The sequence below is a fragment of the Monodon monoceros genome, unplaced genomic scaffold, assembly GCF_005190385.1.
Source record: "Monodon monoceros isolate NGI ecotype Baffin Bay Population unplaced genomic scaffold, NGI_Narwhal_1 Super_Scaffold_6, whole genome shotgun sequence".
Lineage (NCBI taxonomy): Eukaryota > Metazoa > Chordata > Mammalia > Artiodactyla > Monodontidae > Monodon > Monodon monoceros.
In genome coordinates, this window is record NW_021703783.1 from 78,076,540 (window position 1) to 78,148,628 (window position 72,089).

The following is a 72,089-nucleotide window of genomic DNA, read 5'->3' on the forward strand; positions in this document are numbered from 1 at the left end:
CACCCTCAGATGTCCCTCCAGGTGGCTCTGTGATTCCAGCATTGTACTCTACTGGCATCAAATTTACGTAGATTATTATTTTCAAAGTGTCAGTGATGCCTCTTCCTCCTCTGAAGATCCACTTCAGGAACCTAGCTGCCCAGGTATCCTCAGACCATAGGGCAGCTATCAGAGGCTGGAGATCCTTCTATTTTCTCCACCCTCGTCAGATCAAATACTAAGCCCTGGTAACTCTGACCCTTTTCAGTTAGAGCGGCAAAACCTACCTCTTAAAAACTGTTAGTACAGTCAAGTCAACCCCTTCAACTAGCAAGGTAACGATTTAACAGGATAACTTGCTAATTCAAATAGGATAGAATAAACCCGTTAACTGTGGCCTTGCAGATATTCTGCTCAGGACTTTTGCCTTGCGCGTAATTTGAGACTATACTGGAAGAAATAACTGAACTGTGCCAGGCACACTGCCTGGGACCATCCCACACTCACTGACTACATTTATGGGGTTACCAGTCACTGCGAAATTATGGTTGTTCGCCTGTCAGCTCAGTTCACCGTCTGAAGATGAAACCCTTGCCTCTGTACCTAGTGAAGCTGGGGGTGGATAGGTAACAGTTAAGGTAACTCTTACACAGCAACCTACAGACCTACGAAACAACTGGCTAATTAAAATACAATTTTTATTTTGCATTTCTGGTCTGAATACTATTGCTCAAATATATGTAAATACTGATATTTTTAGAAAATAATTAGTAAAATGGCCTCTAGGAAAATAGACTATCGTTAAAAGAAATATCTCAATTTCTAAAAATAAAATGGCTTAATTCATAAGAAACATTTTTAGTATTTCCAGTAAATTTACTGGAACTTAAACAACCATGCAGAAATCAGATAAACTTTTTTTTTAAAGTAGCTTATAAAACATAGTTTGGAGGTCAGAATCTGGGGAAATGATTAAGACACCCTAAATCCAAGGTCAGCTTCTTTCTTTTCTTGAAAGAAAATATCTTGAAGCATATAAATTCGAGAGGTATTTAAACGTTTGTCGTTAATGGCATTTGTTTTCAGAAAGACATTTTTATTGTAAAATTTCTGAGACTCCACCAAGTTTTAACTCGGATCCGTAATAGGGGTTTGATTAGGGTTTCCGGCCTAATTATTAGTCACTAGGCTTCCCCTAAGATTAAAATCTAGAACGCACCTGTCTCAGTTGTAAGTTATCCATTAAGAAATTCCTAAATCATTTCATTTCGTTGTATTATGAAGCATTAGGTTTAAGTTACGGGTAAGATACTTAAGGGTGGAGGGATCCAACCCAGAGACGGCTCTGAACAAAATGCAATTGAGCCCCAAATAACTAAATGAAATAATTTAGAAAGGTCCCAACCTTCTTTAGGGTAAGAGGCAAGTGCAATATTTGGCAATACAATTTCGTCACAAATTCAAGGGTAGTTCAAAGCGCCCCGTAGTCAAGGTCTGGCTTTTTCCTTATTTCGGGAACAAAAGAAGCGTTCGCAAGCAGAGACGGAGATTTAACTGCCCGCTTTCCCCTTGCCTCCCCCAAGTAAATCAAATCGAGGAAGATGAGCGTCCACATGAACGCCTCACTCCTTTTCTTTCCCTTCAGGGCTAGCTTTTGGAGAGGAAAGGCTGCGGCTATTCTTCGGTGAACCAGTGTCCCGGGATTGAGAAAGGCCCAGACCCGGGTCCTCGCAGCTGCCGTGAAATCCGGCCCATTCGCCGGCGACCGACCCCGGAGAGAAAAGCTGCTTCGCCAGAGGGGCAGGGAGAGGAAACGGCGCACAAAAAGCAGTACGATTTGCCTCTTATCGCCATCCTAAGAGGAAGGATGGGGAAATGGGAAACAGAAACGAGCCGCGCGACGGAGCTCCCGCCCAAGCGGCTTTTAAACTGCGTTTCCACCACCTCTAGCAGAGCGCCGCGGCTAATGGAACCCGCGCGAGGCGTCCCGCCAATCACCGCCGCGCTTCCTACGGCCGCGGGCCAATGGCGGCACCCGTTCTTGGGGCGTGGGCGAAGAGGCTGCTCTCCCTTGGCCGTGGGGTGTGCGCTGGGGTTGGTGCGGACTCCTGGCTTGGCTGCACTGGGCCCCGCTTGTTCTGCAGGGGCTTTTGTGTCCGGCGTTGGCTTGGCTTTGTGTGCGCGAGTTTCCGCTGTGCTCCGTGGCTCAGGTCCCGGCCGAGAGCTGTGAGACTCGGAGGCGGTAGCGCGGCCCCCCCCCCCCCGGGCAAGGAGCGAGCGCGCCGGCGTGAGCGGCGGGTGCAACGGCTGCGGGGAAGGGGATTCGCCGCCGCCGAGATGCCGGAGTTCCTTGAAGACCCCTCGGTCCTGACGAAAGAGAAGTTGAAGAGTGAGTTGGTCGCCAACAATGTGACGCTCCCGGCCGGGGAGCAGCGCAAAGACGTGTACGTGCAGCTCTACCTGCAGCACCTCACGGCGCGCAACCGGCCGCCGCTCGCAGCCGGCGCCAACAGCAAGGGGCCCCCGGACTTTTCCAGCGACGAAGAGCGCGAACCTACCCCGGTCCTGGGCTCCGGGGCCGCCACCGCGGGCCGCAGCCGCGCCGCCGTCGGCAGGGTAAGGACGCACGGCCGGGGCCACAAAGGCAGGCGTTTAGCGGTGGGCGCCCCCCCCCCACCTCGCGCGCGCGCAGCCCTCCCTCGGGCCTCCTCGGCGGCGGGGCTATTCCCCCACCCGCCCGGGGGGCTGGCCTCTGGGTCTGCGGACGCCGGGCTCGGCTCCTTCGCCGCGGGCTCTCGGGCTCTGAGAGGGAAGGGCGTCGGAGAGGAGATCCCCGAAGTTAAGGCCGCGGGGCGCGCGTTTTAGCCGCGGTGTGTCGGGGGGTGTGAAGTTGCCGTTTGCTCTCGGGTTGCGCGCGGGTGATGGGCGCGCGCAGGCAGCTCTGTGTCCCTGGACGCCCGGCCGCTGGAGGTGGGCAGCTGAACAGGGACTTCCCTGCCCTTTTCGAAAGCCCTAAGGAGGGTCAGTTCGAAACGGCTACAGGTTACGTTTGAGCGTTTTCCCGCTTCATTAACAGAAATGACTAGTAACCGGGTCTCAGAGCGCTCCCTGGAGGGCAATTTGTGACATACTGATACCTAACCAAAATTTGAAATAAAGAAATTCCCGCCTTTTTATGTTTTTTGCATATGGAGGGCTTTTTGAACGGTTTATGTTTTTCTTGTTTGTGTTACTCCTTTCCAACAGCAGGCCGTCTTTTGGCGGGGCAGCGTTACTCTAAATTAAACGAGCATTTTAAAATACACCTTTGAGTGGTTATCATAGACGCTCAAATATTTAAAAATTCTAGTTACTTAGGGCTTGGGTTTTAGGGGTTTGGGGGGTTGTTTTTCCTTTTGGTGTATTTGCATGAAAAAAGGAGAAGCTTCGGAATCAGGAGAAATGTTTATTTCATGACATTCTGCTCTGTCATTGTTGCGATTTGGGATATCTAATCCCGGGTAAACTCAGATTGGCTCCAGCAAATGCATATTTCGTTTGAGAATAGTTGGGTTTTGTTCTCTGGGGTTTTATGTGCTATTAGTATGAATCAGCCTGGTTATCAGGCTACAAATCATAATAGAATGTAGTTAAAACTAGTGACTGGTGTAAAGTGCAATGCTTTGTAAAACATTGAAAGTGGAGTTTAGAGTTGTACTGACTACTAGTATAACTCAAAATGACTGCTTCTTTCAAAGTTATCTTAACTTTAGTTTTAAAAAATTTATCCAGTGTATTTTCTGGACTACCCAGATGGAAATGAAGGAAAGATATAATAGACACATGTAGATTTAATTAAATCTTAGCCTGGGCTTTAGAGAAATTGAAAACCTTATGTCTTAAATCGATGCATGGCACATAGTAGTGCCAAATAAATATTGGTTTGATAAGTAAAAGATCAATCGCACCTTCTTGTTTCTCATGCCTTGTTTTTGAATTTGAAGAAAGCCACTGTACTGCATAAGAAGAAATTTATTTTTGAAATAAAGTATATCCCTTACCTGTTTCTCCCCAACTCCTCTGAAAACGAAAGTAATATTCAAACTATTAGTAAAAATTTGGTTGAAAATGAAATATCTTCCATTTAAATCAGCACACTTTTTTTTTAAGTCTTCTATAGAACCTTATGTTGGCCTCCTGTGCAAATGTATCATTCTTGAGCTGTGGAAGTATTTGGTTGTATGTTTATGATAGGATTATTCATTCTTATTTTGATGATGATTCGCTGCCGACAGAAACAGCTGTCTCGGTTTTGATGCTTTTCCTTCAACTTTTTCAAAGAGGGTATGTCCCGATCTACCCTGTGTTCTTTGGGGTGTAAGAAGACCTGAATGTAAAATTTTTAAATTTCAGTTCAATTATCCAACATTTTTGAGTTCCTATCATGCGCTCTTAACTGCAGGAGTTTGATTTCTGCAGACCTGCCAACCACCAGTTAATTTTTTAAGAGAACCTCCTATGTCCAGTAGCATGTATCTCAATGTTTGAATCCATATAGATATCAACTGTGTCAAAGACAGCTTTGAGTTTTTTCTACCTTGTGTATTTAAAACTCAAAAATGTGTACCCTGGGCTGGGTGCAGTGGTGTCAACAACTTGAAAAAGCTAATAGTGGTAGTTGGTCACTAACGTCACTTTCCTCTTTAAAGCACATTAAGTAAAAATGAGTCCTAATTTAACTAAGGAGTCTGATACATTTTTTTATCAGGCATAGGAAAAAAATATATTGAATTTATAAGAAGACAACCTTAGACCATTTATAATAATTGGTATATAAAATTATTCTCCTTTTATATGTACAGTGTTTTATGTTCTAGTCATTGTTAGCCCTATGTGTAATAACAATATAGAGTCACATTTCTTAAAGAATATTTATGCTCTAGGAGAAAGCCAAATTATGTTTGACAGTTTCAGATAAGGCAGATTTTTTTAAATGGTGAATTTTTAACATTTTAAAACAAACATTAACATGGATTTGGCCAAGGACATAGCATATACCTTCGATTTAAACATGGGTTTATGAAGAGTATTTTTAACTAAAGGAGAAATTGTTTCATTTCAGCCATTGCCATGGTCAGGTACACTTGGTGTGATAGGACAAAATATTTGCATGTTCAAAATTTGGTTTTAGTTTTTAGTTTTCTTATTTCTATGCTTTTTATGCATCTTGATGGTAACCGGCATTTTCCAGTGATGAAATTATCAGCATTGTCAACACAAAAATAAACATTTACATACAGAGTTGATGGTCTGCGTTTTCGTTCAGGGTGCAAAGCAGTGTAGCTGTTTGGAATCCATTGGAGCATAGCATTCTTGGATGGTCTGATCTGATGAATTATGAATTCTTAACAGGAAATATTTAATAACATGGAACAGAACAGTAAAGAGTGTGTTAGGTAGTAAAAGTTAAATCATAAATTGACCACTATATTCTACACTAAGGTGTTAAGTATACAGACTTCTGAATCAGAATTATAGATTCAAATTCCAGTTCTGCCCTTATTCAGATGACCTTGAACAAAGAGCATTGCCTATCAGATGCTCAGTTTTCATCTGAAATAGGAATAATCTAATAGCAACTTAGAGGATTACTTGAGGTTGCATTTGTGAAGATGTCTAGTGCCCAGCAACTACAGCACATGTTAGCTATTACAATATGTGATTTCTGAACTTTGTTGTTTTTATTTAATGCCAGAACAATACAGTGCTACCATAATGTATTCAGAAGTGGATGAGGTAAGTTTGTGAAAGTGATGTATACGTAAAGTCTGCTCAAATGTTATCATATAACTGGGTATGCAGATTGCCCGAGTTACCTGAACAACTTTGGACTTGTTTCCTCTCTTGTAAAATGGGGATATTAGTATCTATCGCATAGGATTTTTAGGATTCAATAAGTTAATACATATAAGGCACTTAGAACACAATTTGTTATATAAATGCTCAATAGAATCTGTTCTGTAGTAATAATTAGTTATACTTCAGCATCTTTGCTACTAATGGTAGAGATTTAAATAAGAGTGGTTCATAGGTGATATCACAGAACTTTTGGATTTTAAAGTTGAAAAAGAAATTAGAGATCATCTGGTAGTTGGGAAGAAACTGGAGAACAGTGCCTGGCACGTAGCTGGTACTTGGTATTTTGACCAAAGGAAACTAAGAGATTACATGATTTGCTTAAACGAACAAAGCTCTCTGGAGGCAGAAATCATTACAACTAATGGCTCCTTCTTACTGGTTGAAACTGCTGGCTTGATAAATATGTATACTCCCAATTTTTATTCTTATTAAATTTGATATTTCGTAGAATGGCATTACTTTTCTGGAGCTTTTCTCCGTAAAAATAAAACTCAGGTGGCCCGTTATGAGCACCTGCTCTATTTGACTTACCTTATGCCAGTTTATTGGCCTTTACTTAAAATTTCCTTGTACAGCTGTAGAGTTTCAATATGTTTTAAGAAAATGTGAGGGAGTTGGTTTCCTGCTTGGATATGCTAAGTCTTTGTTTTTTCTTAATAAGAAATTGGTTTTTTAGAATAAGTGGCTAATTTCCCCCTCACCAGATGGCACTTTGATTCATTCATTCAACAAAACATGTATCAGGTGCCTATTCCTATGTCAGGCACTCTTTAATTTTAGCTGCTTGGGATACAATATGACAGTGCTCCTGCTTTGTGTTACCCTCTTAAATGCTACATCTAAAATCACCTGAGCTGTACATCAAAATACAGATTGTCAGGCCCAATATTAGGACCCAGGATGGGGTAAGACTTTAAAATAGGGGCAACTTTTCCTAAAGTTTTGAGGTTTTGATAACAAGCCAGACTTAAGGACTATTGTTCAAGGAGTTTACCATCTGGAGAAGGTAAAACATATGTACAGATAACTAATAAAAAGCAGAATGTAGTTAGTGCCAAAGACAGATTATTTCTTGAAAACCTCACGCTGCTTCAGGAAGTTGAAATTCCTGGATGTTTGGTTATAGGAGTAGGATTTGAACATTCTTATGGTTAGAGGGATTTTTTTCTACAAGTAATCTGTACCTGACTGCTTTTTTTTGTTTAAAGTATTTATGTTACACAATGGGGTTTTTCTTCCCAACCTGTCCACACTTTTGGAATATTCAAGTAGGTCACAGGATTAGGTCTCTTTGATTAAAAAAAAAAAAAAGAAGTCTTTTCTAAAGAATTCAAGGATTTGATATATAGAACTCTTAGACTCTAGGCAGCTATTTTGACGTCAAGGTGTGAGTTGCTTAAGATTTGAGCTTAATGATCCTAGATTAGTACAATATTAAAGCCTTCTGAAAGTACCCTTGGTAACTTTTCACAGACATTTAAAAAATTGTATTGAAGATTTCTCATGAGTTGACATCATTGTTCTTATTATGTTCTTTATATGAAGTATTTCACATTTTTATTTGGTTGAGAAACAAATTCTAATACATGACAAATAATGCCTGATTTTTCTTTCCCCCTCAGCATTACTGCAAAGTAAACAGCCCATACAGCTTTATGATTTTTGCTATTTTCCATAAAATATTTCTAGGATGCAGTATTGACTCTTCTGCCTTAAACAGTAATTTGGGCCTACATTGACTTTGATGTTTGTGGCCATTATTTAAAACAGCCGTTTAGATTGTCCTCTGATGGTTACTGGGATTACTGAGATATTTGTAAAGCTATTTGCCACAACTCTAAAAGCTAACCATACTTTTGCTCCCTTACCCTGTTTAACCTTGGAAGTTTATATAGTTTTTCCAATAAAGAATGCCATTGCTTAAATTATTTTAAAAACTGCCTTTAAAATTTTTCTCAAAGCTTGTTCCACGCTTTTCAGCTAGTCTTAGTGAAATGGTCATATAGACTATGTGTGGCAACAAAGCCATGTCAGAGGTGATATGTAGCCATAGAGTCTGACTTCCTTCATGAGTCAAAAACTGGCTTTTAAAGTCACTGTATTACAAGAAGAATATTCATTTGGGCTTCTTAAATTTTGATATGCTTGTTTAAAATAAATCATTTTTATATATAACATGTATTAACCTTTATGGTAAAATCTTAAACTTTCCTGGATTAATTTAAACTTTCAAGGATTATAGAAAAACCAGTAGTAAATTGTATTTGCAGTTATCTGGATGAAAATGTTTAGACTCAGACTTTTTGTTCTTTTGAATTTTTGATGCCGTCACCTCTTTAGATAGTTAACCAAAATTGACTATTTTAACAGTAATATCTAAAATTTGAGTTACTTGCTTGGCTTATTAGGTTTGTATAATTACAGCTGAACTTAGAAAATACTTTTGAATAATAAGTTGCTTTTAATTTAATCAAATTGCTAAGCTCTACTATAAGTCAACTTGAAGGTAAATTTGCGTGTTTATTATATGCAGTGTTATTTATATAGTGTCAATAAATGAACATTTAAAAATTCATGTGGAAATGACAACTGGACTTCGTTTACAGAAAGCCACAAAGAAAACTGATAAACCCAGACTAGAAGATAAAGATGATCTAGATGTAACCGAGCTCTCTAATGAAGACCTTCTGGATCAGCTTGTGAAATATGGAGTGAACCCTGGTCCTATTGTGGGTAAGCTGATAAAATTTCAAATATCTTTTTATGAAGCAGTACCCCACACTGCTTTCCCCTCTTGTCTAGCAGGTAGAGTTTTCGTTCTAAGGACCAGTCTGTCATTAATAATTTATATGACCAGGACCTTAGTTTCCCTAACTATACAAATGAGGGAAATAAAACGAGAGAATTGAACTAATTAATCCCCAAGATTACCTCTGTTGAGATTGTTTCGTATTGTGCCCATTGTCATACTACTTGATGAGACATATGGGTCTTACATGACAATTGAGGAAAATCTGAGGTAACATAGCTGGCCAAATTAATCCAAATCAGTAAGTTAGTGACAGACTTCTTAAAAGAACTCAAGTTATTCAACTCTCAGCATAGTACCCACTTTCAGTTATCATTAAAAGTACCTATTAAAAAGTCTTGTCTTGATTGGAATTCAGGAACAAACTGAAAACTAAAGAACAAACCGAAAAGGAAAACTTAAAAGTAAATACCCTGGATTTTCATCATTTGGTTACTGTTAAGTCAGTGAGTTTGCAAGGCTGATTGTGCCTTAATTTTGGAGGGTCTTGGCAATAACCTCAAGATGAGAAAGTTCTATTTGATCTTCTAAGTTGTGTAAAAAAAAAATTTTTTTTTTTAATTGACTGCATCAGGTCTTAGTTGCAGCACGTGGGATCTTCGTTGTGGCATACGGGCTTTCGTTGCAGCACATGGGCTTCTCGCTAGTTGTGGCACGTGGGCTTAGTTGCCCCACAGCGTGTGGAATCTTACTTCCCTGCTCAGGAATTGAACCCACATCCCCTGCATTGGAAGGCGGATGCTTAACCACTGGACCACCAAGGAAGTCCCTGTAAATTTTTGAATACTGTAGATTTGGGGGTTGTTTTTTACCTATAGGTGTAGTTGCAAATAAGAATTTAGAATATTGACTTTCTTTTGTCTTATTTAATGTACGGCTTCCCAAGAGATGATAATAAGCCTATTAGTATAATTACCAACAGACATTTGATAACCTTTGTATATTTTTCATTTAAAATTACAAAAGGGAGGTGCTGAAGACTGTGTATTGTGTATTAACATACATTAAATTACATGTTGATATACCAGTTGTTTATTTTTTCCCCAGCTTTATTAAGGTATAATTGACAAACATTGTACATTTAAGGTGTACAACTTGCTGTTTTAATATACATGTACATTGTGAAATGATCACCATAATCAAGCTAATTAACATATCCATCACTTCAGAGTTTTCTTTTATGCATGTATGTGTGGTGAGAGCACTTAAGATCTACCTTCCTAGCAAATTTCAAGGATGTAATACAGTGTTGTTAACTGTAGCCCAAGCTCTACTTAGATTTCTAGAACTTATTCATCTTGTGTAACTGAAATTTTAAGGCCAGCGTCTCCTTATTTCCCCTTCCCCAGCTGTTCATCTTAAGACTAGTTATGTAACATTCTGAGATACATATTGTTTCTAAAAAATATATGTTTATCATTTTATTCATCTTACAGAAATCAGGGAAAGACATATAGCTAGTGTAAAACAGAAAGTAAAAGCTATTTTTAGTTTTAAATTGTCATTGAAATATGTTACTAAATTATTTATAATCAATTTTACTTTGCTATCTAATTGGCAAATCATTTCTCTTTGTAACACACATTTTCCGTAAAAGGTCATTTTTAACTGCAGCAGTATATTGAAATATGATTTAACATCTTAAATTTACTCAGTGCTAGGTGTGAGAGATACTCAGTTTTAAAAAATGTGACTTTTAGGACTTTTCCCATAACTAAATGGCCTTTATAGGCATATTAGTCTCTTAGAGTTGTGGGATTTTAATCATAATAATTCAGAGGAGTACACTCTGTTTATAAACATGATTTTTCTACAAAGGCAAGTACTATTACTTAGTACTAGAGAAATTACACAAAGTTCAAAACTTTTCAGTCAGAGATACTCAGTCATACATGGCTCTTCAATAGGTTATCCATAGTAAGACTTAAATCAATCTATTACGTATTTCATTCTACAAAAAAAAACAAACCAGAAAACCATTGTTATAATCATTTATTAACATCCCAGAAAAACACCTATTTTAGAAAAGAATCCATTATGTAGTATTTTTAAGCATTTAAGTTTAGAAAAGGAAACAGTGAAAAGTAACACTTTAATGTTTCCAAAGCTAATGTCTGAGCTGGATCTTAAATAAGACAATACAAGTAATAAAGCAAATTCTGCCTTAATACAGGAACAACCAGGAAGCTATATGAGAAAAAGCTGTTGAAACTGAGGGAACAAGGAACAGAATCTAGATCTTCTACTCCTCTGCCGGCAATTTCTTCTTCAGTGGAAAATACAAGACAGAATGGAAGTAATGACTCTGACAGATACAGTGACAATGAAGAAGGTAAAATTTTATATGATGTTAATAAAGTATATAATCAAAAAAATCAAATTTTTTTCAGTCTCATAAGATACAGTAACCATGAAGAAGATAAAATTTTAAATAATATTACCAAGATATATGTAAATTTTGTTCATATCATTAGAGTAGTCCTCCAAGTAATTTGATTTAAATACCTTTTGTTGAGAATTCTAAGAAACAGAAAAGTAGAAATGTCTAATTTTTTGTCACGTAAAATCATTCTTTATCTTTTTTGCTGCAAATTTCATCTTTCTAAGAGAAAAAAGTATTACAAGTAGAGACAGTTTCCCCAGTTATCCCTTTCTAAGTATCATCTCCAGAGAAGCAACCACTATCATTAATTTGATGATTATCTTTCCAGCCTGATTTTAAATACTTTTTCATATGCATCTGCCTAATACATGGTATTATCTTGTACTTGAAAAAAAATTTGTGTAAGTGATATGCTAAATCTTATCACTTGCTTTTCTTTACTCTGTTATATTAAGATCTCTTACTGATTTATTACATGTGTCTGATTTATTTCTCATAATTGATATGTAGCAGTAGTATTTACATACGGCATGTTTTCTCTGTTCTCATATTGATAAGCATTTAAATTTATAGTTTTTGCTGGAAGATCTGATTTCAAGAAAACTTTATAGTAAATATTTTGACATGTTTTTAGTAGACTATTTTAAGAAAATTTGGCCATGGTATATAAATATTTTTCGAGTAGGACATGAAATAAACGACCTTTTAAAATTTATTTTAAGAACAACTTGATACTTATAAATTTTTAATTCATATGACTTGTTTGTTAATTTCATGACTATTTAATGACTCAAATTGTTTATATCTCCATAAGCATTGCCTGCCAGGGCACAGTCTGTCAAATTGGTTGTTCAGAATGTTCCTTCAACAGCACTATGTTATTAGCAAAGAGGCAAAGAATAGAATCAGCTTAAACACAAGTAATGCTTAAACTTCCTGCCTCTTTTGCCTCTACAGGAAAGAAGAAAGAACACAAGAAAGTGAAGTCCACTAGGGATTTTTTTCCTTTTTCTGAACTTCCAACTACTCCCTCTGGTGGATTTTTTCAGGGTATTTCTTTTCCTGAAATCTCCACCCGTCCTCCTTTGGGCAGGACTGAACAACAGGCAGCTAAGAAAGTACATTCTTCTAAGGGAGACCCACCTAGGGAACCTCTTATTGCCACAGCCTTGCCTGGCAGGGAACAGATGCAGAAGTTAGCTTCTGGAGGGAATTTGTTTGTTTCCTCCAAGTCTAGCCATGATAGATGTTTAGAGAAAAGTTCTTCGACATCTCCTCAGCATGAACTCGCTGCCATGTTGGTCTCTGCTGCAGCTTCTCCTTCACTGATTAAAGAAACCACCAGTACTTGCTATAAAGACATAGTAGAAAATATTTACTGTGGAGAGAAAAGTGGAATTCAACCATTATGTACTGAGAGGTCCCATGTTTCAGATCAGTCAGTTCTCTCCAGTGAAAGGAGAGCACTAGAAGAGTCTGAGAGATCACAAGTAGTTTCTCCACCACTGGCTAAGGCAATCAGAGATTACGTCAGCTCTCTGTTGGTCCAGGGTGGAGTAGGTAGTTTGCCTGGGACTTCTAGCTCTACACCCCCACTGGATGTAGAAAATAGATGGAAGAGAATTGATGCACCTAATTTTCGAGAAACAGAATCCCTGTCTCCTCCACGAAAATTACCTAGACTCAGTGAAAAGTCAGTAGAAGAAAAGGATTCAGGTTCCTCTGTGGCATTTCAAAATATACCTGGATCCGAACTGATGTCTTCTTCTGCAAAAACCGTTGTCTCTCACTCACTGACTACCTTAGGCATAGAAATGTCTAAGCAATCACAGCATGATAAAATAGATGCCCCCGAACTATCTTTTCCCTTCCATGAATCTATTTTAAAAGTAATTGAAGAGGAGTGGCAGCAAATCGGCAGGCAGCTGCCTTCATTGGCATGCAAGTATCCAATTTCTTCCAGAGAGGCAACACGGATATTATCAGTTCCAAAAGTAGATGATGAAATCCTAGGGTTTATTTCTGAAGCCACTCCACCAGCAGGTATTCAGGCAGCTTCCCCTGAGTCCTGTGATAAACAGTTGGACTTAGCACTTTGTGGAACGTATGAAGCTGCAGCATCAGCATTGCAGATTGCAACCCATACTGCCTTTGTAGTTCGGGCTATGCAGGCAGACGTTAGTCAGGCTGCACAAATTCTTAGCTCAGATCCTAGTCACGTGCACCAGGCACTTGGGATGCTAAGCAAAACATATGATGCGGCCTCATTTCTTTGTGAAGCTGCCTTTGATGAAATAAAAATGGCTGCTTATACCATGGGATCTTCCACTTTAGGTCGCCGGTATCTCTGGCTAAAAGATTGCAAAATTAATCCAGCTTCTAAGAATAAGCTGGCTGTTACTCCCTTTAAAGGCGGAACATTATTTGGAAGAGAAGTATTCAAAGTAATTAAAAAGAGTGGGAAAAAACGCTAATAAAATTAAGAATAAAGACATCTGTCTTATCTTTGATATGGGGAACTTGGCAGCTTTTCTAGGAATTTAAAGTACTTTTATGCCACAATTTTCTAAGGTCTTTTTAGTCTCCAGAATAGGCTAATTTCAAAGTGTCAAACTTCTACCAATTAAATTGCAGTATAAAAGTAATTGCCTACATATATCTGCATTTTTTTTTTTAGTTGCACAGAAAGAAAGCCTGATACTAACAGTTTAAAGCTTTTCTAGATAGCATTTTTTTCTCAAATAGTTCAGTCTTTCCTATTTTAAGATTTTACAACTCTTCAAAACTAAGAAAATTCCATTAACTAGATTATAAGTTGAGTCTCCATGGTTTTAAATATTACTAAATATTTTATTACTTTCCAGAACTTGTCTACATATTTTCTCTTATTTTCTCACTTGTGTGTTTTTTACTGATATCTACAGTATCGTTTGTAATAGTCCAAATCAGTGCAACTCAAAGTGCCAGTCTACAAACTGTTACTGATCCACAGATAAGATAAGCGTGTACCAGAATTTGAATCTAGATGAATGACAGGTTTTATTTTTGTGGTAAAACTTTATTGGTAGAGGAAAGACAGTGCGCTGATTTACATTCTGGCGCAAATGCCTCGTTTTTTCATGGACTGGTAGCAAGCAGTTGGTGGACTACACTTTGAGAAATACTGCTCTAGACCATAGTATTCTGGGATAGTGCATTCTCCCCATCACTGTAAAACTATAGTCAGATGAATTAGGAAAGATGGGACTTTTTTTTTAATAAGTAACACTTTTAAGGTACGTTGTAATTCGTGTATGATTAGGCTTAATCTAAGCTAAATTCTAAAAGCAAATTTAAGTTATTTTTTTTAAGTCATAAGAAATCCTACTATATCCCAGTTTCTGTGTGTCTATATAAAGCAATATATTATTCTCTGTTTTCATTTCTATGATTGTAAGATGAGAGAGTCTAACTGTAGAGGCACTTGATAATCGAATTTCTTTGTATTTTTATGGAAAATAGTAGTATTAATTATAAACAAAATATAGTCCCTTGGGACTTACAGCCATTACTATATTCTTAGACTAACCTATCCATCTTTGCAGCTTTCTGGGAGTAATTCTATTTGTTATTTGTCTTCTGAAATGTACATGTATACATGTACCTACTAAGTACTATGTGATTTTTTTTTTAATGTATTACTGTAGAATGCTTTGCAAATTCAATAAAGTTGTTAAATTTGAACAGTTTTGTGTGGTCTCCACAAACATGTTGTATGTGTGTTTTATTCTTAGAGTTGCAACAAGTTAGATATTTGTGGATGAACAACATCCCTTTTCCATTTCATCACTGAAACTCACTTGACATTCCAATGGTTTAGCTGAACATATTCAAATTATTATTAAATGTTTGGGGTTTTTTTTTTCCCTATTTGAGGACAATGGTTTTGGGGTGTCTTTTTTTTTCTAATTGAAGTATAGTTGATGAGGACCATGTTTTTATTGGCTATTGGAATTTAAGTTTGTAAGAGGAATTATTCTGTAACCAGATATCTTATTTGTTTAATCAATTTCTGCTCAACTACTATTGGTTCTTTTTGCTTTCTGATTCTTAGGTTCTACGTAAGACTTTATAATGCTAAAGATTGTCCCATAGATAATAGAGCTATTAATAGAATTACTGGGAAGTGGGGGATGGAGTTGATACCTTAATCCTAAATAAAGATGGAACTATTTGAACTAACATGGTAAAAAAATCACTGTTTATTTTTGGGAAACTTGCAAGTAGACTGGACTGACTGGTACTAGGCTAGATATTTAGCAAGACACATAACTATCTTGACTACTTTTTAGCACAACTGCATTGAATTCATGCAAAACTAAGCTTTTGTTTAAGAGTTGACTCCATTTCTGTCTCATAAGAAAGTAACTTTTTGGTAATAGAAGTTTTAGAAGTGACAACTGACATTAATTTTGCTATACTATGATAAATGGCCACAAAAATGTAGAAGCTAACTAAAATTTTTGTCAAGTCTCTTGAAAAGTCTGGCCCTTCAAATGGTGATAAAATCAAAACTAGGAGAATGGGATATTGAAGCCTATGATAAAAGATATACGTATTTGAGTTGTTATGGTAATAACCGTCATGGTGATTTGCTATAATATACATGCACTAGCTTCTCTTCCAAGAAATGGTACTTTATTATGGGGGAGGCTGAGGAGAAGTGACCTGTGGTTGGTTGTACTTTTCTGTGAACAAGTTTCTTCCATACCTCTTCAATTGTACCCAGGGTTTTTATAGTCACGTCAAAAAAGGACAGACTTCTAAAATGCACTTATGTATAAACGTCATTGTACTTATTAGCGGCTTGATACCATACAAGTTTTTTCAGTCTTAAAATTCTATATAGCTTTTTCCCTTCCATATTCTAAATTTTAATTTAATAACTAACCTTTGTTTATGTAGTAAAAATGCACTGTATGGACAAAAGAATGGTAACAACTATGTATTCTAATGTACTTTTCCCACTTGCTAATTGTTTTCAGTGAAAAGCCTCCATGGGTTTTTACTTTGTTTCAGGCTGTTAGTCCCAGAAAAAAGAAAGAATAAACAGGAAGAAGTGGTGATCATATTAAGGAGTGGGGGAGATAAACAAAAATGGAATGAAATAAAAATGGAAAAGAAAAGTTTTTAAAGACAGAAATTGCAGTTAACAAGTTTGGGTCTGTTGAGGTAGTACTAATATACAGACTTATTTTATGTATCAGTGTGCCAAAAAACCAGGGTTCCAGAGTAATGTTAGGATGACATTGTAGTTTATTGTGTGTCTCAGAGAGTAATGATTTCTCCGATGTTATTTCCAGACTCTAAAATAGAGCTCAAGCTTGAGAAGAGAGAACCACTAAAGGGCAGAGCAAAGACTCCGGTAACACTCAAGCAAAGAAGAGTTGAGCACAATCAGGTATCTTTAGCTTTATGGTCGCTGTATTCAGGTATAAGTAATCTTCTGACAACACTGATGTGCCTGTGTCCCTGCCTTTAGTTCATAGTTGACACCCAAAATCCAGCACACTCGATAAAGCATTCATTAAATGGCACTAGAAATCTAAACTTCGTGTGTTTTGTCAGTAGTGTAGCCTGTGTTTACTGCAAAAGCAAGTGTTTAATGTCTCATTTGTGTTTGACTCTATGCTAAGCATAGTTCAGAGCCAGTCATACTGCTTTTTAAGAGACATATTTTAAAAGGTGGAAATACCTAAGCAATTCTGATATAATAAAAAACAGGGGAATGGTTTTATATTTGTGTCTTTGTCTCTAGATTTTTGACTTTGCTTTTATTTTTGCCTGTCTTATAATAATTCTGTGGCTTTTCCCTCAACTCTGAAGCTAGTCTGATCCTAAGACCACACTGTTTTCTTTCCTTATTCTAGACAAAAATTCACCTTTTTATGGGTGAGGCAAGATGCAGTTTTCCAAAAGGAAAATGTAGGAAACTAAGGGGAAAATAAGCACAGGAATAATGAACTCAGTTTACAGCGAACAAATTATTGACTAATCAAGCATTGAGTTGGCTGACGATTTACAAGTCAGCTCTCCCTAGAGTCATTTTCCTTACCCTTTTTCTGTCCAGCTGGAAGATTTGTCTAGTTGGCTATTTATCTTTTCCGTTTTCTCTTTGTCATTTTAAAGTCGCACATCATCAGTGGAAGTATTCTTGATTTCTTAAGCCATGTGTCTTTCTTAGTTTGATGTAGTTAAGTTGAATTTCAGAACTATTTGTTAGAAATGAGCTTGGTGACTGTATGGAGAATGTATAGAGCTTTGAATGAAAGAAGATTTGGTTTAATATTGAACCAAAGACTGGAATAAATATTTTGTTGTCTTTTTATCTGTTGTTGCCAGGGAAGAGCTGCAGGGGCACACCGAAGAATAAGGAAATAACAGAGCAAGAGAAACTAGGAAAATCTGGTGAAGGACACTGAAATGGACAGACATGGAGAATCTTGGTCCAGTTTATGTAGGCAAGATGGTATAGTGCTAGCAAGAATGCATTGACTTGTCAGATAAGAGGTTAAAAGGAGGGTGGGAAGATGGTTTTAAATATGGTTTAAGGTGTAATTGTTTGACCTGAGGAATCTAAACTGAGGGACAGGATAAATAGTCAAAGGAGAGAGTAGATTTAGGAGATGAGAGGCAGGATTAGACCACGGCCTTATTATACAAATTTTTTTTTTTTTTAATTTTGGCTGCACTGGCTCTTCTTGGCGGCGTGCGGGCTTCTTCTCTAGTTGTGGCGTGTGGCATTTGGGATCTTAGTTCCCTGACCAGGAATTGAACCCATGTCCCCTGCGTTGGAAGGCAGGTTCTTTTTTTTTTTTTTTTTTAAATAAATTTATTTATTTTTGGCTTTATTAGGTCTTCGTTGCTGCCCACAGGCTTTCTCTAGTTTCAGCGAGCAGGGGCTACTCTTCGTTGCGGTGCATGGGCTTCTCATCGTGGTGGCTTCTCTTGTTGCGGAGCATGGGCTCTGGGCGCACGGGCTTCAGTAGTTGTGGCTCGTGGGCTCTAGAGCGCAGGCTCAGTAGTTGTGGCGCACGGGCTTAGTTGCTCCGCGGCATGTGGGATCTTTCCAGACTAGGGCTCAAACCTGTGGCCCCTGCATTCAGGTGGATTCTTAACCACTGGACCACCAAGGAAGTCCCACAAAATTTAAATCATATGGAAGAGTAAAGGGAAGAGTTTACTGACCCTTCAGTCACAGAACCTCAACAGCTGTCAACGTTCTACCAGTTTTATTTTATCTTCACCTGCACCCTGCGGCATTTTTAATTCCTTTGGTTTTGTTGTTTGTTGCTGAAGTATATTAAAACAAATCTCTGCCATCATCTCATTTCACACATTAAAATTTCAGTATATATTTCTAAAAGATTGGAGCTGATTTTTGTTTTTTGGGTTTTTTTTTTTTTTGTTTTTTGGGGTTTTTTTTGGTTTTTGTTTTTTTTGCACAGGCTCTGGACGCACAGACTCAGCAGCCATGGCTCACGGGCCCAGCCGCTCCGCAGCATGTGGGATCCTCCCGGACCGGGGCACGAACCCGTGTCCCCTGCATCAGCAGGTGGACTCCCAACCACCGCGCCACCAGGGAAGCCCTGGAGCTGTGTTTTATTTATATATATTAGATATATATGTTAGATATGAAAGAATTATTAATTTTATTTGGAGTGATAGTGGCATTGTGTGTGTATATAAAATCTTTCATATCTGTGTTCAAAGCTTTATACATTCTCCATACAATAACCTCCAGTTTCAGAAATGTCTCTTTTATGATTGAATTATTCAAATCAGGTTCCATACAAACTCCACATATCATTTGGTGTTTTTGATTTTGTTTTGTCTTTTTTTTAATTAATAAATTTATTTAATTTTAGCTGCATTGAGTCGTCATTGCTGCGTGTGGGCTTTCTCTAGTTGTGGCGAGTGGGGGCTACTCTTCATTGCGACGCATGGGCTTCTCATCGCGGTGGCTTCTCTTGTTGTGGAGCATGGGCTCTAGACACACGGGCTTCAGTAGTTGGAGCATGCAGGCTCAGTAGTTGCGGCACGTAGGCCCTAGAGCACACAGGCTTCAGTAGTTGTGGCCCTTGGGCTCATAGTTGTGGCTCACGGGCTTAGTTGCTCTGCGGCATGTGGGATCTTCCCGGACTAGGGCTTGAACCTGTGTCCACTGCATTGGCAGGCGAATTCTTAACCACTGTGCCACCTGGGAACCCTTGTTTTGTCTTTTAAGTCTGTAGCTATTTCCACTAAAACAGTTTTCTGTCCCTCCGTTTATTTGGTGAAGAAACCAGGTTAGTTCTCTATAATATTTCTCACATTGTGGATTTGGCAGATTGCTTCTTCAAGGGTCGTTTAATTTGCTCTTTCATACCCTGGATTTCCTGTAGACTGGGAGTTAGAACTATAGTGGGGCTGTGCAATAGACCTTTCTGTGATGATGAAATTGTTGTATATCTGCTGTTCATTAAGTAGCCACTTAATACTTGGAATGTGACTTGTATGGCTGAGAAACTAAAATTTTGATTTTATGTTATTTAAATTTAAATAACTACACGTGGCTAGTAGCTATCATTTTGTACAGCACAGATCTAAGGGGTTGGTTAGATTTGAGTTCAGTTACTTTGACAAGAATACTTCACAAATGGCGTTGTGGCCTTCACATTGCATCATTTCAGAGACACATGATGTCCTTTTGATGATGCTAAAATTAATTAGTAATAGGTTCAGGCGTTGAAAGCCTGATTCATCCGTTATAAAGTTCCACATCGCCCTTTCATTTAATGGTTATGACAGCCATTATGATTATTTCCTAGATCCATTATTTCATTACTTCAAATGAAATAATGGATCTAGGAATTCTCTGATTCCTTTACATCTGTAACTGGAATTCTTTTATAAAGAACTTTCCCTTGTGAATTGCCTAGTTACCTTGAAATAAAATTCATATAGGAAAGCCAGGATAAACGCTTACATGCCTTTTATTTGCCAGTTATCAAGTTAAAGTGCTTTAGTCATTTTGAAAAACGATCAACAATATCTTTTTACTACTGTGGGTTTTATATATTTGATTTATGATCAATTGCAGTCATTATTCTTTTTTCACATTCAAGTTGTACCATCTTTAGCCACTGGGAATTACTGAGTTGATTCCTGTATCCTTTTAGTGACCCCATTTGTCTTTGATACTTTCTTGTTTGCTGGCACAATAAGAAGTCCTGGGCTGTATATTTCCTGCCTCTTATCAAGTCAGTCATTTTTCTAAAGAACCCCTTATCCTTTTAATAGAAAGTATTATTTGGAAGCTACCTACAGCCTGGATGCTAGGGTGTTCATTCCTACTGGGTTGTCATTGTTCTAGGCTTTTTCAGTAGGTAAAGCTAGGAGTACTTACTTTTTAGAAAGAGAAGATAGGTCATGAATTCCTCAAATTTATGAATGCAGGCTAATTTCTAGGTGTTACACTTGTATCACTTTTCTCTTATGCTGAGTATCTTGGTTCTTAAAATAATATTGTTTCTTATGTAATTTTATATATGTTTTTAAATAACAGCATTACTACTAATAGTAAAGCTGCTAATTGTATTTTCAGATGGGGGGGCAGTTTTTCTTATGTTAAGGATATAAAATCAAAATACTGTGCTTAAAGTCACTTGAAAGAATTTTTTTCTTTCATATTTATTTTTTAATTTTTGAGAATATATATGTGGCTTTATTTGGGCAAAAGAAGAGTCAGAAATCTGGCTTCTATCTTTGTTCCTTCTATCCATAGGTTACTATTTTTATTAAGTTTCGGTTTATATTTTGTTTCTGTTTGAAAATATAAGTAAATAATAGATTTATATATTTATTTATGCTCCCCTCCATATATGAAAGACAGCCTACATTGCACATCTCTATTTTTCTGTTTTTAATCTAAACACTTATCCTGAGATAATGTCAAGATATAGTATAGCCTTCTTCCTCATTGCTTCCTCATTGCTTTATACCACTGCATGGTATTGCATTTTATGGATTTACTGTAATTTATTCAGCCACTTTCTTTTTGATGGATATTTTGATTTTTTGTTATTGATTATTCAGTTATGTGCTATTCTGAATAATGCAAAGGTACACCAGTGAAAAGCCTTTTTACATGTGTTTCATGTTTTAGCCAGTTTATCTTCAGGAAATCTAGAAGTGGAATTGCTGGGTAATTTTGCTAGATGTTAGCAAATTGCCCTGTGTAAGAGTTGAAGCATTTCGCATTCCCACAAGTAATGTATGGGAGTACCTTTCTCTAATGGAGGAATATGATGCTGTTTTTTTAAAAAATAAAAGTTAATATGAATAACCATATTGGTCATGTTTTACTTAAATTAATAGTTCATTAAAGTAAGGTGGCTTTTAATTATCTTGATTATTTTTTTATAACCTAGTTAAAGCTTATATTTTTACTGAATGAGATTTATAGCCTCCTTTAATAACCCAGCTCCTGCATTCTCATGTGCCTCAACTGCCTGATGTCTTCTGAATAACTTTTTACCTGATAGGGTTTTTTTGTTTCTTCCTCCTGTTGTCTCCATGATAAATTGAGGACTTTCTATAGAACATCTTGCTGAAAATAGATGACACTACAGTCCTTATTTTGGCCACAGAGCGTATAGCAGTCGCATTACTAATTTTATGTAGCAATGAGTTTTTCTTTTCAGTCAATAATTGCTTGGTCCATCTTACTCTAAGTAGTTATAACACTGAATTGTAACTATGTTTTTTATTTATATTTTCTTCTCAAAGTCACTTGTTGCATAGTGGATTCTGGTAGAAGAATTTTTTTTCAGTCTTCAAGGTATCCTTTCTGGTTGTATGAAAGCTAGTTCTCTGTGCAGGTGATTAATTCTGAATTAGATGATAGGCAAGAACTAATAAAATTGGTTGACAGTCCTCAACCAAAGAATTTAATAAACCTGAGCAAAAGAAAGCATAAATGATTTATAGTGAAAAGTGTCCATCCTACCCCTGTTCCCAGCTATTTCCACAGGCAACCAATGAATTTCTTGTGTTTTCTTCCATGGGAGAAAATTTAAAATGGAACTTCACCTTTAATTTCAAAGATAACTAATAAAAATGTAAACTTTTTTTTTTGTATTAAGTGTAATAGTTTCAATAGATGTTTGGTAACATTTTTGATGAAGAGATTATTTCAGTTATTTATTCAGAATAAAACATAACAAATGGAAAGTCCTGGAATTTGGTATATAACCAATTTTAAGGGAAAAGTATGTCTCTTCCCCCCTCCTTACCTTCATGGACATAGGTCAAATATCTAGGCTTTATATTGTATTAGTTGCATAACTGATAACTTTATTAGCCCTTTAATGTTCTTTTTAATTCTTTGAGGAGTTTTTAAATACTGAGTATACATTGCTAATACCAGGTAGACTATCAAACTAGAATATTTTTAAAATACTCTCATTATTTTTATTGGCATTGAGCAATTGATTATTAAAGAGGAAGCAGTTGTTGGAAGTAGTTTGAAAAAAATTCTTGGCTTTGAGATACATCATAAGTCAGTTACATTATTCTCAACCCTGGCTGCACTTAGAATCCCTTCAGGAGCTACAAAATTTAATTAAGCCCAGGCCGGTCTAGAAGAGATTCTGACTTAATTGGTCTAGGGTGGGGTTGGGGCACTTGGTATTTTTTAAAAGCTTCCCAGATGATACTGTGCCACTGGGATTGAGAATTTAAGATTAAAACTAGTGTTCCCTTCTACTCAAATAATCAGGAATTTAACTAAGTATCTATTATATGTGTGTGTAATTTGTTTACAAATTTGTCTTTTGACTAACAATGTTTGCATTCAGCAAATTTTTCCTAATTGATAGCTGGAAAAGAAACCCAGAGATTCAGATTGTGAGTCAAAGGGCAAACTCTTATAAAGTCCGTTCCAAATATAGATAAATACAAAACCAGATGTATGAAACTATGTCTGTATCTTGTGGTGTTTTGGTAGTAATGCTTCCAGCCAAATAAGTGTACTTATTGGATGACTGCTCTTGTCCCGAGATAAGAGTAAAATATATCTATCTTTAAAATTAATAGACACTAACTTAGATATAAAAACATCGGTTATCTACATAAAATATTAGCTTGAAAGCAAAAGTGATAGTATAAGCATATTCTAGTATAACTAATCATTGATGGATGTCCTCTAGTTAAAAGAATTTAAAAGAATCATCTGGTAATAAAAGTTTCAAAAGTTGAATAACTTGATCCTTGGAATGTAGAATCTCAGGCCTCACCCTGGAGCTACTGAATCAGAATATGCATGTTAACAAAAGCTTCAGGTAGAAGCACTAGTCTAGTGCTTTTCAAATGGTTATGTGAGGACTGCTAAATTATTTTTTAAATGAGGAAAAATCAATCGACTTTTCCAAGGAGAAATAAATCTGGGACTGGAAATGGACAGTGGTCTATCCCTATTACCATTTTTTCTTTTTTTTTCAGTAGTGAGGAGTGAGTGGCACTGAGTCCTGGCAGTGACATTTTAGGCTTGCCTGTTCACAAAAAAAGATGACCATCAAGTTTTTGTTGGCTGCTCAATTTTATTACCTGTTTCTAAGATGAGTTTGACACCTGGGAACTTTTAAGTCAGATAGCTGTGTATAGATTATTGAAACTGATTCTATTTAAATAGTCCTAACTGCACGACAAGAATAATGTTTAATCTGTGCTAACAATTATAAAATTTGTATTTTGTTTTAAAAGGAAACTGACTTGTTATATATAACAAATGACTATCTTACAAGTCATGATCAGCCTGCTTTTTTGTTTAGACAGCTAGAGATGCAGCTATGATACTGGAGCCAGATAGTAAGCAGCAAGTCACAAAAGGAGCCAGCGATAAATTGATGTCTTTTTTCCCCTCTCACTTTTATCATAATAATGTGAGCTCCTATAGTTGGACTCTAATGTATTTTACCATATTTTAAGTGTTTTCTTATGCCTACATATCTATTCAGTCAATACATTTGAAATATCTTGAGGGCATAGCATTATTTTCAAATGCTGGCATTTGGGAACTTTTCATGGATTCTCAGTATGCTAATATGGCCATCATTATTAAGGTGTTTGATATTAGAATATGACTTTTTAATGTGTTGATGCTTGAATAGAGCTATTCTCAAGCTGGAGTAACTGAGACTGAATGGACAAGTGGATCGTCAAAAGGCGGACCTCTGCAGGCATTAACTAGGGAATCTACGAGAGGGTCGAGAAGAACTCCGAGGAAAAGGGTGATGCAAGGCTTATTGCTTAGAATGGGGCTCTCAGATTGGTAGGGTTTTAGTGGTTATTTTATATTTATTGTTTTTGTTTTGTTTTCAAACTAACAGGTGGAAACTTCAGAACATTTTCGTATAGATGGTGCAATAATTTCAGAGAGTACTCCCATAGCTGAAACTATAATGGCTTCAAGCAACAAAACTTTAGTAAATATGTTTCATAAACTATACAAGTGGTATTCTTTGTCAATTATCCTTTACTTAGAATTGGGGAGGTGGCGAATTTTGGCAAACCTCAAACACATGTTTTTAAACATATTTTAAACTCATTTTCCCCATATAATTCTGAATTTTAGAAGTTTTCAGTGTAGCCACTTTAATATATATATAATTCATTGTGCAAGAATACTTAGTGTTATAAGGATACTTTTTTGCTAACATGTTTAAAGAATAATAAGGCTTCCTTCACATATGAAACACTAATGTATTTCTAGGTTCTTATGCCTAAATTTTTATTAAGGGAAAGTTTCAAATATTAGAGAAATCGACTATCATTTTTTCTTTTAACGTGTCTTTGTTATGTTTGGATAATTCTGAGTCTGAATAATTTGAATCTTGGCAGGTTGTCAATAGGGTGACTGGAAATTTCAAGCATGCAGCTCCTATTCTGCCAATCACTGAATTCTCAGACATACCCAGAAGAACACCAAAGAAACCATTGACAAGAGCTGAAGTAAATGAATAAAATTTAGATCGATGCTATCATTGATCTTTTAATGAAGAAATATTTATATTTGTTTTTTGGAGTGGGAGGGAGCAGAGCTTTCTTTGTTGGGTGGGGGTGTGTGTGTCTATTTATGTGCATATATTATCTTAAAGACATACTTTATTAGTGACAATGGAAAGTAATATCGTATGACATGCTAATACTATCCTCTTGCTACTACTTTGTGCCTCTTTAAGTTCCAGTTTTCAAGGGAGTGCTCATTTGTGTGCTGCTTGTAATATGTTCTCTTTGTTAAAATGGACGTGAGTGGAAAGTGTTACTTGGGCTGTGGGGGAAGCTATACTTAACTACCTTTCATTGAAAGGTCAAATAATGGGACTTTAAAGTGACTTTGTATTATACTTGAATTGATTAACTCCTGTAAAATTAAGCTTTAAAGTACTAACTGCATGGATACATTATAATTTTAATGATTCTTTATCAAAGATTATTTTGATCTGGGCATAAAGGTAATTTAGCAAAGCAATCAGGTTGTTTAAAAAATTATTTTATGTTTCTTAAATTAGGAAGATTGGATTGACTCTCTAGTTAAAAGCATATACTAAAATTTGTTAAAAGATCCATCTTAATTTGATATCTTCTATATTTGATCATTTATTTTATTACAAAATTAAGAGGAAGAAACAATGTACTTTTAATGTCAATGAAAAGCATTGGAGGGAACTTACACTGCCATAATAGCTGTACTGAAATTTTATTTTTTGTTTTTTTTGTTTTTAACTTACTTGAATGTGTGCCCCCCATTACAACATGAACATATCTTCACACTGAGGAAATTTGAAGAGAGCCATGGAAATGTATGGATAATTAAGCAATAATGAATTCAGAAATGGCAGTTGTAAAAGTTGGATAGATTTAAGTGCATTCTGTTCTCCAAAGCTTCTGTTTAAAATTATGTTCTAATTATTGCATATTTACACTAAATTTTAACTTCTGGTTGTTTTTTTGTTTGTTTGTTTCTTATTAGGTGGGAGAAAAAACAGAGGAAAGAAGAGTAGAAAGGGATATTCTTAAGGAAATGTTTCCCTTTGAAGCAGCTACACCAACAGGAATTAGGTATTCAGATACACTGAAACAATTATTTAGTGTATTCAATTAAGGCATTTTTATTTATTTATTTGTTCCCACCTTTATTGAGGTGTATTGACACATTAAACTATATATTTAGGGTGTACAACATAATTATTTTATATATACATACATAAATGAATTCTAATTTTTAATTCTTCACAAAATTACTGTACCTCTGCTCTCATAAGTAAACTGTTCTTTTTGGGAGCACTTTAATTCTTCTAAGCACTAACTAGTTCATATTCTTGAAAGTTGAGTCAGTTTCAAAATTAACTTTGTTAAGCTGAAAGGTTGTAAATAAATCATTTACCTACTTTTAATTCTTATTTTTAAATCTAAACTGAAACCTGGTAAGAAGGAAATCGGTTTTATTCCTGAGAGTCTCTCTTTTCTACTTGAAAAGACTGCTTTTAGATAATCTGTTGAATTGTTTCCTGACTGAAGGAATCACAACCAAACTACCTTATTTTTTTCCTCTTATCCCCTAAATATATTAGCTTGAAAAACCTTTAAGAAGGCAAATTTAGTGAATATTTATAATACTCTGAATATTATTTTCTAATAAAAGATACAAATCTAACTCTTTAAATGAAAAATGTATAGAAGTTTTTAAATAGGTTGACTGATCTCACTGTTGATATTATATGACAGTTTTCTACTGTTACCTCAAGGAATGTGTTTGGAATTAGGAGTAATAATGTCATTTTATGTTATTTAAGTTATGACTTTATCTAATAGTTTTTCTCTTCCTCCTTTTACTCCCAACAGTGCTAGTTGCCGCAGACCAATCAAAGGGGCTGCCGGCCGGCCATTAGAACTCAGTGATTTCAGGATGGAGGAATCTTTTTCGTCTAAATATATTCCTAAGTATCTTCCCTTGGCAGATGTCAAGTCAGAAAAGACAAAAAAGGGACGCTCCATTCCCATGTGGATAAAAATTTTGCTCTTTGTTGTCGTAGCCTTTTTTTTGTTTTTGGTCTATCAAGCTATGGAAACCAACCAAGGAAATCCATTCTATAAGTTTCTTTCTAATGACTCTAAAAAAGTCAACTGAATGATATCTCTTTGGCACATTCAGCTTGGTCTCCTATTTTTAATAACTGTATTAAAAAAATTTGTGTACACTTGACTCAAGAACAAAAAAAAATGTGATTTCACCTCAGTAAATGTATTCCATTGAAAAGCAAGCAAGATATATATAAATGGACTTCATTCAATGTTTTGGACTTCGGACTAGTAGGAGATCACTTCGTGCCATATGAATAATCTTTTTTAGCTCTGGAACTTTTTTGTAGGCTTTATTTTTTTAATGTGGACATCTTATTTCTTTTTTGAGAAAAAATGTATATTGTTTTTGTGTATTTGGGAAACAAGGGCAAAACGTGGTAGTATAATGTGAAGCTACACATTTAAATACTTTGAATTCTTACAGAAAAGATTTTAAGAATTATTCTCTGCTGAATAAAAACTAGAGACATGTGAAACGTGAAATTCGGTAAGAGAAAAAGTAACTTGAGATTGTAGTTTTGGTGACTGCAACAAAGTTTGATGGTGTTTATGGGGAAAAGTACAGTGATAATCTCTTCTGTAACTTTTATTAATAGTAATAATGTTATTGTAGCCCTATTGTACTCACTTTTTAAAAGATATCTAGTATTGTGAATGTCCTACTTCGGTAAGACCCATTTAAATGCAGTTGATTTTTAGCAGGGATCTATCAGTGCAACTTACACATGTTTTAGAGAACTGTTAGCTGGCTGTACATGTTTTTAAAGACTATTTAGCTAGCTATAAGGCTATAATTGGAAACTTGTACTTTTTATTTAAAGCAAAACATTTATTCTATCAATCCGTTACCAAAATATTTTTTAGATAAATAGGTGTGTGTGTGTGTTTAGAAGTTAGAAATTTTAAACACCAGTCTTAGGTTCCATTTGGATTCATTATTGAATTATTTTCTGTTACCAAAAATGCATTTTGCCAAGTTTTTTTTTGCCCCATATTTCCCAACTTAATTTGATTTGAAAGTATGTGCTTTTAAAAGCAAAAAGTATGTGCTTTTAAACTACATTATAAACTTTCCTTGGATACACAATAGTTAATACATAAATTTTTAAACTCTGAAATTGAGGCGGGCATTATGATTTTTGTTTACTTTTGAAATGTTTAACTTTATCTTTGTGGTTGATTAATTTTTTTTTTAGCTAAAACTTACCTCATGTATAACTTTGTTCGGTAAAGTAGTAGGTAATTGAAATTTCAGTAGAATCAAGTAAAACAAAAATTTTGATTTAATCATGTGAGTTTCAACTTTACAGTCATTGACAGTAAAGCACATTAAAAATGTAAGTTTTTTAAAAAATATCTTCTGAAATAAAAAAGATACTTTTTAAAAAGGAAAAGCTGAAGATGTATATTTAGACCAACACACAAGTTTGATTTGCATCAGCCATAGTCTGATATTTAGCTTTTAGATATTTTGTAGACATTTTTCACTTTGCAGTTGACCAGAAATATTCGTAGGTCTCGTCTCTGCAAAGGCAGTGGGAAACTTACTCCTAGATCAGAAATGCTTGCCTCTCCAAGTAAAAGTGTTTTGAGATGAGCCACAGAGGGAGCACATTTTATTCAGCGTTGCCTCTATACAGTGATAGCAGTCTACTTTTACTTTTTTTGTGTTTAAACTTTGATTCCCATATTGCTTTCAATCTTTTGTTTATAATTAGAAATTGTGAGAAACTGCATTTAATGTTCAGAAATGTGGGAAGATAAATCAGACTTAATATGTACGTGAGATCAATTTTCTAATAGGAAAGGTATGGTCCAAAATAGCAAAGTAGGACCAGGTAAAACGCGTAGTCTTTTTTTAATTTTTTAAATGTGTACTTGGTCTTTTGTCTGTGTCTGTTTTCTTCCACTAGAATAAATGTGTCCTTGATGTAAATGCAAAGCATTTCTTCCTGATTAAAATTGTAGATGTAGACTTTACAATTTAATTCAATAATAAAAAAGTAATTAACCTCTAGTTTTGTCATTGCAATAAATACTTTTCAAATAGCACAAACTATAAGGTTTCCTGATAACGTTTTGTATGTGAGATTTATGGATTGTTGAATTTTAGTTCTCTTTTCAGTCTACTCCTTTATGTTTTGCTTCTAATCATTGTAGTGATCTGGTCCTCTCTTGTTCCTAGGTAAGCAGTGTATAGGCATTATACTCACAGAATGTTGTAGGGAAGCTCTCAGAGGCACCTCTCTCACTTTCTACAGTATAGCAACTAATACTTCTCAGTCTACACTTCCTTTTGTCCATCAGTTTTCCTGTCTTCGTACTCCTCTATGGCGCTCATGATTGTTAGTCTTGCTTTGAGACTAAGCAAAGATGTTGCTGCCATATATTCATCACGGAGCTGTGTTCACAAGTTGAAAATGCTTTTATCTCTCCATCATTCATGTGTCCCCCAAAGGTGATTTTATTTAAATTAGTGATTCTCAAGGTAATATGTACACTGTAATTAATTAGAAAGCAAGTAGCATCAAAGGCTTAAAATAACAATAAAGTATGCTTTATTGCATGCTTACTGTGTGCTAGATACTGTTCTATGTACTTGATATGTATTGACTCAATCCTCAAGATAGTCCTATGAAATAGGTATTTTCTTATTCTCTCATTACAAATGAGGAAATTGGTGCTTGGAGGGGTTAAGAAACGTGCCCAAATTTGCACAGCTGAGAAATGATGAGCCTGGTTGCATATGACAATGGCAGAGAGGACCTAGAAGACCGAAACTCTTAAACAGACTCTGAACCAGTTCTCCTGTTCAGCCTTGCTCCTTCCACAACTTCAGTGGTGCCTCTAAGTTCCAAACCTCTTTAAGGGGTCTTTAAGGTTCACTTGTAGTTTTAATCTTTGTCTGTAGCCATTTAACTTTGAGCCTTCTTACCCTTAATTTGTTTTCTATTTATTAATCTGTTTTCCATCTTCATACAGTTTTTTGCAACATATTGTCTTCTGATGTCTCATTTCTCTTCCATTCATGTAGTCAGTCTGTCGCTTTGAATTAGCAGTCACTGAGAGCTATTCAGAGTTCATATAGTATCTTCCCACCAAAGATTTAGGAAGAAAGCAGAGAAGGAAACATGGAATTTTTAGTGTAGGGATACCCAAAACAGATCAATTCTGTTATGTTCTGGTATAAAGTCATTAGTTGAACTGACACTTTATGACGTTTATTGCTATTACGTTTCCAGCTCTTTGAAATTGACTGCTTGTAAAATTTTACACCCACTTGAAGAAATATTTATTCATTGCCTCCTCTTGCCAGGTATAATGTTTGGCAATGCTGGATGCAGTTTTTTTGTTTTTGTTTTTGTCTTTTTGCGGTACGCGGGCCTCTCACTGTTGTGGCCTCTCCTGTTGCAGAGCACAGGTTCCAGACGCGCAGGCTCAGCGGCCATGGCTCACGGGCCCAGCCGCTCCGCGGCATGTGGGATCTTCCCGGACCGGGACACGAACCCGTGTCACCTGCATCGGCAGGCGGACTCTCAACCACTGTGCCACCAGGGAAGCCCTGGATGCAGCTTTAAGAATATCTTTGGGTATTCTTTGGGGGAAGTTTTTGGGGTCAAAAACATTTGTCCCATTAACTAATAGCAACATAGGTTTATTTAGCTGTTTAAGTATTGTATTAATGGGGGACTTCCCTAGTGGTCCAGTGGTTATGACTCCCCACTCCCAATGCAGGGGTCCTCGGTTCAATCCCTGGTCAGGGAACTAGATCGCACGTGCAACAGCAAAAATATCCCACATGCAGCAACTAAAATTCCCACAATGCCACAATTAAAGATCCCGCACACAGCAATGAAGATCCCTCATGCTGCAACTAAGACCCAACACAGCCAAATAAATAAATAAAAAATTTAAATCTATTGTATTAATTGTTCTTTAGCTAATTAAGAGGAATTAGTAATGTTTAACCCTTGTAAATCGAAGAACGAAAAATTTGTCAGCTCGTTTGGAATAAATCAAAGCTGACTATGAAAATAAAATCCTAATCAAGTGCGTTTATACTAGACCAGTACTGACTTTGTTGTCCAGAATTTAACACATTGATCTTGTGGTAGTGAATAATTTGAAATTGTGAAGCAGTGTAAAGTGTACTTGTTTTATTTGTCCCACTGACAGAAACTAGTCAGCTTCTGGTTTGATTGGGAGAAGTAAGTTATCTATTGCTTAATAGCAATTAACCTCAAAACTTATCAGCTTAAAACAATTATTGTAGTTTTTATGTGTCAGAAATCAGGGAGCAGGACTTCCCTGGTGGCGCAGTGGTTAGGAATCCACCTGCTAGTGCAGGGGACAAGGGTTCAATTCCTGGTCCGGGAAGATCCCACATGCTGCGGAGCAACTAAGCCCATGTGCCACAACTACTGAGCCTGCGCTCTAGAGCCTGTGCTCTAGAGCCTGTAAGCCACACTACTGAGCCCACATGCCACAACTACTGAAGCCCGTGTGCCTAGAGCCCGTGCTCCACAAGAGAAGCCACCGCAATGAAAAGTATCCCCTGCTCACCACAACTAGAGAAAGCCCGCACACAGCAACGAAGACCCAATGCAGCCAAAAATTAATTAAGGCAGCGACTTAGCTGTGTGGTTCTCGCTCAAGACCTCATGGCTTTGTAGGTAGTTGTCAGCGATATAATCTGAAGGTCCAACTAGGTCAGAATATGCTCCCAAGCTCACAGGGTAGTTGGCAGGCCTCAGTTTCTTACAGGCTGTTGACTGGAGACATCATAGGTCACCTGAGTGCCCTCATGACATGGCAGCTGGCTTCTCCCAGAATAATCCAAGAAAATGCACCCATGATTGGAGCCACAGCATTTATACAACCTAATCTTGGAAACGATATACCATCACTTTCGCCATATTCTATTGGTTTTACAGGTCAAATGGGGAAGGGACGGCACAAGAATGAATACCCAGGAGGCAGAGGTGATTGGGACTCTTGGAGTTTGGCTACCACAACTGTCTTAATCTGAGGGGTTATATAGATATTTAGTTTGGACATGCTGTACAGCATTTGAAAACTGTTCAGTATTGCTTTGGAATGTATACGGACATTTCTTTGGAATGTTCACTTTGATCTGTCCATCATTCCAAAACATTATATATAAAATTAAATATGAATGAAAAGCAGTGAGACTGGAGGGGGGGTAGATTTGAGTTATCTTGCAGAGGTAAATTTAACAGACTTGATTAATATATGGTCAGAGAGAGAGAAGAAAAAATTACCTGGAGATTTTCTACTTGGCTGGCCTAGTGGAAGGTGGTTCCAGTCACTGAAAGAATTCTAAAAGAAGACTATGGGGGAAAGAAGATAGACTTTGAATACATTCAATCTGATATTTCTGTGAGAAATTGTAGCAACAATATTTGACCCATAGTAAGCACTCAGACACTGTGTGAATAAATCCAAATGGAGGTCATCTGTTGGCAATTGGGTAACTGAAGCTTAGGAGAGAAACTAGAAACAGTTGGAAGTCCTTAGGAAATAGATATATTCAGAATGATGGAAATATATAAGATTATACACAGATTTGGAAGTGAGAAAGAGCTAAGGATGAGAGTATCAGTGTTTAAGGGATGGGTAATCAAGGAAGACCAAGAGAATGCAGTGTCATTGAAGAGGGCATTTTAAGAAGAGTGGTCAACAGTTATGCTAAGTAAAATGGGGGCATAGAATGATGTCTACTGAATTTAGTCAGGTGACTGGTGAGAATAATTTCAGTGTTAAGGCAGGGGCAGATGTGTAGACAAGAGAACAGGACAGTAGCTTGAGAGTTGGCAGTATGTCAAGAAAGGTGGGTGCTTCCCTGGTGGCACAGTGGTTAAGAATCCGCCTGCCAATGCAGGGGACAAGGGTTCAAACCCTGGTCCAGGAAGGTCCCACATGCTGCGGAGCTACTGAGCCCAAGGGCCACAACTACTGAAGCCCGCGCACCTAGAGCCCATGCTCCACAACAAGAGAAGACACCGCAATGAGAAGCCCGCGCACTGCAACGAAGAGTAACCCCCGCTCGCCACAACTAGAGAAAGCCCACGCACAGCAACGAAGACCCAACGCAGCCAAAAATAAATATAAATAAAGTAAATTTATTTTTTTTTAAAAGGCGTTTGTTTCTAAAATGAGAGACCATGCAGCCATAGATAGATCAAGAAGCCATATTACCAATCCCCCAGAGATTCTCAATCTCCTAGTTTCTATCCCTCTCCAACCCTCCACCTAGAATAACTACTGTGCTAACATAGCACCATGGATTTTTGTTGTTGTTGCTTTATTAATAAAATCATACATTATTTACTCCTTTGAGTGGCTTTCACTTTGCATTGTGTTCATGAGACTAATCCATATATGTAGTGATAGATTTTTGTCACTGCTATATTTCATTGTGTGGATATAGCATAACATACATTTAACTTTTAATGGGCATTTGGGTAGTTTGAAGGTTTGGGCTATTACCAAAAATGCTGCTGTAAACATTTCTGTACATGTCCTTTGTGTGTATATATGTGTAGTTCTGTCTCTTCATTTTGTTAAAGGGTTTGCTTATGTACCAGTTGTCCATCTTTCATAATGATTTGTGGAAGTTCTTTATATGTTCTGGACTCTAGCCCTTTGTCAGTGTATCAGATTCTAATCAGGAGGCAAAAATGACATCAGTTACTTGAACAGAAATACTTTAAAGAATTATTAACCAGTCATAAAGTTAGGTAACTGAAAGAGTAACAAAAGAATTTTGAAGTATGGAGAGAGCACTGCAGCAACTATAGAACCTAAGGTCAAGAGAAAAAAGAGAAGAGGTTGGAATTATTAAAACTTAGAAGCTTGGGGCAGGAACCCTTGGGGCTGAAACTCAGACCTCTGAAGAGGGCATGCTGCCACCTGAAGGGAGAGGAAAGGCACAAAGAAACTCCACACTGGATTCTGAAACTGATACAGAAACTGTAGCACCACAGAGAAGAAACATCACTGGGTTGATACTCAGAGGAGCTGCAAGAAGATAGTCCACAGGAAGGACAAATCTCCTTTCTCCAGCCTTTCAGTCTCTAGTAACCACTATCAGCAGAGCCTAACAGGGAACCAGCCTGCAAAGTAGAAGTGTGGTTGCAGAGTCCTAACCTCAGCATCACAAAGCACAATATGTAAGGGGTTGCTTTTGGAGCCAAGAGACAAGAATTGGTACAAGGCAACTGACCAAAATTAACTTGAGAAAAAATAATAGTACTATATCTATTAAATTGAATATGTAATTTTAAACTTCACACAAAACTCAGTGATAGCATTGACTAATGAATTCTATCAAAATATAAGGAAGATATCATACTAATATACTCCCAGAGGACAGAAATAAACACTTCTCAACTTGTTCCATGCAATTCTGTCAGTGAAAGGATGATTTTTAAAATACTGCTGGAGAAATTAGGTCTCCATATAGGGAAAAGATTAACCTTGACCCCTAACTCACACTGTGCAGAAAAAATTAATTTGAGGTGGATCATTGACCTAAATGTGAAAGCTAAATCAAGCCTCTAAATAGAAACCATGAGAATATCTTTCTGACCTTAGAGTTGGCAAACATTTCTTTTAAAAGACCAAAAAAAGCACTAACCAATTAGTAAATTGGATTACATACTAAGAAGTGTGAATCAAAAGACACTTAGAAAACAGGTCAAAGAATGGCAGAAGATATTCCCAATACACATATCTGACAAAGGACTTAAACAGAATGTTTTGAAAAGTCCCAGAAATCAATAAGAAAAAGACAACTCAAACAAAAAACTAACAAAAGCCTGAAAATCTCATCACAAAAGGAAATATCCAAATAAGCATTTGAAATTGTGGTTAAAGGCTGACAGCAGCAAATGTGAAAAAGCTAATGGAGCAACTGAAACTGCAACAGCATTACACTGGAATACTATTTGGTAGTATCTACTAACGCTAAACATGCCCATCCTGTGACCTAGCAATTCCACTCAGGTATTTACCCAAGAGGCATGAAAACTTAACCACAAAAAAGAATTATTAAATGCTCATAATAATGTTTTATTCATAATTGCTCCCAACTGGAAATAGTTCACACATCCATCAACAGGAGAACAGATAATCTGTAGAATACTCTTATAATGCAATACTATGTTGCAATAAGCAAACTACAGCTACATGTAACAATGTGGATGAATTGCACAGACATAATGTTAAAACAATCCTGGGGCAAAAGTATTTAGTGTATGATTCAGTCCAAAATTCCTAAAGTAGGAAAACAGGCAAAAATATTCTATGGTGATAGAAGAACAAGGCATACATACCTTTGGGGAAAGGGTAGGTATTAGGTGAACATGAAGGATTCTTTTACAGTGATAGAATGTTCTATATATCTAGATCTAGGTTGTGGTTAACAAGGGTATATACATATGTAACCAAGAGTTTCATCAATCTATACACAAGATTTTGTGCAATTTACTGTGTTTTAAACCTCAATAAGTAAAACAAAAAAATATTTCTTATCAAAGAGATTGAGAAAATTAATTTAAAATTAATGCAGCTTTCATCTATTAATGGTCTTTTAATCTCATTTTTATTCATTACCCATTTGTATTTTTGCCCACTTTTGGTAGTTGGGAGGCTTGGATCTTACTGACAGGTGGGATCATTTTAATATTTTATGTTTATATTTCAAGTTTTTCCTAGCCTCTTTCTATTGGTCTACAGTGTTTTTGTCTATTATTAGTAAAAAAAAAAAAAAAAAAACATTGCTTTTCACATCTGTCTCTGGACGTGACAGAATAACCAGTAACAGATTTGTCCTTCCATTGTAAAAAGTTAGAAAACTAGGCAAAATATCAGTATATGAAACAACTGCTTTTCGACATTGGATAACAGACAGTATGTGACTGATCCCTGAGAGAAGAGAAACAAAAGTAGCCATACAATTACACTTTTTTCCTACAGCACTTTCCAGCTGGTGACAAAAGGAGGGTGAGTCTGAAGCAGAGCACAGGGTCTCTGGTTAGTTGAAGACACGGAAATCAAAGTTCAAGGAGGCTAAGGCAATTAGAATTTGCGGGAAAGAGTAACAGGAAAGGGAACTATGCAGGAAAAGGGCTCCAGAAATTTGCATAGGAGTCTCTTGAGTCTGGCTAAATACCAAATTGTGTGCATAGGTTGAAGAACACCTCCCCAGAGGCTCTGAGCTCAACACTTTCCAGAACTCACACAGGGCTGGGAGACATTCTCATCACAAAAAGCCAGAGTGGAAAGACCTTGTAAAATGCCCAGGATATTTAGTATAGATCCCAGAAGGGCCACAACTGAGTAGTACTAAACAAGCTCTAGAATAAAAGCTACTCTAGATACATCCTAACAGAACTTAAAAATAAGCTTTGAAAGGATTAAGCTGACCTCCTAGTAAATTAAGTCTTCCAGAACACAGTTGAACAGTCTTCAAAGGAAGACAATAAAATGCACTGTCAGTAATATTCACAATATCAAGCATCCAGTAAAATATTAAATAGAGATGCAAAGGAGCAGGAAAATGTGACCTATAAGCAGAAAATAAGTCAATAGACAGACCAAGAAATGCTTCATTACTAAATTTACTCAAAAAGTTAAAAACATGAACATAATGATGAAAGTAATGGGAGCTACGAAAAAAAAAAAAGAAAAAACTTCTGGAGATGAAAAATTACAATATCAAAACATCATTTTATTGGATGGACTTAGCAGATTAGACAGTGCAAAAGAAGATGAATGAACCTGAAGACAGAGCAATACAATTATCCAAACTGAAACACAAAGAGGAAGAGCCTCAGTGACCTGTGAGGTGATATCAAGCAGTCTTTCATACATGTAATTGGAATACCCGAAGGAGAGGAGAGAGAGCAGAAAAACCATTTGAAGAAATGATGGATAAGATTTTACTAAATTTCACAAAAACTATAAACCCAGTCATGTGAGTAGTACCAAAGTCAAGATATAAAATATTTCTATCACCCCAGAAAGTTCCCTTATTGACCCTTTGTAATCAATCTCCTGCCTCCAACCCCATACCCTGGCAAGAACTGCTTTTTGTTCCTACAGTTTTGCCTTTTCCAGAGTGACATAAATTAACCATACACTTTGTAGCCTTTTGAGTCTGGCTTCCATCACTCAGCACACTGGTTCTCAACTGGTGGTTTTGCACCCCAGGGGACACTTGGCAATGTCTGGATATTTTTAGTTGTTACAAATTTGTTTGGGGGAGGGCACTATTGGGTAGAGGCCAGGGATGCTGCTAAACATCCTACAATACACAGGACAGCCCCCATAACAAAGAATTACCAGGCCTAAGATGTCAGTAGTGCTGAAGCTGAGAAACTTGACTTAGACTAAATCTTCTGAGAATTGTCGCATTTAATTTGTTCCTTTTACTTTGGAATAGGATTTTTATGTCCTTATTTCCAACTTACACTTCTCATTTGCTCAAGTGTCTGTTCAAGTCTTTTGACCATTTTTAAAAGTAGTTGAGGGACTTCCCTGCGGGTCCAGTGGGTAAGACTCCATGCTCCCAATGCAGGGGGCCCGGTTCGATCCCTGGTCGGGGAACTAGATCCCACATGCATGCCTCAACTAAGAGTTCACATGCTGCAACTAAGAGTTCGCATGCCACAACTATGAGCCCACATGCCTCAATGAAGACCCAGAGCAGCCAAAAAAAGAAATACAAAGCACTATTATCTCCATTCTATATGAATCTAACTTCGTGGGAATATATTTTATAGTATATACAATTTATGTAGCATATATCAATTTCTTGATTTTTCCCTCTTTTAATGTAGATTGGAAAATTAGAATTGTTCCATGAAATAGATAACCCTTAAAAGAAAAAAAAATACTGAGAAGCCAATATGCATTTGGATGAAAAGAAAGTTAGATTGGTAAAAATCAAGAAATTTTTTATAGATTAAAAAACTTAATCTTAGGCATTATTTAAAAAAAAAAAGGATACTGTATGTACAGTCCCAACTGTTCTAGTAAGAGCTTGCCTTCTGTTAAGTAGAAGTCCTCTTCCCTTCCCAGTCAGGATAGATTTAGGGGTACAGGTTGGAGAAAAGTTTGGGACAGGTGAATTATTCTGTGTAAATAAAGGGGATGAATAAAGGAGGGGAGAGGGCCACTGCATGTGGAGAGAGGGAAGAAGTGAGAATTCTCAGGGCAGAGCAGCCCAAAAGGGTCTTTGGGAGAGAAAGAATGACTAGGAGATTTTTATTTTATTTGCTCTGAGGAGTGCTGTGCAGCTCTTTCGTTATCAGACTAAAAATGTCTTTGATAAAGGCTACATTGCTCACCAATTTTTTTTTTTTAGTAGATTCAAAATTGCTAGCTAGTCATATTTTTTAAATTTTTTGTACAATTTTTAAAGGTTACTTTCAGTTTATAGTTTTACAAAGTATTGGCTGTATCCCTCGGGTTGTACAACACACCCTTGAGCCTGTCTTACAACCAATAGTTTGTACCCCCCACTCCCCACCCCTATGTTGCCCCCCTTCCCCCAATAACCACGAGTTTGTTCTCTATATCTGGCTCACCAATTCATTTTTGTGAAAGTGAACAATTTTGAGTGAAGTTAAAGGTGGGGCTTGTTCTCTGGGTTGAGGAAAGGCAAAAACAGATTACACAGGGAAGCTGGACTTGAGGACAGAAGAGATCAAGAGTGCATAATTTCTTGGAATTTAGCAAAAAGTCCTAGGAGAACTTCAGACTGTGGAATTAGTGAAGTATGAATTTAGATCCCCAAGGGGTAAATAATCCGGCAAATAGCTGACTTATAGCTGGGAGATATATACATATATATTTAAAATATATATATACGTATATACATACATATATATATCTCCAATCTGTGGCCACTGAACCACTGTATTTGGTAGTTTAACCTAGAGCCATCTGCCATACCTACATAGATGTCTGAATGTATGTCAAAAGATTATTGGGTTGGGCTTTCCTGGTGGCGCGGCGGTTGGGGGTCCGCCTCCCGATGCAGGGGACGCGGGTTCGTGCCCCGGTCTGAGAGGATCCCACATGCCGTGGAGCGGCTGGGCCCGTGAGCCATGGCCGCTGAGTCTGCGCGTCCGGAGCCTGTGCTCCACAACAGGAGAGGCCACAGCAGTGAGAGGCCCCCGTACCGCAAAACAAAAAAAGAAAAAGATTATTGGGTTTTTTTGGTTTGTTTATTTATTTATTTATTTAATCATTTATTTATTTATTTATTTATTTATTTATTTATGGCTGTGTTGGGTCTTAGTTGCTCTGTGTGGGCTTTCTCTAGTTGCAGAGAGCGGGGGCTACTCTTCGTTATGGTGCGAGGGCTTCTTATTGCGGTGGCTTCTTTTGTTGTGGAGCACGGGTTCTAGGCGCTCAGGCTTCAGTAGTTGTAGCACTCGGGCTCAGTAGTTGTGGCTCGCAGGGCCTAGAGCACAGGCTCAGTAGTTGTGGCGCACGGGCTTAGCTGAATCACACCCTGAGACTCCTCAGGGCTCACTGTGAGGAGTGGCTGCAGTCTGATGGCAAGTATTCTTTGTTTCCTTCCTGGGTTCCCTCAGGGCTCACCAGCTCACCCATCGGCTGGTGGCTGCAATCTCTGATGACTGTGACATCCTTTGTTTACTGATATGACAGGCAATATTCCATTTCTCACATTAGAAATTAGGAAGGCCCAGAAAGGGTAGAGGGATCTATCTACTAGGCTGAAACAGTGGGCAAGGGCTATGGATTCACCTTCCTCTCTCTGTCCCACCCTCAGGACCCCTTTATGACTATTTCATAGCTCTGTGATAGGGGCCTGTCTAACGCATGCATTCTCCATGCCCAGTTGCCTGAGGCAGAGTGAACTTCAGGTCATGAAGAACTACTTTTTTCTGAGAGGGCTTGCCACTCCACAGCTGAGCTTGAACTGAATATGGTACCAACTTCCCATTGCTCTGGAAGTTGGGACAAAAACTGTTGGGCAGGGCAGGAGTTGGAATGAGAACTAGGGTCTGAAGCATGGAACATCTGTGTAGGTGTGGTAGATGACTCTAGGTTAAACTACCAAACACAGTGGTTCAGTGGCCACGGATTGGATTACTGAGAGCATTCAGGCTCCCTGCAGAGCAGAGTCTCTCATACACGTTTATCAGCTACCTCCCCTCAGGTGTCTCTGGGCCAAGCATTTCCTCGGGCTGGTCTCCAGGCCAAGGCAGAGCCTTTGAAAGTCTCTAAAGGAACATCATGGATCTGTAGGACTGAGAGTCTGTGCCACTCCTCAGTGAAGGATCACTGACTGAAAACCCAATTGACAACCCCATAAAGAAGACCTTTTCTGAGTTTTTCAAAGAAGGGAAATAGAAAATACTTGAATCCACTTTTTAAAAATGAATGAAAGGGAAGGAACACAGACCTCCATTAATTCACTTGACAGTGATGCTTCCCCATGTTGGTTTTTTTTAAACCTTTAATATCCACCTCCATCCATATAATTTTCATTTATTCTGTTCTTCTGATTTTATATTAATCCTTTCTTCTTTTCAAATCAGACACTTACAGCTGAAAATATCCCACAAATAATTGCTTTTGCTGCACAAATGTTAATAGATAAGGTATAAGCATTCACCTACAAGTATTTGGGTGGACACATGTCTTCATTTTTCTTAGATAAATACTGAAAAATGCAATGGCTGAGTCTTATGGTAGGTGCATGTTTAACTTTTTAAAACATTGCCCCACTCTTTTCAAAATGGCTGTAACATTTCACAATCCTACCAGAAAGTACTGCCATTAGTATTGTCAGTCTACTTAATTTTGGCTTGTCGACTGAAAAAAAAAAGCACAACATAAAAGCTGAGAATTATATTTTATTCAGCAGACTTTCTGAGGCCTTAAGCCCGGAAGACAGCCTCTCAGATAGATCTGAGGAGCTGCTCCGAAGGGGTAAGGGAGGAACCAGACTTTATATTAGTTTTTGCAACAAAAAGGAGGCAGTTGGCACATCAAAAGATTACTGTTAATTGAAGAAAACCAGACATCTCAAGTTAATGAATTTAGTGCTTTTCCATGTCGGAGAAGATGCGAGAGTCTGGGCTCATTGAAATCGTCCCTTTGGTATGCACCTTAACTATCTAGGGCCAGTATCCAGTTCTTTCCCATCCTGAATCCCCTCAGGGTGCACCGTTGGGGCGGCTGTGTGGCCAAGGAGGCAACCTGTTTGTCTCCATCCTGAGTTCCCTCAGGGCTCACAGTGGGGGCAGCTGTAGTGGCTGACGGCTAGATGGCTGCGACATCCTTTGCTGATATGGGAGGCGGCATTCTTTGTCCACAGGCACAGGAGGTATGTACCAATATCTCATGGTGGGTCTCATTTGTATTCCCCTGGTGACTAAGGATTTTGAACATCTTTTCATGTTCTGATTGGGCATTTGTATATTGTCTTTTATGAACTGTTTATTTCAATCTTTTGCCCATTTTGGGGGTTGGCTTCTTATTGAGTTGTAAGAATTCTTTATACATTCTGAATGCATCCCTATGTTGTTTTAAACAACTACGTTTTGTATGTTTTTTGTTGTTATTGTATAACAGTTGAAAACTGATATAACACATATAGAACACCTCATACAACAAAGACAGAATCCATGTTGTTTTCATTTTCTATTGCTACCATAACAAATTACCACGGATTAGCGATTTAAGGCAATACCCATTTATTCTCTCACAGTTTCCATGAGTCAGAAGTCTGGGCACACTGTGGCCCAGCTGAGTTCTCTGCTTATGGTCTCACAGCACCAAAATCAAGGATTCAGCAGGGCTGTATTCTTTACTGGAGCCTCTTGGGAAGAATCCACATCCAAACTCCAGTGCTCCAAGGACAATGGTGCTTCAAGGACAAAGGACAACCTTGCCTGAAAAAGTGTCAGCGTTACACCCCCTACCAGACTCTTAGTCACCCTCCCCCGCCATGTTGCGATGGTTACGAAATTCCTGAGCCCACCTGGGCCACAGGACCTGTCCCAAATAAGGAAAGGCATTTGCCCTGTCCCACTCTAACCCTATAGAAGGAAGGTGTATGTGCCTCGACCATCAGTAAACGAAATTTTCACCTCGGACCATTTCTTTGTTTTCTGGCTATAAAAACTGATCAATAGCACATGTTCGGGCTCGACTCTCCCAGACTACTAGGAAGTCGGACCGCTGTTCTAGCAGCGACACTTCCCTCTAATAAATTCTATCTTCTTTACATTCTGCCTTGTGTCTGGAAATTCTTCTCCAACCCGCGTTCAGACCAAGACACAACATTCAGGAATGTGGAAGAATTCAATTCCTTTTCATGCTTTGCCTTTGGCCCCTCCATCTTCAAGCCAGCAGAGGCAGCTGAGTCCTTCTTATGTTTTTAATCTCTGCCTTCCTCTTCTGCTTTTAAGGGCTCATGTGATTATAGTGGACCCATCTGGATAACTCAGGATAATCTTCCTATTTTAATAATTACATCTTCAAAGTTCCTTTGCCACATAATATAACACATCTGCAGATTAATACCAGGATGTAAAGGTCATGAGAGTCCGAACTCTACCACACATGTTCTTTTCAACCAGAACTGGAACATTATTCAAAATTGACTAAATGCCGTGCCATAAAGCAAGACGTCCAAATTTTAAAAGACTGAAATATTTCGCAGCATATTCGCTGACTACAGTGCTATTGAGCTAGAAATAAATAACAAAATCGAGAAAACCTCCAACTGCCTGGGACTTAAACAGCACGCTTTCAAATAACTCATGAATTAAAGAAAGAATTACAACAAATTAGAAAATATTTTGACTTGAGTGATAATAAAGATACAGCTATGAAAACTTCTGTGGTATTATATAATTAGTGATTAGAGCAAACATACTCAGTGGTAAAATTTTGAAAGCTTTCCATTTGAAATCAAGAATAAGGCAAGATGTCCACATCACCACTTTTACTCAACATTGTACTGGAATTCTTAAAAAACAATAAGGCAGGGAAAATAAATAAAAGAAAAGTCTTGAAAGGAAAAAATAAAAGTATTCCATTATTAGAATAGGTTTATTTAGCAAGGTCTCTGAATATAAGATTTTAACACTAAGATCGGTTGTGTTACTGTATATCAGCAATAAACAAAAAATACCCTTTACAATAATCTCAAAAACATGGAACTAAACCTATCAAACAATGTCAAAGACCTTTCACTGGAAACTACTAATTTTGAGAGAAATTAAAAGAAATCCAAATAAATACTATGTTCATAGATTGAAAGAGTTAGTGTAAACATGTTAATTCTTCCCCAACTCATCTATAAATTCAATGCAATTCCAATCAAAATCCCAGCTGATTTTTGGTGTGAAAATTGGCACGAAATTTTGATTTAGGTGATTTTAAATTTTAGATAGCAATGCAAAGAGACAAGAATAGCTCTGGCAATCTTACAAAAGAACAAAGCTGAACAATCACACTGCCAGTGAACATGACCCATTATAAAGCTGTGGAAATTTATTTATTATTTAAAAATATTTATTTATTTACTTTTGGTCGTGCTGCACGGTATGCAGGATCTTAGTTCCCTGACCAGAGGTTGAACCTGTGCCCCCTGCAGTGCATGGAGTCTTAACCACTGGACCATCAGGGAAGTCCTATTTATTTATTTTTTAAGCTTGGAAATTTAGACAGTATGGTTTTGTTCCAACAATAGACAAATAAGCCAATGGAACAGAACAGAGCCCACAGACAAGTTGAAAAGAGTCACCTGATAGATGACAAAGACTATATTGCTATGTAGTGGAGAAAGGAGTCTTTTTACTGTGAATATCCTTATGGGAAAACATTAAACTTGATCCCTACCTCACAATAATATAAAAATTAATTCCAGGTGGATTGTCCATAAAATTGGAAAGATAAAGCAATAATGATTTTAGAAGAAAGTATAGGAAAGTAATATCTCTGTAAACTTTGAGTAGGTAAAGCCCTTTAAATAAGACACAAAAAGCACCAACCATAAACAAAATAACTGATAAATTGGACTCTAGTAAAATTAAGAACTTCTGTTCACCAAAAGACACCATTAAAAGGGTGGAAAGGCAAGCCAAAGAGTGGGTGGAGATATTTGCTATACATGTGTCTGACAAAGGGCTTATATCCAGAATATATAAAGAATTTTTAAAAACTGATCTGAAAAAAAAAGACAGGCAGACAACGAATAGAAAAATGGGCAAAAGATTTTGCGTTTCACAAAACAGGATACCCACATATTCTATAAATGTGGAAAAATGATCAACTTCATTAATTAGCAGGGAAGTACAAATTAAAACCAGAATGCCATATTACCGCACACAGAGTAGCTAGAAGAAAAAGACAGAATACCTAGGTTTGGTAAAGTTGAGGAGCAATTAAAATTCTTATGCATGGTGGGTGGAAGTGAAAAGTGGTAGAACTACCTGGGAAAAGCATCTACTAAAATAGAACATCTCTATAACCATCAGTTCTACTCCTAGGTACATACCCAACAGAAATGTGTTCACATGCTCACCAAAAGCATATATGAGAATATATATGTGTAGCAGCACTATTCATAATATCCCAGAACTAGAAGCAACTCAAATTTACTTCTACAGTAAATGGATGATAAATTGTGGTATACTCATACAGTGAAATGTTATAGAGCAATGAAAATGAAAAATCTATAGCCATACACAAAACATAGATAAAACACACAAAATGTGGAACAAAAGAAGCTCATAGATAAGAAAAGGGCATTCTATTTTTTTGTTTGCTTGTTTGTATTGTGGAACTTGATAAGACGTTTCTAAATTTCTATGGGCAGCAAAATATAATTCTAATGTGTTAAACATAATTCTCATACAAATAATATGTGTCAAACTTTAATTCATTATGAGGGAACCAAACAGAATATGAAAAACTAGGATTTTAGACTCAGTGGGAGGGGAAAAGGAATGCTAAGATCAAAACTGGTTATGGGCTTCCCTGGTGGTGCAGTGGTTGAGGGTCCGCCTGCCGATGCAGGGGATGCGGGTTCGTGCCCCGGTCTGGGAAGATCCCACATGCCGCGGAGCGGCTAGGCCCGTGAGCCATGGCCGCTGAGCCTGCGCGTCTGGAGCCTGTGCTCCACAACGGGAGAGACCACAACAGTGAGAGGCCCGCGAATTGCAAAAAAAAAAAAACAAAAAAAAACTGGTTAATATTTTCTTGGGCAATAAAACTATAACCTTTGGGGTTATCTTCTCAGTTAGATAGAAAAGAAAGTCATTTTACCTCAGTTTTATAGAATTGTAGGGGCGAGGGATAAATTCGGAGTTTGGGATAACATATACACACTACTATATGTAAAATAGAAAATCAACAAGGACCTACTGTATAGCAGAGGGAACTCTACTCAATATTCTGTAATAACCTATATGGGAAAACAATCTGAAAAAGAATGGACACATGTATATGTATAACTGAATCACTTTGCTGTACACCTGAAACTAACACAACATTTTAAATCAACTATAATCCAATATAAAATAAAAATTAAATAAACAAAAATATGAACATGGAGAATCAATAAGACAAACTCATCCACATCAAATCCAGTTTCCATTCCATCTCCAGAATTGGAGCTAAAAATCAAAGCAGGCTGACATAGATGAGATATAGGAGATCTCATATAGATTTTTCCTTTCAAGTGATTGTACTAGGTTAAATGCTCTAGTATTATATGTCAATTAATATTTCCTTTAAAATGATATTCAGCAATTAGTAGTATTGAAAGAACCAATATCAGAACTGATATCCAATATGGCTACATACCAAACAATGAAAAAGTGCCTTTAATTTGAATACACTAAGATTTCATCTGAGGATAAATGCACAAATCATTTTATCAGACAAACTTCTCCTTCTGTAGAAAAATACCATCAGCTATTGGAAAAATCACATATGCTAGGACATCTGTACAGATTAATTATGGCAGTTTTTTTTTTTACCAAAGGTACTGACACCTTCAATGAAGTTAACTTCCTTCTTTTTAACTTGGTAACAACTTATTCAAAGTATAGTACTCTCTGTTACTCTGCAACAGTTAATTTGTTGCAACTGACAGAGCATTTACAGATAATAAAATATTTGTAAAAATAAATGTGTATCATCACATGCTTAAATAAATATTCAAAAAATAAAATATTGGGGGACTTCCCTGGTGGCACAGTGGTTAAGAATCCGTCTGCTAATGCAGGGATACACGGGTTCAAGCCCTAGTTCGGGAAGATCCCACATGCCCACCACAAGCACTGAGCCTGCACTCTAGATAGAGCCCATGAGCCACAACTACTCAGCCTGTGTGCTGCGACTACTGAAGCCGGAGTGCCTAGAGCCCATGCTCCGCAACGGGAGGAAACACTGCAATGAGAAGTCTGCGCACCGCAAAGAAGAATAGCCTCCCGCACGCAGCAACAAAGACCCAGTGCAGCCAAAAATAAATAAACTGCACTTACCAAAGTTAAAAAAATAAATAAAATAAAATAAAATATTGGGATTGACATATATACACTAATATGTATAAAATAGATAACTAGGGCTTCCCTAGTGGTGCAGTGGTTGGGAATCCACCTGCCGGTGCAGGGGACGTGGGTTCAAACCCTGGTCCGGGAGGATCCCACATGCTGTGGAGCAACTGGACCGGTGCTCCACAACTACTCAGCCTGCTCTCTAGGGCCCACAGGCCACAACTGGTGAGCCTGCATGCCGCAACTGCTGGGGCCTGCGCACCTGGAGCCCGTGCTCCACAATGGGAGAGACCACTGTGGAGGGAAGTCCACCCACCGCAACGAGGAGTAGCCACTGCTCACCGCAACTAGAGAAATCCTGCATGCAACAACGAAGATCCCCCCCCAAAAAAGATAACTAATAAGAACCTGTTGTATAAAAAATAAATAAAATAAAATTCAAAAATTCAAAAAAATAAATAAAATGATATGAGGGAAAAAAAGAAAAGATATTTGCACAACCATGTTCATAATTCACAGCATTATTCACAATAGTCAAGAGGTGGAAGCAACCCAGTGTCCATAAACAGATGAATGGATAAACAAAATGTAATATATACATACAATGGAATATTATTCAGCCTTGAAAAGGAAGGAAATCCTATCACAGGTTACAACACGGATGAAGCTTGAGGACTTATATTAAGTGAAATAAGCCAGTCACAAAAAGACAAATACTGAATGATTCTACTTATATGAGGTATCTAAAGTAGCCAAATTCATAGAAAGTAAAATGATGGTTGCCAAAGCCTATGGGGAGGGGGTAATGAGGAGTTGTTAAATAGGTATAAAATTTCAGCTTTGCAAGATGAAAAAGTTCTGGATATCTGTTGTACAACAGGGTGAATATACTTTACTGAACTATAAACTTATAAATGGTTAAGATGGCAAATTTTATATTGTGGTGTTTTTTAACCACGATTTAAAATTTTTAAAATATTTTAAAAGTCACTTGTGTCTGAATCTATGAATTTCTAAAGCATATCCTAAGTAAAATGAGTGGGGCTTGCATAGAAGACATTATTTAAACATCCTCATAGTTATTTTGCATTAATTGTGCAGTCTTTTTCTACTTACAAATGTTATACAAAATTCTCAAGCTTTATCTGGTTTTGTGAGTTATTTCTATCATGGTCCAAAAACCATGGACTCTTGTAATCCTATGTCTTTTTAAACATGCTGTGCCTTACAATTCCAACCATGTAATCATCTCAAGAGATGCAGAAAAAAAAATTCAATAAAATTCAACACCTATTCATTATAAAAAATTATAATGGGGCTTCCCTAGTGGCGCAGTGGTTGAGAGTCCGCCTGCCGATGCAGGGGATGCGGGTTCGTGCCCTGGTCCGGGAAGATCCCACGTGCCGCGGAGCGGCTGGGCCCGTGAGCCATGGCCGCTGAGCCTGCGCATCTGGAGCCTGTGCTCCGCAACGGGAGAGGCCACAGCAGTGAGAGGCCCAAGTACCGCAAAAAAAAAAAAAAAAAAAAGAAGCATAAAAATTATAATGAATTTTGGCCCAGTGCACCACAGCTCCTGGGCCCTAGAGCCCGAGGGCCACAACTACTGAAGCCCGCACACCTAGAGCCCGTACTCCGCAACAAGAGAAGCCACCGCAATGAGAAGCCCGCACACCGCAACGAAGAGTAGCCCCCGCTCACCGCAACTAGAGAGAGATCCTGCACAACAAAGAAGACTTGCAGCCAAAAATAAATAAATAAATTTTATTTTTTAAAAAAGAATGTCTCGGGCTTCCCTGGTGGCGCAGTGGTTGAGAATCTGCCTGCTAATGCAGGGGACACGGGTTCGAGCCCTGGTCTGGGAAGATCCCACATGCCGCGGAGCAACTAGGCCCGTGAGCCACAACTACTGAGCCTGCGCATCTGGAGCCTGTGCTCCGCAACAAGAGAGGCCGCGATAGTGAGAGGCCCGCGCACCGCGATGAAGAGTGGCCCCCGCTCCCCGCAACTGGAGAAAGCCCTCTCACAGAAACGAAAACCCAACACAGCAAAAATAAATAAATTAATTAATAAACTCCTACCCCCAACATCTTCTTTAAAAAAATAAATAAATAAATAAATAATAAAAAATAAAAAAGAATGTCTCTGATATTTTCCCTCAGGTGACTTCTAATTTCCCAATATTCGAAAAACAGAATTTTTGTTTTGTGTACAGAGGTCCCTTCTAAACCATTTTATACTATTATACCTTGAGTTAGGCAGCTTTGATTTGAAGAGTTCTTAATAATTTTAAAATTTACAGATAAATTCAAAATATTTCTCATTATAAACTATGTAAAATTTACAATAAATTTTTAAAGCAACCAAACGTAACTATTTTTATACTGCAGTGTCAACTGCTGTAGTGAATTCTAATCCAGCTAAAACATGTACAGCGAGAATCCCCCAAAATACCACATTTTGCACTGTAATCTAAAAAATCATAATAAGTATTAATAAGCAGATTTTGGTTAGACTCTTTACTTCAGGACTTTAAAAGTAGTACCTAGGGCTTCCCTGGTGGCGCAGTGGTTGAGAGTCCGCCTGCCGATGCAGGCGACGCGGGTTCGTGCCCAGGTCTGGGAAGATCCCACATGCCGCGGAGCGGCTGGGCCCGTGAGCCATGGCCGCTGAGCCTGCGCGTCCGGAGCCTGTGCTCCGCAGTGGGAGAGGCCACAACAGTGAGAGGCCCGCGTACCAAAAAAAAAAAAAAAAAAAAAAAAAAAGTACCTAGTCATATGGCCACAAGCTATCTCAGAAATAATATCCCAGAATCTAAATAATTTTACCAAAAGGGGACACTAGATGTCACTGTGGAACTCACTGTAGTTTGTAATATATCCTACTATCAGAAAGCTTTAACCAAGTAGTGGGTCACCTGAAAGTAACAGTTGAAATGCTGAGTTGCTATTATTGCATGCTGGATGGAAAATGCAATACAGTTTCAATCCTTATGTTCATACCATTACACTAAAATGAGCATGAAGGTAGTGTAATAGAAAATCAGTAAATAGGAAATAATTGGCCTTAATTTGGGCTTATTATTTCCAATATAACATAACTTGATTATCAAGGTTTTTAAATCAGTTTAGGATAATTTAATTTCTATTGACAACATAAATCTTTCATTAAAACAGGAGCCCTTTACCTTATTAACTTGCACATAGTAAATCCTGAAATATCCAGAAACATCAGGGTAACCTAGTTCTCTACCCCATAGGCAACCAGTCTTGTGTTTTGTGTGTATATCTTTCCAGAGATGTTACATAGACACACAGAAACACACACAATATTACACGATGGTACTATATTCTTTCTATACATGTCTTACTTTTTCATTTAACAGTATTTTGCAGATCTTTATACATCAGTAAAAAAGGGTCCAGTTTTATCTATCAATCTATCCACAAAGTATTCCATGTATAGCTATACGATAATTTGTTTTTTAACCCTATCAGTGTACTTACTGCATTGTTTCCAACCCGTTGTAGTTATAAATAATGCCACAATGAATCCTCTTGTACATACATAGTTTTGCACAAGTGTTGTAAGTGTGAGATAAATTTCCAGAAGTGAGGTGACTGGACCAAAGAGTACATGCATTTGTGATTTTTGATAGATGGACATTGTCAGGACAATATGTCTTGATAAGCTAAGGTATTCTTGCTCTCTTACTCTCTCTACACCCTCTTTTAGCTGTGTGTGTGATAAACAAAGATATATGTAACTGGGTACCATGTAAAGTTGTTTAATCCTAAGTGGGGCTGGAGCCAGCTGTATATTTTCAGTTTATGAGGTTTTATTTTCTAGTTTTTCCTCTGATTATCTATTATCTGTCCCTGCTTTTAGCTGTCAATTGACTTGTTTGTAACAGCTTCCTGCCTACCCTTTCCTAATTTTCATCTTCTAATCTTTCAGTGCCTTAAAAAGCAGATCTAGGGCTTCCCTGGTGGTGCAGTGGTTGAGAGCCCGCCTGCCGATGCAGGGGACACGGGTTTGTGCCCCGGTCCGGGAGGATCCCGCATGCCGTGGTGCGGCTGGGCCCGTGAGCCATGGCTGCTGAGCCTGGGCATCCAGAGCCTGTGCTCCGCAACGGGAGAGGCCACAACAGTGAGAGGCCCGCGTACCGAAAAAAAAAAAAAAAAAAGCAGATCTAAAAGTTTATTAGGTTTCTGTCAAGAAAAGATCAAACGACATTCACTAACTGTATGATTTGTTTCTCAACCAGAGATTGAATTCTACCTCTGTTTCAAATTTGTAATCTGAGTTATTCAGATTATTTGTTAGTAGTGCCAAATAATAAACTACTCAACCATTCATTTTGAATTAACACCTCAGACTTTATAGAATGTCAGTACTCTTTCAATCAGTTAAAAGGAACGACATTTACTGAAATCACATCCTAGCTATTTAGAAAATTGTGAAAACAGGACAGTCTTGAAAAAGGGACACTGAAAAATTTTGGCTAAACTGTTGGCTCCTAAAGGTTTCTAATACAATATAAAACATCAAAGTGAAGAGTAGGACACATAAGACTATTTTAAGCTATGAATCTGCAGCATAAGTGGCCATAACAAATGAATGCAAAGAATGTAACTGCTCTTTAGTGATCCTCGAACTTAAAATTGGAACCATATTTCAAGTAGGTTTCTCTTGGCTGCATGTAAACCATTCAGCAAATATTTATGGAACACTTTCCTATGCATCTCTGGCACTCTAGGTGCTGAGAACCCACTGATAAGCAAAACAGATCTTTGTAGAACTTAGGATCTTATAGAAATGTAAAGGAGGTAAATGCTTTCTCAGCCTGAGCAAATGGGACCTAATTCACTTCTGCAGTTAAAACACCCAAAATAGGGCTTCCCTGGTGGTGCAGTGGTTAAGAATCCACCTGCCAATGCAGGGGACACGGGTTCAATCCCTGGTCCGGGAAGATCCCACATGCTGCAGAGCAACTAAGCCCGTGCACCACAACTACTGAGCCTGCGCTCTAGAGCCCGCGAGCCACAACTACTGAGCCCATGTGCCACAACTACTGAGCCCGTGAGCCTAGAGCCCGTGCTCTGCAACAAGAGAAGCCACCGCAACGAGAAGCCCGTGCACCGCAACGAAGAGTAGCCCCCGCTCGCTGCAACTAGAGAAAGCCTGCGTGCAGCAACGAAGACCCAACGCAGCCAAAAATAAGTAAATAAATAAGTAAATTTATTTTTTAAAAATGCCCAAAATAAGTAGGTTCAATAATGTAAGCCCTTCCTTAAGAAAGGACTAGGTTCCTAAATACTATTACTCTGTAAAAGGAACCAGGGATTCATGGAGAAATGACTGATTCGAAGACTAGGGCATGAAAAAAACAAATGACCCAGGAATATCTTGCCTTGGAAAGCAAGGATATGTGCAGGAAGTGATGGGACATGTTAAAAGAACAAGTCAGCCTGAAGGGACTTTCACTGGGATAATATGAACATCAAAATAACAGTAATGTATTATAACCCAGAATCCAGAGTCTATACTGATAGTAAATAAATTTTTTTAAAAGGGAATCTCATGCTTAAAGTAGAATGGGCAACTAAAAAAATGTAGAAGGAACAAGGATTTAGAAAATTACCATTTTCAACCATCATAGTAGTCACTCAGGCAAGAATCATCAATGGATGTGAAAATGAGTGGGTGTGAGATTTTTCAGAAACAGGCTATTGACATAGTCTCAAAAGTATGAAAAGTATCTCCCCACAAATTGCTTATGAATTACAAAGGGAAAAATAATAACTTTACAGTGAAGAAACTTGAAGGACACTACCTTAAACCAAGTGATCAAAGGTAATCTCACCAGTAATGGTACAAATCAACCACAAACGCCTCCCAAAGCAGGGCACTGAGGAGAATACATCACTTACATGGCCTTCCTTCCTTCCTTCCGTCCCTAAATGCACAACTTTAATCATGAGCAAACATCAGAGAGGGAAATTTTACAAAATAGCTGGCCTGTACTCTTTAAAATTGTTCATGTCGTGAAAGACTAAGAAATACTGAGAAACTTATAGAGCAAAGGGAGCTAAAGAGACATGACCCCTAAAGGCAACATGTCATCTTGGATCAGATGTGGACGAGAAAAAAGGCATTATTATAAAGGACACAATTGGCATAATTGGCAGATTTTGAATGTGTATTGTATATTATATTATCAAAGTTAAATTTCCTGATTTTGATAATTTTACTATGATTGTGTAAGAAAATAGTGCTTCTTCTTAAGAAATGCACTCTGAAGTATTTAGGGGTAAAACAGTATAAGTCTGCAACTTACTCTCAAATGGTTCCAATTATAAAGATGGACTGATAGATGGACAAAAAAGAATCTATTAAAGCAATTGTGGCAAAATGTTAAAAACTGGTAAATCTAGATGAAGTACATCGTTGTACTATTCTTCCATATTTTCTGTAAATTTGAAATTATTTAAATTTTAAAATAATTATAATTAAAGAAGGAAGCACAGAGCTATACCTTGTACTGCAGTTATTTAATGAACACTTACTAACAATCCAAATGCTTACAAGGGCCACCAGGAAATAGCACATTAACCTTTGGACTAGAAGTGACTATTATAGAGACATGACCCTGCTAACTACTAACTATTGCTAGAAAAAGTATCTTTAAATCAACTAATCCAAAACTGAAATCATTTTTTATAGATGACTGCTGCATTTAACAGTGTATATCTAAGGGCTACATATAAGTTTACTCATTTTTATCCTGGTCAACCTCATTGTTATTCTCCAAGAATGTTCATCAGGAAGTTACATTGTTATCTAAGTATAGATAGAATCTATGCAAATGTATCTACATTGGGTGCAGATGAGACTAGGAACTCATCCCTGAAAGAGTCCCTGAATATCCATATGTTCTTACCTTTCTCAGTCCTATACATCTGGGTGCTGTCATGAGATTAATTCTCAATCAAGCAACATGAGCAGAAATGACATTTTACTTTCACTCTGAGGCAGCTGAGAGAGGGTGTGACTTTTCCTTGTTGCATCTCATCTTTTGGCCAAACCTGCAGCAGTCATGTGTTGAGATGACAGAGGCATAAGATTAAAACACCTTTGATCCCTGAGTCACCACTTGGAGGAGAGCTCCCTGGAGAACCGCTCAATCAGCATTAAACTTTACAGAAGCAAAAAGTACACTTTTATTGATTTGGAGTTAAGATTTGGAGTTAATTTGTTAATAATGATAGCCATAGCTGTTTTCCATTCCTCTTCCTCTTCTCCTTCTATTTTTCTTTTCTTTAAAAAACATTGGTTGGTTTCTTTTCTTTAATTTCTTGGTTTCTATTCTTCATTTCAGGCAACCAGGGCCAGTGGGCTCTGTAAGGTTTATGACAGGGAGACAGCCAGCAGGATTGGGAAGCTGGATATAACCAGAAGGAATAAGCAAATAAGAGACAATACATTGAAGGTAATGAAAACCAGAGAAGGGAGTTACAAATGTGGAAAGGAAAAAAAAAAAAAGGCTAGAATGAATTCTGGGGAATTCTGACTTGGAACTGGAAGTATTTGTGTGCACTCATAGTTTTTAAGAGGATATAATTAATGATAGATAGATGGATTGATACAAATGTGTATATATGTTTGCATGTATATATACTGAGAAAACCTAGAAGCAATAACACATAGCATTGTTATGCATATTTTGATCCCAGATCTTGGTTCTAAATGCTATTCTCTTAACAGAACCAAAGCTCTTTGGAGAAATGGCTGATTCCAGGGCTGGGGCAGAAAAAGTATAAGGTGAGCCTTGAACATCTTGCTGTACCAGAAAGTAACAAAGTGCTCAAAAAATGATGGGGACTTGTAGAAAGAATACAAGATCAGCTTAAAGGGGTTCCCACTGGCCAAATCTGGGACAATATAAGCATCAAATGAAATAATGTTAGTATTAGATAATTCATTGAATAAAACAGGAATCCATTAGTCCATACTGATACAAATAAATGAAGAATGAACTAAATAAGAAGAGTAAGAAAAGCACTTCCTCACAGAAGAATAAATGTAGGACTGATGGAGTTAGAAAATCACTACTTGGCAATTATCACAATAGTAATTGATTCAGGCAACAATCACTGACAAATGTGAAAATCAGTAGGCGAAAGTTTGTTGAAGAACAGAATACTTAGGTAGTTTCAAAGTATCTCCCCACAAATTACATATTAATTACAGATAAAAATAGTGACTTTACAATAAAGAAACTGGGCAGATGCCACCTTGATCAAGTGATCAAACTTCCCCTCATCAGTAATAAGACAGATCAATATCATGTGCCTTCTGATACGATTCTCCGAAAAGAACAAGAAATCCTTCCTATGATATTCTTGCCCTAAATGCATACTCTGCATCTAATCATGAGAAAACATCAGAGATGCCCAATTCAAGTAACATTCTCCAAATAACTGTCTTGTATTCTTGAAATGCCAAGGGCATGAATGACAAAGAAAGATAGAAGGACTGTTCCAGATTGAAGAAACTTAAAGTGACATGAAAATTAAATGTAACATGCTCCTGGACTGGATACTGGACTAGAAGAAAAGGTATTCTTGGTTTGTTTTGATTTGTTTTTTGCTATAAATGACATTATTGGGATATTTAGATAGGATATTTAGATTGGATGGTAGTATTATATCGCTGATCATATCTTGATTTTGATGCTTGTGCTCTATCTTTTAGGAAATACAATACTGAAGTATTTAGGAATAATAAAGCATCATGTATTTAACTTAACTCTCAATTGGTTCAGGAAAAATATGTATGTATATAGGTATTTATGTGTATTTATGTATTTGTACATGTAATCTATATATATACATATAAATATATTATATGTGTGTATAACTCTCCATACATCTGTGTCTAAAAATAGGTGGGAGAGACAGACAGACGGACAGAGTCATAAACCACATGGCAAAATGTTAACAATCTGGGAAGCTGAGTGAAGGGTATATAGAAGCTCTTTGTACTATTCTTGCACCTTTTCTGTAAATTTAAAATTACTTCAAAAAATTTAAAAAGTAAACAAATATTCAAAATCAGAAAATACGAAAAATAAAATACTGAGAATTTTACCATAAAGGATGAAAGCTGATCCCATGGGAGTAAAGGAGATTCTTGGGAAGAGAATGTGAAAGGAGAGAGGCCTTTGGAAATATTCACAGTACCCTACACTAGGTATTCAATAGATATTAAACAATTTAAGAATAAATATCAATAACTTAGACCAACCAGGGCATTATTTTGTTTTTTAAAATGATTTTACTAAGATACTTGTATTTTTTTCTAGACATATTTACACATTTTAACAACCATGCTACATTAAACATTTTAACAGTCGAAACCTGCCTATGACTTTTTTTCAATTACCCTTGGATCCATTGTGTTAAGGCAAAATTGCAAACGTTTCAACAATTCTTTAAAATACGTGATGTTACAGTGATATTTCTTAGAGTGAAAGGTAGTCCAAAAACTTTTAAGTTGTCTAGATTACTATTACATAGAGCAGTTTCAACATACATTAGCAAATGGACTAGAAGGGAGGATGCGTAAATGTTTTTGGAAAGATCGGACCTAACTGGGAGATTGTGTTAACAGAAAAACAATGACTGTAAGTAGCCAGGAGGATGAGGGCATGGCAAAGTAAGGTATAAGAAGTTCTTAATGTTTAGGACTGAAGCTTGTCCACATAACTCAGGAGATTCAAGCACAGAGTCCTAACCACTGGACCTCTAGGGAATTCCCGATCATATATTTAAAAAAATTAAAAACAGGCTTCTCAGCTTCAGCCATACCACTTAAATAATAATAATGTTCATTTAATTCAGACATCTAATTTGATCATTCAAACACCCAGGAACAAGTTATTCTGACCCATAAACTGCCATGGGTGAGTAGATTAGCTGACAAAACTCTACGCTGATTTTTATTTTCTCCTATTTTGTAATTTAAATGATGGATGATTTAAATATTTTTCAAAGTTGAAATTCTTGAAGTCAAAAGAGGGAAAAAATAGTGTCTTTTCCACAAAATTTCAAAGCAGCACAAATTATAGAAAATTTAAGTAACTGCTAGTGTTATGTACATTAATTGTAATTGTGTAATAGTCAGCAATATTCAGTTTCTCTCAGAAGAATAAAATCAGTCAGTTAAATTCCACTAACATTTGAGGCTACTGCTGTCTAAAAATATGTTTGATTCCCTAAAGTTATTCCTTCCCAATTGACTATCTTCCAGGTTTAGAGATATAATAGCAGAATTTGAGAATTTTTCCTGAAGTTTCATTATGTTTGCAAATTTTAACTTCATTTAGAGCTGACTGCAGTTACATTGGACTCATTTGTGAGAAGGCCTCTGAGTAGCTACAGCAAAAAGATCATAAGTGGCATGAGGTTTGAATTGTGATAAAATTACTACACATTTCAGCTCATAATAACCCAGCGTATAAACAGAAATTTAGGTGTTAGGTATATTCTGTCCCATCTAAGGATGAACGAAACTATTTCTCCTCCTTTTAGTAAGGCTTAGTCCATTCTATATTCATTATTTTTCATATTTGCTATTCTTCAGGTATATACATTTCTCCCTCAAATTTCCTGTATGTTACCAAGTCTGTGGCTGTGACCATCTTTAAGCAGCTGGTATTCTCCTGTCCCCTTTCATACTTCTGTTAAGAATTTGCCCCAGTTTGTATGGGGTGCTGATGGTGTGCACCGCAGCCTTGCACCTTGTTCTTGAATGTGGAAGAACAAGATGAACAGTCAGTTTGAAGCAAACCAGATCAGCAGGGATTCCTTTCTAGTAAGTGAGCACTTTATATCCATGGCAAACCAGGCAACTCAGGATGTTGTCAGTGTTGGGTCAGGCCCGTTCCACAGGCTCACGCCTATCTTTGAATTCCTTAGATCATCAGTCCCTAAAACTGGCTATTTTAAGAATCACCTGGGGATCTTTAAAAAAAAAAATCGCAGCTTCTAGAACTCCTCATCAGACTTAGTAGAATCTTTTGAGGTCTGACAACATCTGTGCTTAAAAAGCTCCCCAGGTGCTTCGATGAGAAACCAGGTTTGGGAACCTCTAACTTATGATGACAGGGCCTCACTTAAAATCTGTCCAGGTGATGAATTGTAGCCATTGAGTGACTGAAGTGCCACATAGATGTGCTCCTTCCACGTGGACTCTTTTAGGTTCTGCCACATCAAGGTATGGCTCTCCTCTCTGGGCCAAAGCACATTTTATGATCTTAATTGCAGAAAGAAAGAAATTTCAAGGTATCAAGAGATAAAGACTGGGTAAAAGGATTCACCTGCCTTTTATTTCCTATAAAATACAATGTCTCTGGATATACAGATATAACTTTCACTGTTTTCAGCTCCATGCACAAACATGGGTAAATTTAAGAGTCTGAGACCGGGCCTCAGAGCTAGCTCTGCTCTCTCGGGGTGCACTATGGTAAAGAGACCACCAGTCTTACAGACAAGGTACTCTAGGCTCAACCTAGCATACCTTTCCAAAGAATGGGGATTTAAAAACTTTCCAGAATGGAAACTAAAGCCCCAACTGTGAAGTCCATTTTATTTTACTTCAGACACAAAGAGACAAATTTCTCCCTACTCTATTTATGAAGTCATACAAAAACAAAACAACAAACCACCCCAAAAATAAAAAACAAGATTTCTAATCAAAAAAGACAATAAATAAGTGGATGTTACTCTTTTTTCCTCAGGGCAGATATGAAAATGGACTTCAGTCTCCCTCACATAATTTTTTATATCCTTTTATTACATGACTGTGCTAGGAATTATTTAAGGACTTTCTTGTGATTCTCCATGACAGAGATAATTGTCAAATCTACAAGGGCAAACTTGACTTCTAGCTCTGAGTTTTTCAAATGCCCATGGCAAAGTTCCCCTTGAATGTTCTATCTCTCTAGCGCCTCAAAGTTTAACTGTTTATCTCCTAAATGTGGGTCTGGGTTAGGATTGGTCACAAAGGAAATTTGTGCAAAGGCAGAAGTGAAGCAGCAGTCATTATACCCTGAAGGTCGGTGTAGGACATGAGGTGCTGTGGCAGCTCACGCTCATTTTGCTGATTTGCTGGCTCACCTTAAATCGGGGCAGAGGCCAGGCGTGAAGCTTTTTCAGAACTGGATCTTCTTCGGTTTCTCTGAGTCCTGGGCCAGATGCATAGTGGCACTGTGGCTCTCATAAGCACCTGCACCATGGCTCCTGCAGGGACCAGCATTGTAGGTGATGAGACAGACTCACTAGTTTGACTTTGTGGGTTCCAATTTGTCCCTGCTCACCCCCACTTCATGTTCAGCTTTCCTGCCTGACTGTAAGTCCTATTGATTTACAGTAATTTCAGGTCCAGCCCCGGACACAGAGGCAAATTCTTCTCCAGCTCCCACAGTCTCATAAGGTCTAATCCCTACAATAAATCTTTTATTCCATATGACTCACTGTGGCTATGCTTCTCTGATCAAACTTGATACAGACAGTGGTATTGGAAGTAATTCCAGGAGAACAAAACTTTAACAATGGGTTTCTCTGAATTTGTTCTGGGTTATCTGGTCTGATTGGATTTAAAGGCATTGGTGACCAGCTGTCAATGATAATGGTGACACTGGTTGTCCATGGCATGCATTAGCAAAAAAAAATTTCTTAAATTATGACCTCTGGATACCAGTAATCAAATGGCTGAAGAAGGCAAGGCTTTGGGTGACCAAGTAGATGCTTCCACAAAATATTTAAGTGAAAATAAGGGCTACAGTGGGGTTGGCTGGTTTTTTTCCTAATTATGTTAGATAAGTAGGGGAAGGGAAATGATGAGCTTAGGGTTTTAAACTCTCAGTTCAAGATGAGATAAGGGACCAGAATACCTAAATGATTGCCTTCCTATAAGTACAAGGGTGTAATTTCTAAAAACTAAACCCAAAATCTAATCCTGAATTACAATGCAGTTGAATTCCCAATCTTGCAGGCCTTGTGTTAACGTAAGGGCTTTTTTCTGGAGCAGTGTGGATGGGAACACATGGGAAGATTCAGATGACACTGGGATCATGAACCCCTAAGTTCTGCTGAGCCTCTATTGCTAGTAGAAATAGCTCTTCCTCCCCCTGAGGTAGTTGCCTTGTAGGGTGTGCTGATCCTTCTCAGAACCAGTTGTCAATACCTCCCATTGCTTCTAGGCCCCATTGCAGGAAACCCTAGAAGGTAAGATAAAAAGTGTGCAAGATTTATATTAAGAGAAACCTGGGCAACACACATGGGGATGCAGGCTGAGAATGTTTGGTTGGATGTGTAGTAGTCAGCCTCCAGGATGGCCCCAATGATCTCCACCTCCCTTCCTACATCGTATCAGGATTTGTCTGCATGACCAGTAAAATACAGAAGTGATGGTGAGTCACTTCTGAGATTAGGTTATAAAGGACACTGCAACTTCTGTCCTGGTTGCTCTTTCTTTCTTGAATTACTCTGGGGAAGCCACGTCATGAGGAGCCCTATGGAGAGGGCCACACAACAAGGAACTGAAGCATCCTGCCAGTTGCCAAGTTTGCGACCCTGAAAGCAGATACTCTGGCCCCGGTCAAGTCTTTAGAGACCACAGTCCCAGCCAACAGCTTGCCTACAACCCTATGACAGTCCCTGAGTCAGGCCATGTAGTTCAGCCACATCCAGATTCCTGACCCTCAGAAAATATGAAATAATAGTATTTGTTGTTTTATGTCCCTAAATTTTGGAGTAATTTGATAAGTAGCAATAACTAAAAGAGAAGGAATATAATGGTAGATCAAGGCAAACTTACTGATATGAGTACAGTAAAGAAAGTGGCCCAGTCCATTGTTTTAGCTCAGATTGCTGAGGGTGTCTCTAACAGTTTGGCTGAAATTTAAACTCAGTGGCAGCCCATATTAAATGAAATTAAAAGGCTAGACTGCCTTGGTACACTGAATAGGAAGGCATTGACAAAGACTCTCTCCTTGACCAAACTTTAGTTAGGCTACTCTGAGACCTTTTTCCACTAAGCCCATCCTTGGGCAGGATCATAAGGAACCCAAGTGTAGCAAGAATTCTAAGTCGGTTTAGCCAGAATCTCCCAAACTTGGTATCTGATCATGCTCGATACCTGATCAAATTCCTCATCTCCCAAGTGATGTCTGATAACCTTGGCCTGCCTTCTGCAAGAATCCTGTGAGGTGAATTTAGCAAGAATTACCTTAATCTCTCAGTAACTTACCATCCACTGACGTCCCCCTCCACAACCTCGGACCCCAGCTCTGCTCCTTGGCTAAAAATCCTCAGTTTTAGAAATTATTTCACTGAGAACTAACAGAACACAAATTTCTTTTGCTTAAGCTACTCAGTCTGAGGTACTTTGTTATGACAGCCTCTAGCAAGCTAATACAGCAGATTTTGACTTAGTGATGAGTGATTAGAAAACCAAACAAATGCCAAAAGTGACAATTATTACCTCTAGAGGAAAACAGATCATTCAAGATTAGAAATATAATTACAGCATTCACCATGGCTTCCTATAAATAGTAGTCATCATAATGTGAACACTAAATATTGATCCCACCAAAATTATTATTGAGCTCTATTCAAAGGATGGGGAATTGAAAAGATTGAAGCCCATGATATCTGCTTTTTAAAGAAAATGTCCAGTTTCTTTCTTAAGAGGATAACATTTTAACTTTTTCTAATATTGTAATGCTAATTTTCTACAAAAATCTTGCATGTTTATATAGGAACAGAGTTTTAGGCAATATTGCTACCATTGGCATACATGACAGCTCAATTTTTCAAGTCCATTTAATAAAAAAAACAAACAAAAAAGGAAGAAAAAAGAAGAAGAAGAAATTATCTCACTGAGTTTTCACAAACTCTTCAAGATATGTATTACTCCCATCCAAGACCAGCTGCAAAATCTGCAGGGCCCAGTGCAAAATGAAAAACACAGGGTCTCTTGTTCATTAAGAATTTCAAAACGGTGACAGCAGAACATTAAACTAAGCATAGGCCCTGCATAACTGTATAGGTAGCAAGCCCATGAGGCCAGCCCTGCTCCCACCATTTAAGAAACAGGTGCACAGAGATCAAGTAAATTCCCAAGTTTACTTTAACAATAGCTGGGAAAATGTCAGAGCCAGAATTCTAACAGAGGTTTGATCCTTACTAAACTCTTTCCAATTAAACTAGGCCTTTCTTTGTTTAACTGAATCTAATGAAGATTTTCTAAATTTATTGAAAACAAAATCTGCTGCCAGTCACTTTCACTCTAGTTCACCCCTGTACTCCCAGGTGTTAAAAATAATTTACTGAATGCTTTAATGTGTTATATAAACTATTGTGATGAAGCAGCAAGCTGTCTTAAGAGTTCTTGCTACACATTTCCTTTTAAAATACTCTCCTAAATGCTGATGGAAAATTCAGACATGTCTATGTGTAATGTCAATGGATGGAACTTAAAAAAAAAAGAACCATAATAGCAGAAGCTGTGACACAAAAACTGTACTTTAGTGACATTCTAACCGCAAACCGAAATAATATATCATCGCGTATTCGGATTTTTTTTTTTTTTTTTTTTTGCGGTATGCGAGCCTCTCACTGTTGTGGCCTCTCCTGTTGCGGAGCACAGGCTCCGGACACGCAGGCTCAGCAGCCATGGCTCACGGGCCCAGCTGCTCCACGGCATGTGGGATCCTCCCGGACCGGGGTATGACCCCGTATCCCCTGCATCGTCAGGCGCACTCTCAACCAGTGCGCCACCAGGGAAGCCCCGGATTTTTTTTTTAGGTGACTAGTATATTGGGGCTCATTTAAATGAAAAGAAAGTAAGCCCCAGACTCCAGGAGAGACGTTTGAAGGTGAATGGACAAAAAGAGAAGGTCACGAGCACAAACCCACACAACTCAGAACACCGGCCTGGAATGCGCGCCTGCGCAAAAGGAACCCTCCTGCGCAGAAGCCGGGCCGGAAGGGCTAGGGCGAGTGGGGCGGGGATACAGCTGCTAGGAGAACGCGATGACGTTAGGGCCTCGGCGCTCTTCTTCGCCAATGGGTGCAGCCAGTCTGTAGTGACGCACTATGTGCGTCGCGCTGACGACGGGCGAAAGGCACAGATCTAAAGACCCGGAGGACGTTCGGTCTCTGTGAGCCCCAGCCTTTCCGAGGGAGCGTTGGTGTGTTCGCCATCTTAGGGAGTGAGTGTGGCTCGGTCTTACCTGCAGTGCGTGCGGGGAGCGGAGCGCGGAGACCCGGTGGGGCGCTTCTTTAGCTGTAGACCCCGTTGGCCTCCTCCTTTGGCGAGGCCGCGGTGACCTCCTCAAGGGCGCGGAGGCGGGAAGAGGCAAGGCCTGGGTGCGGGGGTGGTCCCAGGGTGCCGGTGACTTTAGCCGGCCTAACGGACCCCTTTGCCTTTCCTCTGACCGCCGCTTCCTCTCCCCCTTAGCAAGATGTTCTCGTCCGTGGCGCACTTGGCGCGGGCGAACCCCTTCAACGCACCCCACCTGCAGTTGGTGCAAGATGGTCTTGCGGGCCCCCGCAGCAACCCCGCCGGGCCCCCGGGCCCACCCCGTCGCTCCCGCAAGCTGGCGGCCGCCTCTGTGGAAGGTGAGGTCAGACCCTGTCCCGATACGGTTGTGAGGTCCCCTCGGCCTTCGTGGCGTGCTCGGCCCGGAGGACAGGGAAGGACGCGCGCCCTGCCCGCGGCAGCGCAGGAGGGCGCCCAGTTGCTTGTCCGAGGATGTCAGCTCGTTCCGCCCGAAGCCGGGTGTCGGATCCTTGGCCCTCCCTCAAGGGCGTGGAAGGGTCTAGGCCCTGCTCCCTCCGTGACCTCCGCGTCCTCGAGCGAGTGGAGGCATAGAGGCCGTGACTAGCTCCTTATCTTCACCGTGAGCCCGCTTGGTCAGCCGACTAGGCCATTGGGTAAAGTCTTCATCCTAACCACTGGCCACCGCAGTTCTAACTGTATTATCAGTTCTTTGATTTTGCTTTCACTTTCTTTTTAAAAATAATTGTTTCCTCCCTTTAGTATTCCCGGAGTCTAATATTAGTTGACACAAGGTATGTGTGATAACTGGGTAACTCTTGTTTTAATGCGCCTGATTGGCTTGTAGACCCGGAGAGACCATAGAAAGGATATAATAGATAGGAATCCCTTTGATCTTATCTCTCGGGTTTCTTAATGATTAGACCCAACTTTATTTTAACTGTGTGTATTTTAAATCCCAGTGGAGTGTATTTATAGAGAAACCTGAAAACCTAATTGCAGGAGTACAGAATATGTTATCTACCTTGTACCTGTAAAATGTAAAGATTTAAAAAAAAATTATTACGTGTTTCTGTTCTGTCTTTAGTGTGAGGAAAAAACCCTTACATCATCATTCGGTCCTTCAATTTAGACAGTTAAATCTATGGTCATTTGTGTAGTAAATGTATTTGACTGCAGGAATTTATGTTTATCTATTTTTACACTATAGGGATCCATAAGTGGGGATAGTATTGGTTAGTGGCCTTAGAGGTTTGCAAGCTTTTACATGATTTAAGTTGGATTGGTACTTAGAAGTGTGTTCTTATCAGCCGTTAGTAATTTGAAGTTTGACTTTAATTGGAAGAGCTATTAATGATGTAGAAAACTTTTTTTAAAATTTATATGGCAAAACGAGAGAGAGGTAGTATCTCACAGATAAGAACCTTCAAAATCTTTAAATGATTGTTTTGATTTTGGCAGTGAATTCCTTGCTCACACTAGGTGGAAAATTATCTTTCAGTTTACTTGTAAATGGTGGGCAGAGCTGTTCAGTTGTGATACTACTTTTTCACAGGGAAATGTAGTTCTCTTGCATTCCCATGGCCTTAGTCACCTCTGAAGAAATACTTACTTGATTTTTTTTTTTCAATTAAACAGAGCAGTATAGCTGTGACTATGGATCTGGCAGATTCTTTCTCCTCTGTGGACTTGGAGGAATTATTAGTTGTGGCACAACACATACAGCATTGGTTCCTCTAGATCTGGTTAAATGCAGACTGCAGGTTTGTTTTTGCATGTTGGACTAAATAAAACATTGTTGAAACATGGCTGTTACCTACTAACAAGCTGTGTGGAAACCTAACTGTCCAGGAGGTAAGTTGATAACCAGTAACATGAGTATTATATTAAAACGCATGGTGTGTCTTGTCTTATTACAGAGTACAGTTGTGAATATGGCTCTGCGAAGTTTTACGCACTGTGTGGCTTTGGTGGGGTCTTAAGTTGTGGTCTGACACACACTGCTGTTGTTCCTCTGGATTTAGTGAAATGCCGTATGCAGGTTTGTATTGAGATGACAACATTGAACATCTCTTCTGTGTGTGACTTAATTCCAAGTAATATTAAAGGACTTCACAATTGAGAAGAATGAAGACGTTATATGACTGCCGGAAATTTTAGTAGAACACCAAACTCAGATTTCTTTAATGCATGATTTTTACTTCAATTAGTGTTTTAAATCCAAGAAATACCTCTTTTAAAATAAGAGTGAAGGTAGATTGTTGATCTCAGACTCTGGTTGTAAGTGGTTCTTGCTGCTGGGCTGAATTCTGCCTAGAGTTCTTCAAGGCCTACCGATTCTTTTTTGCTCCAAATAGTCATTTTACAAGCACTTACACGTCAGAGTAGGCAATCATTCTTTGTGTATTATATGATGTAACTTCATGTCTCTTATTTATTGATAAGATCAAGGCAGAGAACACGATAGATTAAAAAACTCTCACTGTGTAGTGTTTAAAATTTGTGGGCATAGCTTCTTGCATATTTATTTACATAAAAGGTTTTCTTTTACAATTAAAATGTCTTAATTAGGATTATTGAAACACAAATAATCAAACATCAAAAATTTATTTGTCCCAAACAGGATTAGCGGTCTACTTACCTAAAAGAGAAAGGAAGGTGAAATGTTAGCAGGGAGAGGAAGGTGATGTATACCAGCCCTTCTAGTACTGGCAGAAATAGATGAAGATTTTTACCCCCATTAGTTAATAGAATGAATATTAAATACACTTTTGCTAAAACTTCTTATGCATGTCTCTTAAAGGGAATTTAATTTCTTAACTCAAAAGAGGGTTTTCATGTTGATGTACCTTTTTAACTTGTATTTAATTTGATTGTCTTAAGTTCACAAAACTTTATAATCACTTAATGGGTTAGCATATCTCAAGGATATAGACTTAATTATTGTTTATGAAGTAGCTTTAAGACTAATTTTTAAGTGGTAAAAAGAGTTGGGTGGTGGGAAAATCTTGTGTCAGTTTTATCATGTATTTTTGTAGGAATTTTATCCTCTTAACTAACTCTCCAAGACTTAAGTCTGACTGAAAGAAAGCTAGACCTTACTGTACAAAAAGTTACATTTACAAAGATAATAGTAGACATTAAGCTGATATCATGCAGTGAACTTGTATTTACCTACCTTTTGTGTAGTTACTAAAGTTTATATTAGAACCAAAAGGAAAAACTAATAATAACAATTAAATGTTTGTGAGAAGTGTTATTATCTCTGTTGTACATTTTTTTTCTTCTTCTTGTTTTAAATAAAGGTGGACCCACAAAAGTACAAGGGCATATTTAATGGATTCTCAATTACACTCAAAGAAGATGGTGTTCGTGGTTTGGCCAAAGGATGGGCTCCGACTTTCATTGGCTACTCTATGCAAGGGCTCTGCAAATTTGGCTTTTATGAAGTCTTCAAAGTTTTGTATAGCAACATGCTTGGAGAGGTATGTAATTTATCTTTGAAATTGAAAGTTCTCAGCTTTTAGGGACTTCCCTGGTGGTCCAGTGGCTAAGACTCCACGCTCCCAATGCAAGGGGCCCAGGTTCGATCCCTGGTCAGGGAACTAGATCCCACATGCCGAAACTAAGGCCTGGCACAGCCAAATAAATAAATATTTAAAAAAGAAGAAAAAGGAAAAAAAATTCCTCAGTTTTTAACATAAAATATAAGACCAAAGAGGATCTTAGATTTTTGTTTGACTCACCTTTTTTTAGAACTGAGGAAATAGTCTCAGAAAGGGTGAACAGTATGTTTCAAATCATAAGCCTGTTTTTTTTTTTTTAACATCTTTATTGGAGTATAATTGCTTTACAATGTTGTGTCATAAGGCTGTTTTAACATAAACAGGATAAGAAAAAACTATTTCATTGGATTTCAGTGCTCTTTTTATTGTGCTGTGCTGCTTTCCAAATAAGTTGGATTTGAGTTTTTTAAAGAGGATTGTAGTATCCTGTGTGAGTTCAAGGGTCAACTATCCTTGGCACCTAGACATTCAAAAAATATTCAGTGTACTATGACTGATGAGGTTATGAGAGATACTCAGTCTCATGTGTGTTATCTGTGGACTGTGATAAAGAAACACTTAAAATGTCTGAAATTTAACTGTTGCCTAGAACTGTCTCTTAAATTGAGAACAGCCAGTGCAGCAGCAATTCATGTTTCTCCTTATGTTTTTCATTTAGGAGAATGCCTATCTCTGGCGCACATCACTATATTTGGCTGCCTCTGCCAGTGCTGAATTCTTTGCTGACATTGCTCTGGCTCCTATGGAAGCTGCTAAGGTTCGAATTCAAACCCAACCAGGATATGCTAACACTTTGAGGGATGCAGCTCCCAAAATGTATAAGGAAGAAGGCTTAAAGGCGTAAGTAAACATTTGCCTAAATATATAGTATAAAAATACTCATTTGAGAAAAAACCGCATTTGTTAGCATTAAACCTGCCAGACTTTCTCTTTTTCATATCTCTTTCCCCCTCACATAGAATGTAAACTCTAGGGGCAAGGATAAGTTGATACATGGCTTGGACCCTGAATTAAGGGTTTTTTTTTCCCCTAAAGTTAGAATCATTTGTCAATCTACAAATGACTTGATATTTGACCTAAATATTAACTCTTAACTTGGGGGTTGGGGAGTGCCCTTGTTAGAATTCTTGTCATCTATGTTCACAGTTAAGAATTTGCATATAGACAGGCCACACATGCTTCCTTAGATCCACCTTTGTGGATGCCAATCTTGAGCTGAGTTCTACTTGTAAACTTACTGTTTCTTGTAGTTCCAGTGAAAGAAACATCCAGCAACTTTTTTGGTTGTATAGTCAAAGGTGCTTGAGTCATTGGCATGTGAGATAAATATACCTGCATGTTAGTCTTAGGTTCTGATAGAAATGACATGCAGTAGTGCTGCCATTTTGTTACTATCAGGACTTGACTGGTGTGCGGACACTTCTGTTAATAATGAAAAAGTCTGCTGGATGAATATATGCAACCGAGTAAAGAAAGTCTTCTGATTTCCTAGATTCTACAAGGGGGTTGCTCCTCTCTGGATGAGACAGATACCATACACCATGATGAAGTTTGCCTGCTTTGAACGTACTGTTGAAGCATTGTACAAGTTTGTGGTTCCCAAGCCCCGAAGTGAATGTTCGAAGCCAGAGCAGCTGGTTGTCACATTTGTGGCAGGTTACATAGGTATGAATTATTTAGAACATACTTGTCTGTGAAATTAAGAATAATCATTTCCAGTATTGGCCTCTTTTGTGAGGGAAAAATATTCCAAAGAAGTTTTATCTTTCCATTGCGTTTTATACACTCTTCAGGATTCATAAATACTTGCTAATTCGTTCCTAAAATAATTGTTTTGTGGTTTGCATGTTATAACTAAGCTCGGGAATGTATTGACTTCACTGCTGTGCCTTTTTTTGTTGTTTAGTTTTTCCAATAACAAATTTTTAATACAAGAGAAAGTGTTAAAATCTGAATATAACTTGAGGGATTGTTCTGTTTTACAGAGGGTAGACTGCTTTATAACTTTTCTTGTTAGTCTCACTCTAAAATATTTTTTTAAACACAAGAAAATTTTATTACTCATGAAAATGTTGTTGGCTGTGATGTGAAAATTTTTTTTAACTGACCCCATATTGGATCATTTATCTTGACTTTTTTTCAGCTGGAGTCTTCTGTGCCATTGTTTCTCACCCTGCTGATTCTGTGGTATCTGTGTTGAATAAAGAGAAGGGTAGCAGTGCGTCTCTGGTCCTCCAGAGACTTGGATTTAGAGGTAAGATTTTTTTTCCTCCCCTCTAAAGAAAGAATAACACTTTGGAGTATATTTTTCACTCACATTTCATATTTTATCAAGGTGTATGGAAGGGACTCTTTGCCCGTATCATCATGATTGGCACTCTGACTGCACTGCAGTGGTTCATCTATGACTCCGTGAAGGTCTACTTCAGGCTCCCTCGCCCTCCTCCACCTGAGATGCCAGAATCTCTGAAGAAGAAGCTTGGGTACACTGAGTAGATGAAAGCAGATGTGGACTGAATCTGCTTGTTGATCAGTGTTGAGGAAAATGCAGAAGGAACTTTTATATATTTGACAGTGTAGGAAATTACCTATTCCTAATATAATAACTGTAGTACTCTTGCCAGAAGCAAGAATTTCAAACTTACTGTTGAAATAAACCCAACTGTTCATGGTTTGTCTGTGACTTGATAATTATTTTTAAAACTAGTTTTTAAAGAATTAACCCTAAAATGGAAAGAATTAATGCATACATTAGAACCTCAAGGAAAAAAATCACTGTTGGTTGAATACTATGATCCCTACTCATAAATTGTCATGTTTCAGGATTTGTCACTCAAGAGAGTTCTTACATTTTTAGGAACCATGCCCTAAATTTTTAAAAACAATTGTTCAGTTTGAATATGGATAAATATTCATTTGTGGTTTATTTTGACAAGTACATTTCCGTATATAATCAGATTTTTCCAACACTTAATATACTTTTAAAAATCCTAATCAGTGTGCTAATCCTTATTTGTAAAAGAAGGTAATCTAAATTAGGCTGTTTCTTAGAATGATAGCTTTTTAGAAAGACCAAAACATTTGATAGCTAAAAACTATTTCAGGTAACTTAATTCTCCTCACACAGATCTGACTTTCTAAATTACAAAAAAAATACCATAAACTATTTCCGGTTTTGTTTTTAAGAAAGGCATCTGCTTGACACCTGTAGTAGGTGAATGCCCCTGGGACGGTGGCACTTCGGCATATTCAAGCATCTGGAATTTGGTTTAAGCCCAAACTGATTTTTTAAAAGCTAGAACGTAAGCCACTGTTTAGTTTTCCCTTGTATTTTGGTTAGGAAGTATAAAAGCCCAATCTGTAATATAGTTTATTTTTTCAAGTCTGATTACATTTTACCTTCAGGCCTTTGGATATAATATCTGGATTGAGTTGACAGTCCCTGTGTAAAGTATGCAGATGGGACCTCAGGAAAAAAACTTCAAAGGAGTCTAAACAGGAAGAGAAATGTTTTCATTACATACCCATGTTATAAGGTCAGTGAACTAAATTTAGAAACCAGGTATATCTCATTACATGTTAACTTCTCTCTGTCATCATCACCTGGTCTTGTTTAAGGTTCCAGTCTTATTTTACCTGTGTTGCAGAGAAAAAGGAGGGGTTATGGGTGTAAATTTGGACCAAACTGACAAAAGGTAGAGCTGCGGTCTGAGCCCAAGCAAATGATGGCTGTGGCAGTTGGTGTCATCAGTGTGCATTAGTTACTGCTGTGTAACGAATCATCTGAAATGTAATGGCAAGAGACGATACGATCTCAAGCTTTCTGTGGGTCAGAAATTAAGGAGCATTTGTTGGGTTCTTCTGCTTCTGTGTCTCATGAAGTTATGATCAAGATGGTAGCTCTTGGGTCATCTCCTAAGGCTTTTTCACATACGGCTAGAGGGAGATTGTTTGAGCATCTCCCTGTTAGTGGCTCAGTCTTTCCTCAAAATCCACAGCATGGTGGCTTTAGGGCAGCTGGACTTATTTCAGGGCTCTGAAGTGGAGCCAGGCAGAAGCTGGATCTTTTATAGGAATTAGCCTTGGAAGTCCTAGCATCACTTCCACTATACTCTTGGTCACCAGAAGTCCCAGAAGATCAAATCCCAGCTTCATGGAAAAGGAGCATAGACTCCACCTCCTACTGGGAGGAGGGTCAGTCACATTGTAAGAGCCTGTGGGATTGGATATATATGTACATTGGGCCAATGGAGAGGTGGACTGTGGATTTAAAAACTTTAGGGTATTCAGTTCAGCCAGCTTCACCATGAGAGGTTTCCACTGCCAGCCAGGATTCAAGTCTTATTTTCAAGAGAAGCAATCGGTTTCATTTGTGGGTATTGACATAAAGTATGCTGTGTTCAAGCTGTCAAGAATTGCTTGCTGTTTGTAGTTAGAGAACTTTGAAAGCTATTTCTGAGGTAAAACCATTTCATCCTCAAAATTCAATTAAAATGCCCACTTAAAATGTGAATTCCCATTTTGTATTTTAAAATTTATTTATGCTGAAAATAAAGATTCTAATAAGGATATTTTAACATTGTTTTTTCACATTTGGCTTTAAGAAAATGTTAATTCCACAAAGCAGAACCCAGTGGGATGAGTATATGTGATTAGTTGTTTAATTGAATTATGTCTTAACACTAGGACATAATTAGTTTCCAGAGAGATCAAATAAAATTCAACTTGTCTCTAAGAAACTCTAAGAAAGCCAGATTTTTGCTAAATTATCTGGTGACATGTACAACAAAATTGAAAAACTTAACAGCTTAACCGAATCTCCATTGTGTGAAAGCTTCATGAAATGTTTTGATACCATTTTGGGGAAAGTGTCCACAATATTCATCAAGTTTGGTGCATGGCAGTCAGTCTTGCTGCTAAATTAGGAGTTATATACTGTTTCTTCAGCATAAATTATATAAACATATTGTTTATACAATTTTTATCATTTACATGATAAATCAATAATTGTTAAAAATCCCAGATACCATGTGGATAAGAAACTGATTGCAAACTTTGAGGAATCTGGAGTTCACAACTGAATGCTGTGCCTCTTGATATATCAAACAATGATGTACCTTATAAGCTAGCTACTCTTAACAGCTCTTAACTCAGATATTATCTACTGAATCATTTTCTCTTTTGCAAGGCAGCCCTGACTTCACATCCTCCAAAGTGGTCATAGGAGGTGTATGAGATGTTCACCTCACATTGATAAACGGTTTATGAACCTTTGGTGACTTGAATTTCCTAGAAAGCAACTATTCCAAGGTTTTCATTTGTGGTTTTATAGACTATAAAGTGCCATGCGTGCAACAGTCACT

The 72,089-nt window shown here is 37.8% G+C and overlaps 2 protein-coding genes and 1 non-coding gene across 7 annotated transcripts; all 3 read left to right on the forward strand.

Annotated features, from left to right (window-relative positions):
- The first annotated feature begins 2,051 nt into the window (after positions 1-2,051).
- On the forward strand, positions 2,052-29,250 carry TMPO (thymopoietin). Of its 4 annotated transcripts, XM_029205454.1 has the most exons (9): positions 2,052-2,595; positions 8,484-8,610; positions 10,860-11,018; positions 16,412-16,509; positions 24,260-24,379; positions 24,479-24,574; positions 24,990-25,100; positions 26,122-26,210; positions 26,994-29,250. In XM_029205454.1, exons 1-9 carry the CDS (start codon positions 2,317-2,319, stop codon positions 27,277-27,279), a joined length of 1,365 nt encoding a protein of 454 aa, XP_029061287.1. In that variant the 5' UTR covers positions 2,052-2,316; the 3' UTR covers positions 27,280-29,250. The 4 variants fall into 4 exon arrangements, with proteins under 4 accessions (XP_029061287.1, XP_029061288.1, XP_029061289.1 ...); XM_029205455.1 differs by lacking the exons at positions 24,260-24,379; positions 24,479-24,574; XM_029205456.1 differs by lacking the exons at positions 24,260-24,379; positions 24,479-24,574; positions 24,990-25,100.
- Positions 29,251-62,945: 33,695 nt separating this feature from the next.
- SLC25A3 (solute carrier family 25 member 3) lies at positions 62,946-69,400 on the forward strand. Of its 2 annotated transcripts, none has more exons than XM_029206198.1 (8): positions 62,946-63,092; positions 63,341-63,501; positions 65,080-65,201; positions 66,466-66,645; positions 67,385-67,566; positions 68,219-68,391; positions 68,870-68,980; positions 69,062-69,400. In XM_029206198.1, exons 2-8 carry the CDS (start codon positions 63,345-63,347, stop codon positions 69,220-69,222), a joined length of 1,086 nt encoding a protein of 361 aa, XP_029062031.1. In that variant the 5' UTR covers positions 62,946-63,092; positions 63,341-63,344; the 3' UTR covers positions 69,223-69,400. The 2 variants fall into 2 exon arrangements, with proteins under 2 accessions (XP_029062031.1, XP_029062032.1); XM_029206199.1 differs by having other exon boundaries at positions 63,055-63,071.
- LOC114886269 lies at positions 67,899-68,147 on the forward strand. The gene has a single exon (XR_003791277.1). It is a non-coding gene; the product is annotated as a small nucleolar RNA SNORA53 (small nucleolar RNA).
- Positions 69,401-72,089: the final 2,689 nt, after the last annotated feature.

Excerpts from the sequence above, each read along its gene's own strand:
- TMPO (XM_029205453.1), top strand. The coding sequence starts at position 2,317 with ATGCCGGAGTTCCTTGAAGACCCCTCGGTCCTGACGAAAGAGAAGTTG. Across the intron at positions 8,611-10,859 it reads GAACCCTGGTCCTATTGTGG|GAACAACCAGGAAGCTATAT; the intron begins GTAAGCTGATAA and ends GCCTTAATACAG. Across the intron at positions 11,019-12,026 it reads ATACAGTGACAATGAAGAAG|GAAAGAAGAAAGAACACAAG; the intron begins GTAAAATTTTAT and ends TTGCCTCTACAG.
- SLC25A3 (XM_029206198.1), top strand. The coding sequence starts at position 63,345 with ATGTTCTCGTCCGTGGCGCACTTGGCGCGGGCGAACCCCTTCAACGCA. Across the intron at positions 65,202-66,465 it reads TAGTGAAATGCCGTATGCAG|GTGGACCCACAAAAGTACAA; the intron begins GTTTGTATTGAG and ends TTTTAAATAAAG. Across the intron at positions 66,646-67,384 it reads ATAGCAACATGCTTGGAGAG|GAGAATGCCTATCTCTGGCG; the intron begins GTATGTAATTTA and ends TTTTTCATTTAG.